The sequence below is a fragment of the Balaenoptera acutorostrata genome, chromosome X (assembly GCF_949987535.1).
Source record: "Balaenoptera acutorostrata chromosome X, mBalAcu1.1, whole genome shotgun sequence".
Taxonomy (NCBI): domain Eukaryota; kingdom Metazoa; phylum Chordata; class Mammalia; order Artiodactyla; family Balaenopteridae; genus Balaenoptera; species Balaenoptera acutorostrata.
The window spans coordinates 60,009,096-60,080,919 of NC_080085.1; the positions used below are offsets into that span (position 1 = coordinate 60,009,096).

At 47.1% G+C, this 71,824-nt stretch overlaps 1 protein-coding gene across 1 annotated transcript; it reads left to right on the forward strand.

Moving 5' to 3' along the window:
* Positions 1 to 26,919: 26,919 nt before the first annotated feature.
* Positions 26,920 to 55,033, forward strand: NALF2 (NALCN channel auxiliary factor 2). Its single transcript, XM_057539151.1, has 3 exons — positions 26,920 to 28,703; positions 51,601 to 51,772; positions 52,179 to 55,033. The coding sequence occupies exons 1-3, from the start codon at positions 27,846 to 27,848 to the stop codon at positions 52,562 to 52,564; spliced, it is 1,416 nt and encodes a 471-aa protein (XP_057395134.1). The 5' UTR covers positions 26,920 to 27,845; the 3' UTR covers positions 52,565 to 55,033.
* Positions 55,034 to 71,824: the final 16,791 nt, after the last annotated feature.

Consider the following 71,824-nt stretch of genomic DNA (forward strand, 5'->3'; position numbering starts at 1 on the left):
TTAAAAGTGTGGAATCTGGAGCCAAATTTCCTGGGTTTGAGTTCTGGTCCTGCTGCTTACTGGCTATGTGACCCTGACCAAATTACCTAACCATTCTGTGCCTCAGTTTTCTCATATATGAAATAGGCACAAAACCTACCTATCTTAAAGGATTATTGCTAATCTTGGCCCTTTGCTTTTTTTTTTTTTTTTTTTTTTTTTTTTTTTTAATGAGGATCTTGAATCAGATGCGTATGTTTGATTGATTGATTGATTGATTGATTTTGGCTGTGTTGGGTCTTCGTTTCTGTGCGAGGGCTTTCTCCAGTTGTGGCAAGCAGGGGCCACTCTTCATCGCGATGCGCGGGCCTCTCTCGTTGCGGAGCACAGGCTCCAGACGCGCAGGCTCAGCAGTTGTGGCTCACGGGCCCAGCCGCTCTGCGGCATGTGGGATCTTCCCAGGCCAGGGCTCGAACCCGTGTCCCCTGCATTAGCAGGCAGATTCTCAACCACTGCGCCACCAGGGAAGCCCGGCCCTTTGCTTTTTGATATAACATTTATAATCAGCTTTTTAAGTTACACCAAGAAAAACCTGGTTGGGATTCTGACTGGAATTGTATTGAATTTATAGATTAATTTGGGAGATCACGGACATTTACAATATTGTGTGTGTCTATCCATGAATATGGCATACCTCTCTATTCATTTAGATCTCTTTAATATTTTTCAACAAAGTTTTAACATTTTCTCCACAGAGATACTATATTTTGTATAGGATTTTTGTTATGATCATATGAGAGATTGACCTATTATTTTTCCATTTTTTAAATGTTCTTGTCAATTTTGTTACCAAGGTTATAAAGCCCCATAAAATGAACTGGGGGAGAATTTTTCTATTCCCTGAACAAGTTTTGTGTGAGATTGGATTCATCTGCTTCTTGAATGTGGAGAGAACTCACCTGTGAAATCATCTGGGTTGTGAGATTTGGAGTGAGGAGTGTGGTAGAATTCTACCTTTGACTCATTGCTTTAAGGCTTATAGGTCTATTCAGGTTTTCTATTTCTTCCGCAGTCATTTTTTGTTAAGTTATATTTGCCCAGGATACTGTCCATTTTGTTTAAGATTTCAGATTATTGTCATAAAATAGTTCATGGTAATAACATTATTTTTAATGTTTTCTGTATTTCTAGTCGTGAAACTTCTTTCATTTTTTAAAATATTTATTTATTTAATTTTTGGCTGTGTCAGGTCTTTGTTTCGGCACACAGGATCTTTTGTTGTGGTGTGCAGGCTTCTCTCTAGTTGTGGAGCTCGTGTTCCAGAGCACATGGGCTCTGTATTTGCGGGGCATGGACTTAGTTGCCCTGCGGCATGTGGGATCTTAGTTCCCCAACCAGGCATCCTCTGTATTGCAAGACAAACTCTCAACCCCTGGACCACCAGGGAAATCCTCCTTCTTTCATTTTTTCCCCCTTATTTCTTTATTAATTGACTGGCATTGTCAAAGGTTTATCTATTTCCAAAGAACTAATCTTTTCAATTATCAATTTGGTAGTTAAATCCTCTCCATTATAGCTTCATTTTCAATTTTATTACTTCCTGCTCTTATCTTTGTTATTTCTTTCCTTCTACTTTCTTTGGCTTTATTTCATTTTTTCCTTTCTAAATTCCTAAGTTGGACACTTAATGTATAAATGCTCATTCTTTCTTATTTCTGTATAAAGGTACTTTAGGCTATAAATCTGTCTCTAAGTACACTATTCCTTTGCTGAATTCTGCAGATTTTGATGTGAGGTATTTTTATTAGCATTCAGTTACAAATATTTTCTAATTTACATTATGGCTCCTTCTTTGATCCATGAGTTAATCAAACATCTTTTTTAAAATTTCTATATATTTTTTAATGGTTCTGAAGAACCTAGGGGCAGGACAGCAATAAAGGTGCAGATGTAGAGAATGGACTTGAGGATACAGGGAGGGGGAAGGGTAAGCTGGGATGAAGTGAGAGATTGGCATGGAAATATACACACTACCAAATGTAAAATAGATAGCTAGTGGGAAGCAGCTGCATAGCACAGGGAGATCAGCTCAGTGCTTTGTGACCACCTAGAGGGGTGGGATAGGGATGGTGGGAGGGAGGGAGATGCAAGAGGGAAGAGATATGGGGACATATGTATATGTATAACTGATTCACTTTGTTATAAAGCAGAAACTAACACACCATTGTAAAGCAATTATACTCCAATAAAAATGTTAAAAAAAATTCTCTATATTTTTTAAAGTTACTTTTTCGCTATTGACTTCTAACTTAATTGCACTGTGACCAGAGTATATGGTCTTTATGTTTTAGGTATGTCTTTGTAACAATATACAACTGGATTTTTAAAAAAATTAATTATCAATTTGAAATTTCAGTACTTTGGCGGATTTCAGCTAATTACATTTGTTTTGATCACTGACATACTTTTTATTTATTCATACCATCTAATTTAATGTTTTATATTTACTCTGATTTTTTTTATGCTTCTTTTTTCTCCTTTTCTGTCTTATTTACAAGTAATTGAGGTTTTCTTGTTCAATTTTTCCCTCTACTGGATGGTATGTTCTATGCTCCATTTCTATTCTTTTAGTAGTTACACTTAAATTTCAGTATTCATACTTAAATGAACCAAGTCTAAATTCAATCAGCATCTCTACCTTTCTCCCAAATGATACAAGGATCTTCTAATGCTTTAATGTTGATCACCCCCTCAGCTTATTGTTGTCCAGTAATTTAATCCCACCCTTTTTAAAACTCCCCAACTCAGTCACTATATTGTTTCACATAGGTAATAGTTGTTTATATTTATCTAAGTTTCTTTGCTTATTATTCTTTTTTTTCATCTCATTCTTTTTTCTGGAAATTTGTTTGAGAAGATCCTTTAGTGAGCATCTGATTTTACATATCTGAAAAAGTCTTTATTTAGCCCTTATTTATCAATATTAGCTTTTCAAGGATGAATATTCTAGATTGACAGATATTTTCCCTTGACACTTTGAAAGTATTATCCCTCTATCTTCTGACTTAGTTGCTTTTGAGAAGTCTGCTCTCAGTTTAATAGTCATTCCTTTGGAAATAATTCCTTATTTCTGTTTGGTCCCTTTTCAGACATTCTCTATCTTTTTACCACAATGTGTCTCTACATAGCTTTCTTTGTATTTGTTCTGCCTGGGATTTGTTGTAATTACCAAACCTAAGTATTCATGTCTTTCATCAATAAAGGGAAATTAGCAATTTTTCTTTGAATTTTGTTTCTCTCTCATTTTCTGCATTCTCTCCATCTAGAAATGCAATTAGATTTATGTTAGATTTTCTCATTCTATCATCCATATCTTTTAATTTCTCACTTATAATTCCTATCACTTTCTCTCTCTCTGTTGCATTCTGAACAATTTCTTCAGATCTACTTCTCTGATCACTAACGGTCTCTTTATTTGTCTAATCTGCTATTTAACCTATCCATTGAATATTTTAAATTAACAATTACATTTTTCATTCTGAAAAATGTATTTGGTTCTCTTTAAAAGTTACCTAGATTTCCATGACACCAGACATGATGATGTAGACTAATTCATCCCTGTTCTCTTTGCTGCAATTAGAAATCCTAGAAACAACACATGAGGCAATAAAAAGAGAACTATGAAAGGTGGAAAGAGGACAGTGAACTGTTTAGAGAGCCAAGGACTTGAAGAAAGGCACATCAGCAGGGCAGCTAATGATCTCCTACCCAACAGATGTTGACCCAGGCCTATCATAACTGACCCCCAACCTAGCAACACAAGGAAGCCAGGTAGGTTCATTTCTTTCCCAGATGGAACGAGAGCCCTAGTAACAACCCCAAGTGATCTTAGCAGCACTGGTAAGGGGGATTAATGGGGATCAACTCTGGCAATAAGTGGCCAGAGCAAGCTTCTCCTTCCACACCAGGTCCAAGAATCTCCTCCCCCACAGAGAGACAATATGTGGCCAGACAGCATCAGCAAGGGGTACCCCACCATAACAAATGACCTAGACCTGGAAACTTATTTGTACCCATGGGCCTGAGACTCCTCTGCTCCAACCAGGGACATGAAACATGGCAGCTCAGGGGTACCAACAAGGAAAATCCCATTGCAACAAGCTGTCTGTGCCTGAAACCACGCAGTCTCCCACAGACGGGGGGCAATCCTGCCACAAGAAGCACCTGGCCAGAAAGCAATCTCCCTCTCCCACAGAGCCAGAGACTTCCCTCCAAAATAGGTGAGAGGCAAGGCCAGTGGCGAGAGGGACCCCACCACAAGTGGCTTGGACCAGGAAGCATTCTTCTTCCCTGTGAGTAGAGAATCCCTTTCCCCACCTATAATACATGCACTAGGCAGCCTGAACTGGGAAAAGAGCTTCCGCCCCGTCAGAGAACAATGGGAACCCAAGCAGCACCAGATAAACCAAGCAGATGAAGAGAGAATAGCAAAGGCTATGAAAATTAAATTATCGTTGGAACCAGAGCCTACAAAAGCAGGCCACGACCAGTGTGCTATACCTAAACAGGATGAACTGCCTGCTAAAATAAAAGATTTAAATAGGACCCAGAGTCTTTCAACAGAATAGCCAAAATGTCCAAGATACAATAAAAAATCATCTGGGTCTTCATAAAAAGAATCAGAGCCAGAAAAATCACAATGTGAAGAGAAAAAACAATCAAATAACAGCAACACCAAGATGAATCAGATGTTGGAACTATCTGTCAAGGATCATAAAACAGCCATCATAAAAATGCTTCAACAAGCAGTTACACATTCACTGGAAACAAGTAAAAAAATAGAAAATCCCAGAAAATAAATGGAAGTTACAAAAAACTGGAAATTATGGAACTGGAAAAAACAATACAGAAATTTAAAACTTGCCTCATAGGCTCAATAGTAGAGAGGAGATGACAGAGGATAAAATCAGTAAATTTGAGGACAGGTCAGTAGAATTTACCATATCTGAACAACAGAGACAAAAAGGATTAAAAACAAAATGAAGAGAATCTCAGATGCCTAAGGAACAATAAGAAAAATCCAACATTCTTTTCATCACAGTCCCAAAATGAGAAGAGAATGAGAATGCAACTGAAAGAGTATTTTAAAAAGTAATGTTTGAAATTTCCTAAAATTGGTGAAATACATAAACTTACCCATGCAAGGAGCTGAGTGAACACCACAAAGGATAAACCCAAAGAAATCCAAACCAAGGCACATCACGAATAAACACCAAAAGCCCAGTCTATAAAAGGAAAAATTGATAAATTGAATTTCATCAAATTAAAAACTATTGCTCTGCATAAGACCTTTAAGAGGATGAAAAATCAAAGACTGGGAATGTTATTTGCAAAGCACATATCCAACAAAGGATTCCTATCTAGAATGTATAAAGAACTCTCAAAACTCGATAATTAAAAAAGCAAACCATCCAATTAGAACATGTGCAACAAACATGAATAGACATTTTACTAAAGATTGTATACAAGGGCAAATAAGCACATCATTAGGGAAATGGTAATTAAAACCATAGTGAGTTATTACAACATACCTATCAGAATGGCTAAAATAAAAAAATAGTGAAAACACCAAATGCTAGCAAGGATGCAGAGAAACTGGATCACTCATATATTGCTGATGGAAATGTAAAATAGCAAAACCACCCTGGAAAGTAGACTGGTAGTTTCTCTTTTAAATTAAGCATACAATGACCACATGACCCAGCAATTGCACTCTTGGGCATTAACCCAAGAGAAATGAAAACTTATGTTTACACAAAAACCTGTACACAAATGTTCATAATATCATAGTAGCCAAAAACTAGAAACAATCTAGATATCCTTCGTCAGGTGAATGGGTAAACAGACTGTGGTACACCCATATTGTGGAACAATAAAAAGAAACAAACTATTGATAAAAACAACTACTTAGATAAATCTGCAGGAATTATGTTGAGTGAAAAGAAAGTTAACCCTGCAAGGTTACTTACTGTAGGATTCCATCTATATAGCACTTTTGAAATGATGAAATTATTGAGTTAAAAAACAGATTAGTGGGGCTTCCCTGGTGGCGCAGTGGTTGAGAGTCTGCCTGCAAATGCAGGGGACACGGGTTCGAGCCCTGGTCTGGGAAGATCCCACATGCCGCGGAGCGACTGGGCCCGTGAGCTACAACTACTGAGCCTGCGCGTCTGGAGCCTCTGCTCCGCAACAAGAGAGGCCGCGATAGTGAGAGGCCCGCGCATCGCGATGAAGAGTGGCCCCCGCTTGCCACAACTAGAGAAAGCCCTCGCACAGAAACGAAGACCCAACACAGCCAAAAATAAATAATAAATAAATAATAAATTAAAAAAAAAAGATTAAAAAAAAAAAACAGATTAGTGGTCACCAGGAATTAGGGAGAGGCATGGAGGTAGGAGGGTGGTGGGTATGTTTATAAAAGGAAAACATAAGAGATCCTCATGGTAATGGAACTGTCCCATGTCTTAACTTTGGAGGTGGATATATGAACCTACACGTGTGATAAAACAGCATAGAATTAAACACATACACATACAGACAGACAGACAGACAGACACACACATGAATACAAGCAAAACTGAGGAAAGCTGAAGAAAATTGGTGGGTTATAACAATGTTAATACCATGGTTATGATGTTGTACTATAGTTTAGCAAGCTGTCACCCTTGGGGAAAACTGGGTAGAGGGTACATGATAATATTATGGAATATTATTCAGCAATAAAAAGGAATAAAGGATATCAACTTCCAGAATTGCAGCATGAGGAATGCTGCGAGCTCTCTCCCCAGAGAAACAACAATCTCAATGATGAAAATTATTTTTAAAACAACCATTTAAAGTCTCTGGAAACTGTTCTAAAGGTATACACCAAATGGAGAAACATCTATTCGAAAAAAGGTGTGACAGAGTCTGTGGCCTTTGAGTCATGACACACTTCCTTATCAACACCCCAGCTCCTACACCAGTCACGTGTGTCCAAGAAGACAAGCTTCTCTCTTCATCTAGCTCCCAGTCTGGCACTATGGTTTAATCTTTGGAGGGGCAAGTCAACAGCATCTCTCATTCCTCCAAGATTCATATTTCAGAAGCTCTACTTTGGGCAAACACTGCCAAGAGGACCAGTCTCCTTTCCCCAACCCAATCTCCATTGATAAGGCGGAAGCTTGACTCCAGGCATGACAGGCTGAGAAAGTTCGGTCTCAAATGCCCTTGTTCCAGCTTGTTTACAGGGTAAAGGGGCAAGTTCAAAAGGGACTACTGTCTCAGCTGTGAGCCCTGCTCATAGAGTAGTAGTGTCACAGTAGCAGAAGAATCAGGCCAGTGCCCACACCCCTAACTCCTGTATAAGGGCACAGAGTTTCTGCCCAAGAGAGAGACAGACCATAAGAACAGAGAACTCACACTTACATGGGCAATTAATCTACAACAAAGCAGTCAAGAATATACAATGGGGAAAAGACAGCCTCTTCAATAAATGGTGTTGGGAAAACTGGACAGCTAAATGCAAAAGAATCAAACTGGACTACTCTCTCACACTATGCACAAAAATAAACTCAAAATGGATTGAGGACTTAACTGTAAGACCTGAAACCATAAAACTTCTAGAAGAAAACATAGGCAGTATGCTCTTTGACACTGGTCTTAGTAATATTTTGGGGCATATGTCTCCTCAGGGAAGGGAAACAAAAGCAAAAATAAACAAATGGGACTATATCAAACTAAAAAGCTTTTGCACAGTGAAGAAAACTATCAACAAAATGAAAAGGCCACCTACTGAATGGGAGAAAATCATTTCAAATGATAAATCTGATAAGGGGTTAATATCCAAAATATACAAAGAACTCATACAACAACTCAACATCAAAGAAGCAAATAGCCTGGTTAAAAAATGGACAGAAGACCTGAACAGATATTTTTCCAAAGAATTCATAGGGGGACTTCCCTAGTGGTCCAGTGGTTAAGAATCCACCTTCCAATGCAGAGGACGTGGGTTTGATCCCTTGTTGGGGAACTAAGATCCCACATGCCGCAGGGCAACTAAGCCTGCATGCCACAACTAGAGAGAAGCTTGCCCGTGCACCACAATGAAAGATCCCACATGCCACAACGAAGATCCCACATGCCACAACTAAGACCCGACACAGCCAAAAAAATAAAATAAATACATTTTAAAAAAAATAAAATAAATACATTTTTTTAAAAACGCAAAGGAAAAAAACCCAAAGAATTCATATAGCTAGCCAACAGGCACATGAAAAGATGCTCAACATCACTAATCATCAGGGAAGTGCAAATCAAAACCACAATAAGATATCATGTCATACCTGTCAGAATGGCTGTCATCAAAAAGACAACAAATAACAAACGTTGGCAAGAATGTGGAGAAAAGGGAACCTTCGTACACTGTTGGTGGGAATGTAAATTGGTGCAGCCACCATGGAAAATAGTATGAAGGTTCCTCAAAAAATTAAAAATAGAACTACCATACAATCCAGCAATTCCATTCCTGGGTATTTATGTGAAGAAAATGAAACCACTAATTAGAAAAGATATACGCACCCCTATGTTCATTGCAGCATTATTTATAATAGCCAAGATATTGGAAGCGACCTAAGTGCCCATCAATAGATTAATGGATAAAGATGTGAGATAGATAAATAGATAGGTAGATATACACACAATGGAATAAATGAAATCTTGCCATTTGCAACAACATGGATGGACCTAAAGGGTATTATGCTAAGTTAAATAAATCAGACAAAGACAAATACTGTATGATTTCACTTATATGTGGAATCTAATAAACAAAACAAATGAACAAACATAACAAAACAGAAACAGAGTCATAGATTCAGAGAACAAACAGGTGGTTGCTAGAGGGGAGGGCAGTGAGAAGAGGAGAGAAAAAAGTGAGGGAGATTAAGAGGTACAAACTTCCAACTGCAAAATAAATGAGTCACAGGTATGAAATATATAGTGTGGGAATATAGTCAATAAATATGTAATATCTTTGTATAATGATATATGGTAACTAGATTTATCATGGTGATCATTTTGAAATGTACAGAAATATCAAATAACTATGTTGCATAACAGGAACAAACAATGTTATAGGTCAATTATACTTCAAAAACAAACAAAAAAACTCATAGAAAAAGAGATCAGATTTGTGGTTACCAGATGCAGGGAGTGGGGAGACAGGAAATTGGATGAAGGCAGTCCAAAGGTACAAACTCCTAGTTATAAGATAAATAAGTACTAGGGATGTAGTGTACAATATGATAAATATAATTAGCACTGCTGTATATTATAGTTGAAAGTTGTTAAGAGAGTTAATCCTAACAGTTCTAATCACAAGGAAAACATCTTTTGTTATTTCTTATTTTTGTATCTATATGAGGTGATGAATGTTCACTAAACTTATTGTGGTAATAATTTTATGATGCATGTAAATCAAATCGTTATGTTGTATACCTTAAACTTATATAGTGCTGCATGTCAATTATATCTCACTAAAACTGAAAGAAAAAAATTTTTTTAAACAGAGAGCTCTGTAGCCCTCTTCAAAGGAACTGACATTATTTGGAATCGAGTATGGGGAAGTTCATGCCTGAGAGTGTTGTTCAAAACAATGGAGACCTTGATTGTGAACAATTAAAAGGAGGTTAGTAGCTCCAGAATACTCAAAGCAACAAGCAAAATGGTATACCACCTAGAAGTTTAACAGAAAGACACAGAGCCTATGTGGGATCTGAGCAGCCCCAAACATTGGTTAACACTCTGCTTCTACAAAGGGAATCTACTTTAATCAGATTAGACCATGGAGTGATTCATACCCCCAGGCCATCATCACAAACAACAGACAAATCAGCTAGCAATTAGTTGAGGCTAACAACTGGGTGGGATACCGGCAGAGGAAGACCAGCCCAGGCATTCAAGGAGACTATGCACTTGCCCAAGGCTGTGCCTCTAAGGAGTGACAGAATAGGCAGCATACTGTGGGTGAAACAGATATCACTGAAATAGTCCAGCCAAGTCACTAAACCATAACCAAGAAAACAAGCAAACAACAATAAAAACGAGCCCCCAAGGGACCAGGGGAATCAGTATCCAGGGTTGCTACAATATATTATCTAAAATATTCAGTTTTCAAAAAAAATACAAGATGTGCAAACAACAGGAAAGTGTGACCCATAAACAGGAAATAAAGTAGGCAATACAAACTGCCTGTAGAGAAGCCCAGATGTCAGACTTAGCAGACAGATTTTAAAACAGCTATTATAGATATGTTCAAAGAACTAAAGGAAACTAAGATTTAAAAAGTAAAGTAAGCTATGATGGCAATGTCTCATCAAATAGAAAATATCAATAAAGAGATAGGAATTATTTTTTAAGAGAACCAAATGGAAATCCTGGAGCTAAAAATATAATAACTGGAACTTTAAAATTCACTAGAGGGGTTTAAGAGTAATTAGAGCTGGTAGAAAAAATCTGTGAACTTGAAGATAAATCATTAGAGATTATACAATCTGAAAAACAGAGAGAAAAAAGGAAGAAGAAAAAATTAACAGGGCCTCAGAGAAGTGTGAGACATCATTAAATACAGCAACATACAGGTAATGGGAGTACCAGAAGGAAAGGACAGAGAGAAAAGCACAGAAAAATACTCAAAGAGGTAATGACTGAAAAATTCCCAAATTTGATGAAAAACATTAACTTACACACTGAAAAGCTTGATAAACTCCAAGTACAATAAAGACAAAGAGAGCCACACCCAGATACATCATAGTCAAAATGTTGAATGACAAAGACAAGGAGAAAATCTTGAAAGCAGCAAGAGAAAAACAAATCATCACATGCTAGGGGCCCTAATAAGATTAGCAGCTAACTTCTAATCAACAACAATGAAGACTATAAGGCAGTGGGGATGACATATTCAAAGTGCTGAAAGAAACAAAAATTATCAACCAAGAAACATACATGGCAAAACTATTTTTCAAAAATGAAGGAAAAATTAAGACATTCCCAGTTTGGCAGTTACTCTAAATGTAAACATGGGGCTACCATATGAAACAAGAAAAATGAAAACATGTCCAAAGACTTGTACATGCATATTCATAGCAGCATTATTCATGTTAGCCAAAGGGTGGGAACAAACCCAATGTCCATCAGTTGAAGAAAGGATGAACAAAATGTTATATATCCATACAATGAAATATTATTTGGCCATAAAAAGAAATGAAGTACTTACTGATACATGCTAAACATGAATGAGCCTTGAAAACATTATGCTAAGTGAAAGATGTCAGTCACAGTAAAAACATATTATTCCATTTGTATGAAATGTTCATAATAGGCAAATCTATAGAGACACAGAATAGATTAATGGTTGTTTAGGGCTGGGGGCAGGGGTGGGGGGAGCTGAAGGGTGATGGCAAAGGGGTTTGGGGTTTCTTTTTGGATTAATGAAAATGTCCTAAAATCGATGTGGTGATGGTTGCATGACTGTGAATACACTTAAAATATACTAAAAACCAGTGAACACTTCTATGGGTAAACGGTATAGTATGTGAATTATATCTCAATAAAGCTGTTACCAAAAAAAGGGGGGGATAAAGTATCAATATCTGATACACACAACATGTAGAATATAAAAACATTATATGACCAAAATAAGTAGAATCCTAAAAAGTGTATACTGTGTTATTCCGTTATATGAAATTCTAGAATACTAACAAAATATATCCATGGTTGCCTATGGGGATCAAGGATTAACTGAAAGTGCAAATTAGAGAACTTTCAAGTGTGATAAAAATGTTTTATATTTTGATTTAAAGTGGTAAAAATACAATGTACACATTCATAAAAACTCACTGAGTTATAACATTTGAGATATGTGCATTTCACTGTATGCACATTTTATTTCAATTACAAGAGAGAATATAGGAAACAAGAGAAAGGAAGAGAGGAGGGAGAGAAAGGGAGAGGGGAGGGAGCAGATATAGAAGCTATTTATAAAGTAGAATCTATAAATTTGGCATTTAGTAGGATATAAAGAGTGAGGAAGAGGAAGGGATCTAAAATAACAAAAGGTGGCAGAGTGATATTCTATAAGAATCCTGGCTTAAAAGCCAGATAGTCCGCCAAGACCTGTCTGTGAGACTCTGGCAATCTCACCTCTCCGAGCCTTGGTTTATGCATCTGTATAAAAGAATTATGATCCCTCTTTCACAAGGTTTTTATGAGGATTAATGAAATAATACATATAAAGCATCTAGAGGTCTTTATTATTATGACTTCAGATTTCTAACTTTGCCCCTAGATAGGTCAAGCTCTGCCTCTGGGATGGGGTTAGGGGTCTTGGATACAGGAAGGATTTGTATAAGGAATACCTGAAGGAAGGAGCCAGAAGTGAAGATGAGCAGCGGTTTCCCAGCATGCTGAGGGATGGCCTTAGAGCCCAGGATGAAAGTTGCTAGATCTATTTCTAGGAGCCCTCTCCCCACCTAATTCTTAAGCTGGGAGGTGGGATGCCAGTGGTATCCTTACTCTGCCAGCTCATAATCAGAGAGGCATAAACCCTCCAAACTTGTCTGGGTGGTCAGGCTTGGCCTTGAACTCATTTTCTGGCTCAGTAGGTAGAGTAGTAGTACTCTCTCTGAGAGCAATGGGACGTTTCCCTGAGGTCCACAGAGAAGCCTACATCTTTTGCCTCAGATCAAGAGCCTGCTTCCTCTTCCATCCACGCCCTAATATCCAAAGGTGTGCATAGCCCAGAGGGTGAAAGGTGGGCCAGCTGGGCTCTGGGCCATGTCTGACCTGCCAGAGCTACCTGGCAAAGAACGATAGAAGCTAAGTCATGGCTCCTGAGTTAACTTCAAGGCATACTTGGGAAGACTCATGCTCTTAGACTTTGAGATGGGTGCTCAGGGATCTTAGGGGCCTTCAGGCTGGTGATTTTGAGACTGAGCATGCTCTGAGAGAAAGTATCCCATTCCCAGTGTCTTGAACACCTTCTTTCTCCATTCACTTCCCACATCCCTAAAAGAGCCCTGATGTGTGTGGGGGGGTCTGGATACTGGCCAAAGTAGGCAGCAGCCCCTCTCAGTGATGGCCTGAACCTTACCAGTCTCAGGACTTGACCAAGTTGTGTCTTTCCCCTGTCCCAAGAGAGAGCTATATTCATGGCAACACTGCAGAGAGGGTAGAGGTAGCTATAAGGGGCTGGGGAAAGTGGCCATTAATTTGGAGATCTGACAGCCTTTTTTCACAAGTCACCTCAGGTGAGGAAAAGTAACCTCAGTTACCATGGGGGGTGGGCAGCAGAGGCCAATTTACAGAACCCTTAGCCTAGACTCAGAACTCCTGTGTTAGAATCTGTTTGCTCCTGTGCACGGAGTCATGCTGGGTCAGCTCAATCCGAGGCAGCTCAGTCCTAGGCAGCATTACCTCCCTGAGGCCCAATTCATATGAAACCCAACGTAGAGGGTGGAGGCGGTCCAAAGAGCAACCAGAGAAGTCAGAGAAGATGAAAGGCTCCAGAACACTGGAACAGGCTTGGGGACCCAAAATACCACAATAGAGAAGTTCAAAGCATAGTAAAGGAGGAGGACCGTTCTTTGCATATAATTTAGTTCAGTCCTTACTATGTCTGTGCACAGAAATCTTTCCCTCCCTAACTGACTCTCACATAGAAACATTCTCCCACTTTTGATACTCTAGGCTGAGCTTTGCCAGCCTAGAAGAACTCTTGCTCAGAACAGCTGCCTCAACTTCACCCCCAGATCACTGTAGCAATGGCTTTTCTCCATGTCTACCATGTTGGTTTCTCTGGCTTGGAAAAGCCATCTTTTTACTTTTATGGTCCATAAATTTAAGGTACCCAGATATTATAAGAAGGCAATTTAGGGACTCTGAGAAGAGTTTCGCCCTCCCCTTGGGTACACCAAAAGAGTGAATCATCAGTGATTTCTTGGGGAAGAGGGTGAGTCTTAATTAGTTACTAAACTCAGAAGACATCGGCCGTCCACATCCCACAAATGAGCTGAAAGCCAGAAGCACTCCTTGAAAAATAGGTCCTTATTGGAAGAGTCTAGAGGTGAGCTCAGACTTCAGAACAGGAAGAGAGAGACTGATAACTGACATATCAGAGCCTCAAAGGGCATCCACTCAAGAGGCTACATAGCTGATAGAATAAACAGGCCCAGATGTGAGTTTAGATCAACCTGTGAAAGCGCTGAGCTTCCCTGAGGGATACCTTGCAGAAGCCTCACGTGCTTTTCCTCCTAAGCTCCCAGACCATGTGTGAAGTTCATACCAACTCCAAGAGATCCACTGGCTTCCTTCCTGAAGACCTAGGGATTCAGCCTCCTTTCCTTTCCTCTGTAAAGCTGCCATTGGCACTCATCCCTTTAGGTGGGGCACAACTCTCCTTTGGGCTGGCTAAAGAGTGAGATAAAGTCATCCTGGCACTCCCCCAAAACTAAATCCAAAGATAACCCTCAGGTAGAGAGCTCTGTCGACTACCACCAAGGCAAAACAGAAAAGAAGTAACAAAAGCAACACGTTGCACATACTAGGTTTGGTGAATTGTTACAGTGGAATGAACATAAAATGGTGAAGCTTCCATCTTCCAAAGTTCCCAGATTGAGGAGACTGAGAATGAAGATGTTGGGCTCTATCTCCTGACTCCTTTCTGAGATAGCCACTAGAAGGTCTGTGGGGCTTTCTCCCTCTGCATTCTTTATCCTGAGGGTGGGAATCACTTCCCCCTAACACCCCCTCACACACATTTGTGCCACTCATACCTGAGCAGCAAGGGCATGGAGACTCCCTTTCTCTGGATCTCGGAGGATGTTTGTCCTGAGGGGCATGAAGACAAGCACCCAGCCCACAAGCGTCTGCTATACACAGAAATTGTTCCCTCTGAGAATTTCTTGTTAGCTGAGAACCAGACTTAATAACCTGCTAGTGAATGTGTCTCAAGCAACAGAATAAAGACACGATGAGAGACGAAAAGGGAACGCCTACCTTGTCCTACAAGGAACAGTTCAGGGTGGACTAATACATACTAAGGGCCATGTAGCAGACACTTTAGAGCCATCATGACATTTTATCTACACAACAACCTTATGAAGTAGCTATTTTTCCCATTTTGCTGATAGGGAAACTGATAGGCTCTGATGGCTTGTACTGGCCTGGGAGGCAAAACCAGGCCTGCCTGACTCCAGTGTCTGTACTGTTTTTACTACCAAAGTGCTGCTTCTCAAAGAAGGTGGGCGCCATAGACTAGACCTTACAAGGCCAGCTGAAAGAGGCAACTTTTAGATCACCGTACCATGCCCCAAAGCTAAGGAGGAGAATCACAGACCCTCCAGGGGACAGGACAGCTACAGAGCCAAAGTGCAGCATATGCCAGGGTGTGGGCCCCTAGCCAGAAGCGGTACAGGAGCAGGTTGTGGGAGGGACTGAGGGAGAAGCCCAAGTCTAGGAAACCCAGGCCTTCCTTCCATCAGAGCTCCAGATCACGGATGGACCAGCATCCAGGGAAACTTGGACTCTACTGCTCAGCCCAGTTCTGCTGCTTTACGACCTCCACTCAGTTCCCTTCTATATTCAGCTCTGCTGGTGGCAGAAGGTGAGGCAGACAGTAACTTGGTATTGAGTTGTGGAGGATGGAGGCCCTTCCTTGCCCCCTGGGCCTGCCTTTCACCACCTTCACTAGGCAGCTCCCTATGGCTTGATGAGGCAGGAAGCTGCAAAGAGGGGCTTTCTGGTCTTCACAAGCAATCTACACCAGATCCCAGACCAGGAGCCTTTTGACCAAGGCCTTGCCCAGCCTAGGGGGCTGGCCCCAGAGAAGATCTAAAGAGCAGTGCTGGACGGACCCCATCTGCCCAATGCCAACTGGAAAATCTACTTCTGTCTCTATAGATAGGTCTCTTGTTGACCCATGAGAAACTACCCAGTGAATAAAGAAACCACTTCCCTCATTATGGGAAACCCATTGTACTGAAAAGAGAATCTCCATAGGGAAGAGGCTGTGGTTGCCTCCCAACTCTGGTCTATTAAATCTCCCCTTTCTCCTTAGGGCCCTAGGTCTCACTCTGACCTTACCACTGTCACTCCTTTAGCAAAATAGAACATGGAGTCTCTCAGACTGGAGCAAAGAAGACCTTGGGAAGGAGAGTATGCAGGAGGGAAGTTCTCACTCCCAGGACCCTTATAGTGGGCCCCATGGTAGGGCTCTGCCTCTTTCTCATTGACCCTACTGCCACATACCCAGCTCCAGGCATGTGCCACTCTCTTTTTAACACTCTGGCCTATGAGGGCAACGAAGCCAATCTTTGGTTTTTCCTGGGCACGGCAGAGGCAGCAGGAAGCATTTGCACAAAGAGCTTCCTGAAGCACTCTGGGGGAAGCATGGGGCGATGACAGAAACCCAAATAGCTCAGCTTCCACAGCAACATCTCTGAGCCAACCATGGCTAACCCTTCTCTGGGACTGACACACTGTCTGTACTACATCCAGGCTCCAAAGGGTCAGAGGCCTAGTCCCTTCCCTCTCTGTCCCTGGCCTGTGCTCACAGGGTGGTCACTTCTCACCTGCAACTTCAGTGAGGAAGTATTTGAGGGCTAGGTTCCCTCCCAGCCAATATTACAGAAACCTGATTCCCAGACGTCCTAGAGACCTCCTCCTCAGCCCTGGTTCCCTCTCTGACAAATATACTTCTTTCTCAGGTGACCCTCAAGATTATGATTGATATCATTTATTAACCCACAGTTTAGGTGAGAGCCAGTCCCCTACACTGAGAGGCATGGCTTTGACCCCTACAGTCTAACAACAGCTCAACCTTACAAGGCCCTTAACATCCGAATAACAAGAGTAGCCCACATGCAGTATAACAGATGGCACCTCAATTCTCTCTACTGTGAAATGTGGGGACTTATATCCAGCCCAAAACAATAACCTTTATTAAGAACTCTTTGGATATAGCTGGGGCAGTGTACTTCCATCCTTACTATGAGAAGCATGAGGAAATAGCTTTAAATTTAAGCAGGAAAGATGAAAATTGGAAGCAAGGTTGCCAGCGAATGACAGAACTGGGAGAGCCTTGGAAGTTAAAGAATCTCTATCCACTGTCCATAGCAATCCTCAATGTAGAAAAAATGCTGGTCCTCCCAAATATGGACTAGAAGAGAACTTCTTTGGAGAGGGAAGGAAATGAATGTGGTGTCAATGGGGCTAGGATCCTAAAGTGGTTTCTTCCATGTCTTTTCCTTTTTCCATCCCAGAGGGTGTCTGAATCCTCTTTGTTCAAGCTACCCTTTCTGTGTACCAAACCCTAGAATCATAAAACCCTGGATGGCAAAAATTTTATGTCATCTAGCCTTCTTATAGCTATTTAACTACAAGAAAGTCATTCAACTTCTGCTTAGATACCTTCACTGAGGAGAATTTAGTACCTCTGGAGGCAACTACAAGGGAAAGACCCTCTGTTTCTACATTGTGTGGTTCATGTTTGGTATTAAAACACAGTCATGCTAGCAGATCTGTTAGAGCAAAGTCACATCCCTGTAATGGGGAGGGGATGGTCTCACTTGAAGTGTCTATTCATCCACCTGCTTACTCATTCATTCATTCATTCATTCATTCAACAAATACTGACCATCTATATGTTAAGCACTATACTTGCTGCTAGATAAACAGGGAGAAAAAAAAAAAGACATGGCTCCTGCTCTAATGAAGTTTGGAGTGTAGTGGTTGAGACAGTAATAAACCAAGGAATCACACAAATAAGGGTGAAGCCCAACTGAGATAAGTACTGTGAAGAAAGGAAGACATTTCTTTGAGAGATATAACAAAGGAACCTGACCTATCCTAGATGGACTGGTCTAGAAAACCTTCCTTGAGGAAGTAATGCTAGAACTAAGATCTGAGTATTAAGTAGGATTAGCCAAGCAAAACAGATGGAGGTGGGAAGTAGAGAGAGTGTTCCAGTAAGTGGAAAAAGCATGTGCAAAGGCCCTGTGGCCAACAATGAATGGTATATTTGGAACTAAATGAACGCCAGCATGGCTGGAACATAGAGCATGAGGGAGAAAGTGATGTCAGCTGAGGCTAGAGATGTAAGTTTAGACAAGATCTTACAGGATCTCATAGGCCACATTAATAGTTCTTTATTCTTGGGCTTCCCTGGTGGCGCAGTGGTTGAGAATCCGCCTGCCAATGCAGGGGACACGGGTTTGAGCTCTGGTCTGGAAAGATCCCACATGCCGCGGAGCAACTGGGCCCATGAGCCACAACTGCTGAACCTGCGCGTCTGGAGTCTGTGCTCCGCAACAAGAGAGGCCGCGATAGTGAGAGGCCCGCGCACCGCGATGAAGAGTGGCCCCTGCTTGCCACAACTAGAGAAAGCCCTTGCACAGAAACGAAGACCCAACACAGCCAAAAATTAAAAATAAACAAATAAATAAAATTTTAAAAAATTTAAAAAAATAGTTCTGTATTCTTTTAGGAGTCATAGGAAATTATTGGAGGATTGTTATACAAGATGATACCACAATCAGATTTAACTTTTGAAAACATCACTCTGGGTTGGACAGAAGCCAGCATGGATATGTGGAGAACAGTCTACTGTAATAGATAAAATGAGAGATGACTGCAAAGTAGACAAGGGTGGTGGCTGGCAGTGTCATTGGAAAGATGTGGATGGACTAAGAAACTTTTAAGAGGTAAAACAGAACTTAGTGATGGATTGGATATGAGGGAGAGGGGTTGCTGAGAATAACTCCTAGGTTTCTGAATTGCATAACTGGGTAGTTGGAGATTCCATTCACTGCAAAAAAGGAGACACTGGTAAAGAACCAGATCTCAAGGAGGAGATCCTAGGTTTGGTCTTCGGTGTATTGGACTTGAGTTGTGTTTCAGTCATCTCAGTAGAGATATAAATATGGGATACATAACATGATCATAGACAAGATTTCCTAGTGAAAGAGTATAAGGGGAGAAGATAATGCAATTTGAAGAACTCCAACATTGAAAAGCCAGTTAGAGAAAAATGAGCCCCCAAAGGAAACCAATAAGGCATTCTCAGAGAGGTAGGAGAAGAACAAAGAGGCTAACAGAAGAAAGTGTCTCAATAAAGAGGAAGCAGTCAATAATGTCAAATGCCACTGAGATGTCAAGTAAGATAATGATTGAAAGAATTCTTTGAATTTAATGTCATGAAGGTCATTGGTGACCTGAGTGAAAGCACTTTCAGGGTAGTGATGGGGAGGAAGCATGTTTGGAGTAGCCTGAGGAATTAATGTAGACAACTCTTTTGAGTTTATTTTGGCAGGGGAGAAGAATGACTGATAATTGCAGGAGGGTGTGGAGTTGAGGGTGACATTATTTTTAAGATGGTAGAGACTGTTTTACCTGCTACTGATAGGGTGTAGTTGAGAGAAAGAGGTTGAATACATAGGAGAGAAAAGGGATTGTTAATAGTGTGAGAAGGAGGGAGGGGATAGGCTACAAACACCAGTGGAAGGAATGGCCCTCTGAGAAAAAGAAACACCTCCCCCACCATTACAGGAGGAAAGTCCTACAGAGGATGTTGATGAGGTAATGTGGGAAGTAGAGGCCCTGCCTGATGCTTCAATCTTTTGATAAAGTAAATGATGAGGTTATCTCTCTCATAGTCATCTGCTATGGGAGAGAGAGAGAGGAGACACAAGGGTTGGAGGTTTAAGAAAAGAGTGGAGAAGATTTGAAATTGTCATTCTGGAGAGTGAGAGATACTAAAACAATTTAGTACCTAGTAGGATTATGAAACAGTATTGAAGGCTTAACTGAGATTGCTGATTTATAGTGGAGCAGATCCAGTTTGTGACAATGGAGGTAGGTGGCTCAGGTGGAGTGAAAGAGATGAGGATGTTTAGGAAGCAGGAGGTCCAAGTGATGGCTGAATCATCGACATGGACACTGAAGTCTCTTAGGATGATGGCAGGACTTGCAGTGGGGAGAATGAAAGCCAGTGAGACAGAAACCAAAGTCTTCATTGAGAAAGAGCATGTATTCATTTCCTAGGGCTGCTCTAACAAATTACCACAAAATGGTTTGCTTAAAACAACAGAAATTTATTCTCTAATAGTTCTGGAGGCCAGAAGTGCTAAATCAAGGTGTTGGAAGAGTTGATTCCTTCTAGGGGCTCTAAGGGGGATCTATCCCATGCACCTCTCCTAGTTTCTGGTGACTGTTAACAATCCTTGGCATCCTTTGACTTGCCCTGTAGACGCATCACTCCACTATCTGTCTGTGTCATCACATGGCCGTCTTCCCTCTGTGCCTGTCTCTGTGTCCAAATTTCCCTTGTCTTATAAGGACACCAGTCAGGGACCCACCCTAATCCAGTATGACCTTCTCTTAACTTTATTACATTTACAAAGGTCCTATTTCCAAATAAGGTCACCTTCACAGGTAATGGGGGTCAGGACTTCAACTCACTATGGAGGATATGACCAGGAGGTCTGTACGTGACAGCAATGAACAGGATTGAGTGATATATCAATATGATGTGAGTCTCAAAAGAGCTGTAGTTTTTGCAAGAGGGAGGAAAACAAATGGTCTAGAAGTAGTAGTGGGGAGCAAGGAAGACACCTACCCTACCTCCTGACCCTAAAATACTGGACAAGACAACAAGCAGCCTTCACATAAGAAGGCAGCAGGGGAAACAGAGCCCTCTGGGTAGAACTAGGTTTCTGTTAGGTAAAAGAAGTTGAGAATGCTGATTAGGGAGCAGCTGGTCAAGAGGGCTCTGGTGGAAGACTCGGGAAGGTGGAGAAAAACTGGAAGGATGGATTGGATAGTAGTACTATCACTACTCTGATAGCAATGTGAAAATCAGTGGGAGGGTGGAGGTGAGGCTTACACTGTGGGAGTGAACTGATGACTTTGGGAAATGTGGGTCAGGGTGGATTTAGTCCTAGTATCTTTGAGGAGTTATCAGACTCCGGGCCTGGTGGCCAGAAAAGCAGCTCTCTTGGCCTGGGTTGGTAGCAGCTGCAAGAGCTGCAGGCCCTAGGGTAGTGGTGACCCCAGAAGTGGCTGACCATCTCTACATTTTCAGCCTAGAGTGGAAGAGTCTAGGGTGAGGTCACTCTGTCAGTTACCTAAGATTGAGGTTGGATTCCTCACACTAGAAATTGGAAGTGAGAGGGAAAGCCCAAGGTGGGCTAAGATGTGGACATTTACTTCTCTTGGCTTGGACTGAGAAGGTATCAAAGTATCTAAGAGGAATCCCCTGAGTTAGAGGTCTTAAAATGGGGCCCTATATCTCTCTGCCCCATCCGTGCCAACTTACTCACCACAGCTGAACAATCAAGCAAGCTGCAAATGCTCTCTGGTGTTCAAATCTAGGCAATTACCCAGAATCGCCAACCCTCTTCCAAGAGGAGGTAAGGTGAGCATGAATATCTGTGTTCAAATTCTACCTCAGCCACTTGCTAACTGTGTGACCTTAGGCAAGTGACTTAACCTGTCTGTCTTCATCTGGAAAAATGGAGACAATAACAGTTCCTATCTCGCTGTCCTAGAGGATTAAGTGACTTAATATATGTAAATGCTTGGAACAGTACCTGGTACATACCAAGCACTATATAAATGTTTGTTTTTATTGTTATTGATTCTCTCTCCCACTTAATCACTTGATACTACCCTGCTTGCTGTAATATCCCTGACTCTGAACGCTAACTTGAATAATTACTTCTGACCCTTCCTTCTCTGGGCCTGTTTACCTCCAGACCAAATAAGCCCAGGTCTTTCAAGTGTTCCTCACATGATTTGGCTGCTGATGCACCAGCCTAGTGACTCACCTTTGGACACCTTGCACTTTGTCATTGTATCCTTATTTAAATGGGATGTCCAGGATGGAGCACAGTGCTCCAGGTGGGATGTGACAAGTGTAGAGAAGGGCAGAACCACCTTTTCTCTTGTTCTGGTTCTATACTTCTATTAATGCGGCCTAAAATCGAATTACCTCTTTTGGCAGCATCATCACTCTGTTGGCTCACATTGACTTTACAATCAAATCAAGGTCTTTCTCACATGTGCTGTTGTTAAACCAGGCAGGTCTCTTCTATCCTGTGCTAGTGGAACAAACCAGCTGTAGTTGCTGTGAGGAAATCAAGTCCAGCAGTCAAAGCCAAGTATCTGCAGGGTTTAGTAATAAAGGAAATGTAGTCCAGGCAACCAGCTGGTGGTTGGGGTTCATGGCAGATGCTTCCAGTTGCCTGCTTAGTAAGGATCTCTCTTTCTTGCTCACTTACAGAATCCCAACTTTGCTCGGAGCAGCAATTTGCCAGCTAAAAGTATTGGATTTCCCAGCTTCCTCTGTAGCTAGGAGTGTCCATATGACACAGTTCTAGTCAAAGAGATGCAGGTAGATATCACTGGGGAAAGTGTTCCATTCTGACTAAAAAAGCAAAGCCTCTCTAGAAGGTCCATTGTCCTTAGCCATCTTGCCCTGTGGCTGTTTCCCCTTCTTTCTGTCTATAATACAGACAGGAGGCCCAGAGCTGCAGCAGCCGTCTTGTGAACACGAGGCTAAAAGCAAATAGATGAAAGCTGACCCTAAGGATGGTGGAGATGATAAGCCAGGGTCTTGATGGCATTGTTGAACTGTTCTTCCATCCCTGGACCATGTACTCAGGGAACTTTTGTTGCATAAGACAAAGAAACATCTATCTATTTAAGCTGTGGTTGTAGAGTTGTCTATTATTTGCAGCCCAAAGCACACCTAACTGACATAGGGTTATAATATAGGAAAACTGGGGATCCAAATGGAGGGCAAACATGACTAGAGGCATCTAAACATTTATAAATACAAGTGGGCAGCAGGATCAGAGGAGTCCATCAGTAAGACATCAGGCCTCAGCAACTGGGTCGGGGCTTGGGGTCAGGACTCTCTCCCTAGATGGTGTACTAAAAGAGCATGACTGGGCCTAGGCCTTGACAGGTGACTGGTGGTCAGGCCGGGTCTCTGACTGGGGGACTCAGACACAGAACATGAGACAAGGCCAGGGATCAGGACTGAACAATGAGACAGCCTCAGTGGAAACTTGAGATCAGACTCAGACCTGTGGCAAAGGGACTACTTGATCCTGAGTTCTAGTGTGCAGGGTGGGGTGACTTCAATCCTTCCCGCCTTAGGACAGGTATAGCCTGCAGGTGGGAGGAAAATTACTCCAACTATGGAGGGAGGAAAGGGACAGAGGGTGGGATCAGGCAAAACCTGACAAGCTTCAGCTCAAGCTGTGCTTTAGCCATCCTGACACTCTTCTTACGGGTATGTAAATTCACCCTTAATTACGGGCTCTCATTTCCATCTTTTGCCCATGACCTTTTAAGATCTGAGCTTAACAGAAAGCTCCCTGTGTCACCACATTGGTCTCTTTAAATGGATCCCACTTTTACTTCTGCCTAATTGTCGGAATTTCACTGTGGAAAAACCCTTTCCCTCCCTCTACTCCAACTTGTCTTCCCCGCTGCCTGGTTTGAGAGCACTCTCTCACTCTTCTTGGGCAGTCTGGGTCCCCTCAGAAGTGACCCACCTTTACCCTCTGGCTTTAGCCCCTGCTGATCTGGGAGCAGGTAGAGAGGAAGGGCTGGGAAGAAGGCTGGCCAGGGCCCACCAGCTCTGCGAAGCAGCAGCCCCCTCCCCACCTGGCTATTCTGTTCCTGGGGCCCAATTAGAGGCCAGTGCTTTCCCTTCCCTCATCCCAATTTCTTGTGTCATCTAGAGCGGGAGAAAGAGAACTTCCTCTGACCCCTGGTGTGCTACCACTTCTCCTTTGTGTGCAGCGGGTACTGCGTGGGTAAGTTATTGTTATATTGTGTTCCTGTGATAAATGGACCTTTGTGAGACACTTTTTCACCCTGTCTGTGCTGGGGAGAAGGGAGGGAGTCTTGCCTGAGTGACTTCTCACAGAAAGCTCCAGAGGTGCTCAGAGCTGATAGCCTAGGCCTGGCAGGCTGCTCTTTCATTGGCACTCAAGGGTGTCAATCACTGTGGTCCTGCCAATCAGCTGTGAACTAGGTATCTGTAGGCGATTAGCCTTCTTTGTTAAACAGAACACTGAACCCTCCAAGGACTAAACAAAGAATGGCTCTGGAAAGACGGTTCCTAGGTGCACAGGGGCAGTCGTGCCCATGTCACTAATTTGAACCCTTTAGTTTCATCCTCCTTCTTCAGGCCCTGTCTCTACTTGATTCCTTACATCTAGTCCCGTCCTAGGTTCTTTCAGTTCTACCCCTGTTATTTCCCTCCCATGTGCATTTCTTCTCTCCTCCCCTGCTGCTGCTGGCCTTGTTCAGCCCTCAATAACTCTTACCTGGACTACTAACCAGTCTCCTAACCAGTTTCCCTGCCTCGAGTCCCCTGGACCCACCCCCTGCCCCACCCAACACAATCTCCATCCTGCAGCCAAATCAATCTTCTAAAAATACAAATCTGATTGTGTCACCTCCTGCTGAAAACCTTTCAACCTCTCCCATGGCTCTTAGTACCCTTGGGATAAAGTCCAAACTACTTAGCACGGCACCCAGGGCCCTTCATGATTTGGCTCCTGCCAAATCGTCAGTCTCATTTTTGGTAGTGCTCCCATTTCACACGTAGTCACAATGAACTACTTTGCAGGTTTCTGAGCATGCCATTCTTGGCTTTGCTCCTGGGACTTTACACATGACATTCCCTCTGCCTGGGACATCCTTCACACACCACCTTCTCTCCCATCTGTCTAGCCAATTCTTACTCATTTCTTAAGACTTCGACTAAACTCCCGCAGCCCAAGACATGTATTTTACTAATGTCTATATCTCTGATGCCTAGTACAGTGTCTGGAACATAACAGATCCTCAGTAGATGTTTGCTAAATAAATGAATGAATGAATGCCCCCAACTCAGTTGGCTATGTGCAAAATCATCTCTGAGGGACGCTGGCAGAGTTGATCAGTCCCTCTCTCTACGGAGGGAGACCTCTCCTCCCTTGCATATCATCCTTACTATACTGGGTTACAATTCCTTCTCTAAAATATCTGCCTCCCTAATTCAACTGTGAGCATCTCAAGGGCAGCACCATGTCTGATCCACCTCAGGCTCCTACCTAGTCCCCAGCATAGTGCTTGGAATATAATGAATAAGCCTCCCAAATGCCTGACAGTTTTGTCCCTTGTCTCAAATCCCTCTACTCTTCCCCACAAATTCTCACCACCAATACAGCCAAACTGTCACACTCGTGGCTTTGCAACCATACAAAGCTCCTCCTCATCCCTGAAACTTTTCACCTGCATTCCTATTACCTGAAATGCCCTTCCCACCCACCCACCCACTCAAATTCTGCTACTTCTTTAGGAAACAGCTCAAATTCTCCTTCTTCCAGAGAGCTTTCATGCATCCACCCCAGCCCACCTCTGAGTAATGCTAACAATGCCCACCGATCTCATACAGCCCTGGGCATCCCCTCGTGTTACTCAGGGGAAAACCAAGACTCAGAGAGAGAAAGGACTCTCTCAAGGGCACAAAGCATGTGCAGTGGTAGAACTATTACCTGAACCCAAGTCTCCAGTCCACGAGTTCTCCCAGTAGCCAACATATGTGCCTCATCTGTATATTCCTCATGAAGACTACAATTTCCTAGAAGGCAGGACTATCTTCCACCCTTTCATCTTCCCAGGGCTTGACTGGAGTGTGGAAAGCTCTAGAGCCAGACTGCCTGCGTTTCTCTCTTGGCCTCATTGGTTATTAGCTTTGTGACTTTAGGCAACCTAACCACCCTAAACCTCAGCTTCCTCATATGTAAATGAAGATAACAGCAGTGCCTATGTAAATAGACTGTTGTGAAGATTAAATGAAATAATGAATGTAAAGTGCCTAGAGCAGTATCTAGCACCTAGTATATGCTCAACAAAGGCTACTTTATTGTTGGTATTCTTAATATTAACAAAAATTAGAGGTGGGAGTTACTGGGGTGGGAGGGAATGGGAAAAGGAAGCAAGTGATTAGATCAGTCTGAGATTTGGTGGAATCCAAACAAGGTTAGTGGTGCAGCAGGACGTTTGTACGTCTGAGTTCCTAGTGCCATGTGACTCTGTGAGGGCCCCAAGCACATGGTTCCATCCTGGCGGCGCAGCTTCCCTAACTCTCGCTCAGCTATTCTCAGCAGCCTGTAGGGGGAGCCAGGAAGCTAGGACGGGGGAGAGGCTGCTGGAAATCTTACTAAGGGCAGAAACGACACCCCATCGCTACTACCCATCTTAGCCCACTGTCTTGCCCCCTCCAGGACGCTCTCTAAGCTCTGTCCTCTGCAGCAGCTAAGCCGGGAGCTGTCCTTCAGCACCAGGGGCCGCCTTGGCCTGGGGCAGGACAGTGAGGGCGACAGCGGAGTTAGGGACACGGGACTGGTCCGATCCGCAGCCGGCTCCAGCGTCGCCTAGTCACGGGGACGGGGGCGGCGACCCAGGGTGGCAGCGAGACTCTACGGAGGTGCCTCCTGCCTTCTGCCTCTAACAATCACCCTCAGAAGTCCCCTAGCCCTCAGGGGGAGCGACCGGCTGCTTCGGGGAGGGAGGCGGGCGCCCGGGTCGGCGGGGGAGGGGGAGCGCCGGGCCTGGGACTCAGCGTGCGGCGAGTGCACGCGGGGAGCGGGCGGATGAACGGAGGCGCTGAAGTGAATGGAGTTGGGGGTGGACTGGAAACGTCCCCAAACAGCACAGGCTGCGGCCGGCTGGGGGGGCGGGGGGGCGGGGGGGGAGTCCTGAGGCGCAGGCGCAGTCGGGGCCCCAGTCCCGCTCCCTCCTCCTCTTCGTGGCTCTTTCTCCGCCCCCACTCCCCCCCAAACACACTCGCACACGGGCTCTCAAGGTGTTCTCTGCACAGCGGAAGATGGCGACAGACTGAGGGGGCATGGCCAGCGGGAGACAAGGGGCCGTGCCGCTCGGCGGCCGCCACAGCGGTGCGAACGCGAGGCGGAAGCGAGAGGCGCACTAAGTAAAGCCCCGCGTCGGCGTCCGGCGCCTGTGGCGCCGCCGGGAGCCAGGTGGCCCGCCCGAGCCGGAACTCCGGGAGCGGCGGGCGCGGAGCCGGAGCGGAGCTGACCCGGGACCGGCCCCGGCCAACGGCCAGAGCGCGAGCGAAGCCCGAAGGGCCGAGCAGCGGGCCGGCCGGCGGGCCTAGGAGGGCGCGAGCGAGGCTGGGAGCGGCGCAGAGAGGGCGGCCGGCGGGCAGGCGGACGGGCGGGCGGGAGCTGAGCAGCGCGGCGCGGGGCGAGCGAGCGGAGCGGAGCGCGGCGGCCGGGCCCGCACGGCGGCGCTGAGGGGCGCAGAGCTGCGCCGAGCCGAGACGGCCGGAGCGGAGTGCTAGCCGGGCGGCAGCCGGCGCGGAGTGGAGTGGCGCTGAGCCCGGGGCAGCTGAGCGGCCCGACACTATGAGGAGTGCGGCGCCGCCGCCGCAGCCGCCACCGCCCCAGTGCCCCGCACCGCCCCCCGCCGGGACGCCGGGCAGCGCCTAGCGGGCCGGGCGGCCGCTCCCGGGCGGCGAGCGAGGGAGCGCGGGAGGGGCGCGGGGACGGCGCGAGAGCGCCCCGCCACTCCGGCCTGAGCGGGGCCCCGGGCCGGCCGGCCTGCCTCGCCATGCAGCCCCCGAGGTAGAGCCTGGACGGCGCCGAGGAGCGCGGAGCGGCGCGCAGCCGGCTTGCCCGCCCGCCAGCCCGAGACGGCCGTCCGGCCTCGCGCCCGCCTTTTCCCTCCAGCCCGGACCCCCCTGAAATATGTTCAGGGGCGCTTGGATGTGGCCCGGGAAAGACGCCGCCGCGCTGACTATCTGCTGCTGCTGCTGCTGGGCTCCCAGGCCGAGCGACAAACCTTGCGCCGACTCCGAGCGGGCGCAGCGATGGCGACTGTCCCTGGCGTCCCTGCTCTTCTTCACCGTGCTGCTCGCTGACCATCTGTGGCTGTGCGCGGGGGCCCGGCCCCGGGCCAGGGAGCTGAGCAGCGCCATGCGGCCGCCCTGGGGGGCCGGCCGGGAGCGGCAGCCGGTGCCTCCTCGCGCGGTGCTGCCGCCGCCGCCGCAGCCGCCCGGCCAGCCCAGCGCGCCCCCAGGCACCTGCGGCCCGCGATACAGCAACCTGACCAAAGCCGCCCCCGCCGCCGGTCCCGGGCCGGACTGCGGCGGCGTCCCAGAACCCACGGGGCTGGACGCAGCTTGCACCAAATTGCAATCTTTGCAGAGACTTTTCGAACCGACCACCCCAGCGCCCCCTCTACGGCCCCCCGACTCCCCTTCCCGTGCCCCGGCCGAGTTCCCCACCGCCAAAAAAAACTTGCTCAAAGGCCACTTTCGGAACTTCACTCTTTCCTTTTGCGACACCTACACGGTCTGGGACTTGCTGCTGGGCATGGACCGCCCCGACAGCCTGGACTGCAGCCTGGACACCCTGCTGGGGGACCTGCTGGCCGTGGTGGCTAGCCCGGGCTCCGGGGCCTGGGAGGTGTGTAGCAACTGTATCGAGGCGTACCAGCGGCTCGACCGACATGCTCAGGAAAAATATGACGAGTTCGACCTCGTGCTGCATAAATACTTACAGGCAGAAGAGTACTCAATCCGGTCCTGCACGAAAGGCTGTAAGGTAGGGACTGGCGTCCGCGGCCACAACGGCTGCCGCTTCGGCGGCGAGAGCCGTGGCGGTGGGACCGGGAGAAAAAAGGTTTCCCCCTCTACCCACCTCACCTCCCCCCATCACCCCCACCGTTCTCAGTGGGGCACGGGTAGTGCTACCTTGGGACCCTCCCGGGAAGCAGGGCCTCAGGGATTCAAGTCAGGTAACCACCTGGCCAACTTCTATTGATTCTGGCTTTGGGCACCATATGAGTGGGGCTTTCTCCCGCCCCGCCCCCCGCATGAGGAGGGAGGGGTCCGGGGTCCCCCCGGTTGGCAAAGGGATGGAAAGAGGGCTCTGGCTCCCCTAGCCCCCGTCCTCACCTAGCGGTGCCCCTTTCCTTTCCTTGGCTGGAATGGAAAGTCCTGGGACTAGGCTGGTGAAGGGGGAAGGCCAAAGGCGGGGGAAGAATATTTAGCAACCTAACCCTGACCCTTTGGCCCCTGCCAGTGGGTGAGAGGAGGGGCACTTGGTTGTGGGGCACAGCACACTGTTGACCTTACATGACCTGAGGTGGCTGGTCAGAGTCTAAGCAGGTGGAGCCCCAGGGTGCCTGTTTTCTCCCGAGGAGGGTACCTGCCAGCTCCTCTCCCCTGACAAGAGAAGGAGCTGGGAGCAGGGCACAGCAGCTTGTGGGAGGACCACTGGAGGCTGGTGCATTACAGAAGTCCCAGTGCTTTCCCAGTGCCCTGGGGTGGCAGTGGAGGGAAAGCTGGCTTACTGGCTGTTGGGGACGGGCATCCAGAGGAGAGGTGGGGCCCCTGCAGAATGGGCCTGCCTAGGGCAGAGCTGAGTGTTGAGAAACTTCTTGACCCTGAGCAGGGTCGTTCTGGACAGTGGGTGTATGGGGGCTGTAAACATTTGGGACATGGTGCTACTGCTCTGTTTGTGCAGCCTGGCCAGGTGGCCTGCCTCTGAGAGGAAAGAGAACAGCAAGGTCAAAGGGTCAAGTGAAGCGGAGACCAGGTGGGGTGCTGGTCTCACCCATCCTCAAGCTGGGGACTGAGAGCTGGAGAGGGAGACAGTTGCCTCCTAGCCTAGCTTGTCTCCCTCCGAGGCTTTGGGAAGGGACAGAAAGTGCCCCTTTCCATCTGACGTGACCCCTGCGGACTTCTGCACGGTTCCACGCTCTTGGTGGGCTCCTTAGGGATTTGGGCAGGGGGTTGGGGAGGAAAGGGGTAGCTCCTTGCTCCTGACTTCACTTTCTCATTCTCCTTTTTCCTGTTCTCGTAACCTAGCAGTCTCCCTCCCGCCTCCCTCAGCCTCAGCTGACTCACTGCCTCACTCACACTACCAAATGAGATATTCCACTTCTTAAAGGTGTACAGACAGATAGACACACACACACTGCCAAACAGCACCACCACCACCCCGGGCAAAGTCACACAGAGGTAGAGAGAGGTCGTCACACCCACAAACGGTGCCACAGAAGCAGACAAGGTGTCATACACATGCACATCTCCCCAGGATGTCAGAGACACACAGGCAGAAAGAAGTACTGTCACATGAAAAAGGACACATTTTGTCATATAGAGCTAGAGACACACACCCTTGATGTCAGTGCGAGCAGAGGGACACGGGCCACTAGCAGACGGAATAAAGGATGTCTGTCTTTTGTGGCCTTCCCTCCAACCCCGTGGCCCCGACTTTTTCTTTCCCACAATCTCCAGGATGAAAAAGAGACCATGCTACAACTTTCCCGTGGGGTTTTCTCCGGGTCATAGTTGGCTTCAGGCTCTGTTTGATCCGGCACTAAATAATAATCCCTCATGTTGATTATTTTTACCGAGCAGTTTGATGGAGGAGAAAGACAACTGATCTCTTGGATTCAGGAGGCCTGATCATCTCTACCACTTGTTCGTAGTGTGACCTTGGGCACGTCACTTCACTTCTCTAAGCTTTTGTTTCCTCATTCGTAAAACAAGGATAATAATCCTGGCTCTGCCCACATCCTGAGTCTTTTGTGAGATTGAAGTGGGAAGAGGTAGCTGATAGTATTTTGTAAGAATAATAGAACACCTGACAGTGATGTCCTGCTTAGGGTTTGTAGCCTCTTTCACGTGTATTATGAGATCACAACTGCCTGGGGAGGCTGGTAATACCAGCATCATAAGCCCCATTTTACAGATGGGGAAACTGAGGTGCAGCGGGCTCAAGCAGTTTGCCCGAAGGCCACTCGGCTAAGGAGCAGGAGTGCCAGGCCTCCAACCCGCATGGTGTCGGTGCTAAGCTCACGCTTTGGCCATGGCCTCTCATCAGGTTCGCAATGGCCGGGGCCCTCCCTGCTCTCCTTTGTCTCCTTGTCGCTTTCACATTCTCACTCTCTCTCTCTCCCTCTCAAGTGAACCCCGCCTGCTCTCTTGCTGCCTGCTGTGCTGGGAGAAGGGCAGTGTCAGCTCCACAGCTTTCTTCCTGTCTTTCCCACCCTCTCCAACGTCCTCTCCCTTCACTGAGGCCTACACCCACAGGCCTCTAGATTCCAGCTGTATTACAGGCCCTACAGGAAAAGACAGCCCTGCTCTCCTCCTTCCTGCAGCCCCTCTGTCTTCACCCCAGTGCCCCACCTCTATCCCAGGCCTTTTTTGCAGATCCCCGAGCCTGCCCCCCAGCTTCAAGCCCTGCTGTCCAGCCCCTCCCCCAAATGGGATCCCTTGGAGGTAATGCCACATCCTCCAAGCTTCTCCTGGGTGGAGAGCCCACCACCCCAGGCCAGGGTGAGGAGGCTTCCTCTGCTGCTGGAAACCAAACCTGGAGCCTTTGCTCCAGGACCAGGTGACCCCCATCCCTGGGGGCCTGTCCCCAGTATTTCAGTTAGATCTTTCCCGGGCAGCCCCAGAAACCCTGTTCTCTCCCTTTGCAATATCTGCCCCTGTTTCGGGCCACACAGGGCCCCACACATCATACCTGTCCTCACTGCTGCCTGTGACACCTCCCAATTTAGTACCAGCTGCGACATTTCCTTAATGTGTGACTGACTTCCTCTCACACAGCAGGGCGATGATAACTTAGGGAGGCCAATGCCCATTCTCACGCTGGCCTCTCCCAACCCCTGGGGCCCCACTCCACCCCTCCCTTACCTCCCTGTGCACGCATCCCCTCAGCCCTTGCCTCCTGCTCTGCTTGGCCTTTCTGGCCCTGCCTGTGGTTACTGGACCACCCCCTCACTCCCCCAGCCCTCTCCATCTCCCAGCCCTGCCAGGCCCCGCCTGGTTGTGATTGCCTCTTCCTCCACCTCTGCCCCTTCCCTATTCTAAATTGAGGATAGCCTGATGGGGGTTGGGGGGGCAGTGGTGGAGATGGGAACAAAACCCTGGCCTCTTCTCTCATAGCTCTGATCCAAGAGGGGATAGAAGCCCAAGAGAAGGCCAGTTCTCAGTTCTCTCACTAGCCGTAGGGCCACAACCGTAAAGGTTAGTGCCAAGGAAGGATGCGATAGTTCTGTTCTCTTCGGGACTGGCCCACACCCACCTGGCATATTGTGTGTTTGGTTCTGGGTCTCACACTGAGCAGTTTAGGAGGAGGCTAAAACTCAAGTTCTCCTGGACAGAGTTGAAGGAGCTGTTTCACCTGAAGAAGAGGAGACTCAGGAAGGTGTGGTCTCCAACTTCAGACCTCAGAGGAGTTGTCAGGGTGCAAAAGAAGAGGCATGTCCTGCTTAACCCCAGAGGGACTTCATGGTTAGAAAGTCCTGGGTTCAGACCCAGCTTTTTTATGTATTACCTGTGTGACCTTGAGCTAGGGACTTCAGCTCTCTCAGCCTCACTTTTCTCATCTGTAAAATGGAGGTAATTCATCAGAACAGCCCTATGAGCTCATTATTAATGAGAAGTCTGCACAGTACCTAGGCCTGGCATATCAGTTGTTCAGTTAACAGTTTTTTCCTTCCAAAGAGGGAACAGAGTGCCTTGAGAGGAGGTGAGTTCCTGCTCCCAGGGGAAAGGTCTAGCCTGATTCAGACAGAGCCCTGGGGGAAATGCTGTGGAGATGACTCTGACTCCGGAGTCTAGGGCAGGTTGGACCAGCTGACCTCTGAGGTCTGTGTCAGCTCAGAGTTCAGGCCAGTGAGCAGAGCCTGCTCCCTCAACAGCAGCATTGGATGGGCAAGGCCAGGGAAGGAGGCCCAACACCCACACCCAGGGGAGGGGGCTGCCAGAGCCAGCACCTCGCCTTCTGCCCGTACCCGTTGGGGACCTGCTCTTCCTCCACTCCGGCTGGCAGCTGTTTCTGCCTCGCTGCCTTCCTCTCTCCTCCCACCTGCCACAGTTTTCCTGCCAAGCAGGATTCCCAGGCTAACGCTGGTGCCGAGAGCAGGAAGCTCGGGGCACTGGGCAAAGGGCAGGAGCCCCAAGTTGGCAAGTGGTCCCTGTTGTCACCCAAGCTTTCAGGCACGGAGCAGTGCCCCACAGTCAGCCTCCCTGACCCAGGGTTCGTGAGGGCAGAGAGAGTACCCTAGTCCCCACTTGGGGGTGGAGGAAGGGGGAGGCAGTCAAGAAGCAGCCTCCCAGGACCATGGCAAAGGCTCCCGTGAGGAGGGGCGTCCGGATCCACCGAAGCTCGCTGGCCATGAATGTGAGCACCGGGCTTCTGGGAAGGGCCGGGGACAGGGAAAAGGCAATGTTTGTAGCTCAGACAGGGTACAGGGGCTTAAACGTGAGAGTGGGAACGTGGCCTCGTGCTGCCCACACCTCTCCGGATCCCCTCACCCCTACCCTGACCCACCCCACTACCAATCCCCATATTCCTCCCAATTTTGCCCCACAGCCAACACCCCCCACATACCAATGACCCCACAGCCTTCCCAACCTTCTACTAGACCCTTCCCAAACCGCACCCACACCTCACTCCTCCAACGCCCACTTCTCCCCACAGTTACCCCCACCTGCTCCCACCCCTCCCCTTCCCCCCACGCCCCTCCCTGCTCCTTCTAACGGCCAGCCCTCTCCCATCTCCCATCCAGCTCCACTCCCCTCATCTCTCACCTCTACCTCACACTCCACCAACCTTTACCCTGCGTCCTGACCATCTTCTGGCCTCATCCCTAACCCCCGTCCCGGCACTGCACTTCTTGCCCTTGTCTCCTGCATGCCCCCTCACCCCTCTCATCCCTCACACCCCACTCACACTTCGCCTCTCTGATCCCCATCCCTCCTGCTGCCCCCCCTTTCATCTTCTGGTCCCCTCTTCTCCTGTCCCCTTTCTCCCTCTCTGCTCTTTTTCTCCTTTCTGCCTTCTCTCCTCCCCACTCAGTGTGGACGTGTGTGTGTGTGCATGCACACATGCTTAGACACATAGACACACACACAGACACAATCTTCTTCATGGCGACTTCCCACAGGCTGGTGCCTGACTACTATAGTCACCATAGCAACGGGAACCTCCATGAAGGATAAACTGGTATCTCCTGAAGGTGGGGGCGGAGGGGCGTTAAGTGGAGGGAGGGAGCCCAGCAGCCTCCCACCCAGTCTTATGGTCTGACTGGAAGAGTCTGCTGAACACAGTGGAGGTAAGGGTGAGGAAAGGGAAGACAGTGGGTGGGGCTGAGATTAAAGGAGAGTCAGGGATCTCCGAACACATCACAAGCGTGAGAGGGTGCCTCTAAGCCATGTGGGTGCGTGTGGGTCTCGGTGTCTCAGGGAAAGGGCACACCCACCCTTCAGTGTGTGGGTGCATATGTAGGACGACACCTTAGGCTCGAGGGTGGGAGTTTGCCCTAGAAAAACTTCTCCCTCAGGGCAGTTCTTTTATGTTCCCACCCTGTGAGGCTGTTTACCTGCTGTGTGCCCTTGCAGACTGGGCATCAGACCTGCCTCCACCCCTACTCCCCCATTCCCAGCTCACGTCTCAGCCACATGTGGATTCCAGCTGCAGGTGTTTGCTGGAAAACCAGGGGCAGCTTCTGAGGGGGTTTAGACAAATGTGGGCCTCCAGGAGCACCATTCCCCAATGCTGAGCCGGGAGGCCTCTGGGGAATAGGTATGTTGTGTTCTTGTGGTTACAGGCGCACAGACCAGGGTGTGTGCAGGGATGCTGGACCAGACTTTTCTCCCTGGACATATGAGGGTGTTCAGAAAAGCCTGAATTTTTGATACCTCAAGCCAGGCAGGTGCTTAGAGAGGAGAGCAAGGGCACCAGGTGAGTTGCAGCTGGCCCTGGTGAAGGAAGGAGTTACCATGCAGTGACAGGAGCTGCCAGGACCAAAGCTCCTGTTTGAATGGATTCTGGAAAAAGGAGCTGGAACCTGAGCCACAAGTCTCTGGGCCAGAAGGTGAAGGCAGGCTGGTGCCAAAGAACAAAGGGAAAGAGGCAAAGAAAACTGCCAGCTTTCAAGTGCCTGGGAGATGCCAGTGGCTTTACGTGTGTCCATGAACTCATTTAATCCTGATAGTCATCCTAGCAGGCAGGTACTCTCATTATTCCCTTTTTACAAATGTGACAACTGAGGTTCAGTGAAGGAAAGTGACCGACCCATCCAGGCCACATAGCTAAAACGTGGGAGAACTGCCACACAAACCCAGGTCTGTCTGTTCTTTCCCCAGTGCACACATGTATAAAGAAAATCTTAATAAACTCCCCCAGATGTCAGAGGCAATGCCCAGCTGGCTCTTGAGAGGCTGGAGTGAGAAGCTGACGAACTGCAAGGGAAATCCAGCAGCACCTACTGGCAACTTGTAGGGACCCCCTGGAGTGGCTCAGATCCAAAGTGGGGACCCACTAACATCCTCCTTGTTCAATACCCCAGTCTCTTGCCCTTGAGCGCCAGTGATAATCACCAGTATCCTCTTGAGATTGTGACAGAGGATGGGTGTGAGGAAAGGAGGTGTTTGCTCCCTCCTTTTTCTGCAGGCTCTACCAAGGAGATGGGAGGAGCTGGGCTCCTCTTGCCTGGAAGGAAGGTATCTGTTAGATTCTCAGTCCCAATCTGCTGGAAGGATCAACCGGGGCAGGAGAGGAGTAGGTCTCCTAGACAGACCTAGTGCAGGCCTGAGCCCTGCCCAGCAGCTGCTGGGAGAGCTGGGAGGGGAAACCGTGAGACCTTGTCACCCCAGAGCCTGTGGAGGCCTGGCTTGGGCTTTGGACACCCAGTTCCCATGCCAGGCTTTTGGTGAGCCCTGGCCTGGGATGGCTAGGCTTCTCTTGGAGGTAGAAGGAAGTGCCAACTCACCAAGCTCTGCCCGGAGAAGGACGAGTGGTGGTGGTGGGTGTTACTATTGTTTCCTGTCTTTGTATTTGGTTTCCAGCAGATAGCATGGCTACCTGGCTGATCTGTGAAAGGTGAGCGTATCTGCTTAGTGTTGAACTCAACTAAAACTTCCAACCAGGTTAATCCTTCAGAGCTATTACAGACTCAGAATCTCTTAAAAATACCTTTTTTTCCAATTGCCAAAAAAATGGTCTCTGAGAAATTTTGGAAAATAGAAATATAACAGAAAAAAGGTCCCAGAGATGCTCTTAATGTTATAGTGTATTTCCTCCTAATATGTCTTTTTGTGGCATAGTTTTTTATTGTGGTAAAATATACATAACATCAAATTTACCATCCTAATCATTTTTAGGTGTACAATTCAGTGGCATTAAGTATATTTGCAATGTTGTACAACCATCTCCACTATTCATTCCTAAAATGTTTTTATTCTCCTAAACAGAAACTCTTTACCCATTAAACAATAACTCTCCATTCCTCCCTCCCCCCAGCCCCTGGTAACCTCTATTCTATTTCCCATCTCTCTGAATTTGACTATTCTGAGTAATTCATATAAGTGGAATCATACAGTTTTTGTCCTTTCGTGTCTGGCTTATTTCATGAAACATAATGTTTTCAAGGTTCATCCATGTTGTGGCATGTATCAGTACTTCATTCTTTTTTATGGTTGAATAATATTCCATTGTCTGGATGTACCACATTTTTTAAATTCATTCATCTCTGTGGACACTTGGGTTGGTTCCACCTTTGGACAATTATGAATAAAGCTGCTATGAACGTTCATAGACATGTTTTTGTGTGGACCTATATTTTCATTTCCTTCCACATTTTGGCTATTGTGAATAATGTTGTTATGAACACTGGTATATAAGTATCTGTTTGAATCCCTGCTTTCAGTTCTTTTGGTTATATACCCGGATATGGACTTGCTGGATCACGTGGTAATTCTATATTTAACTTTCTGAGGAACCTCCATACTGTTCTCTACAGTGCTGCACCATTTTATATTCTTATGAGCAATGCACAGGGTTCCAGTTTCTCTACATTCTCATCAACATTTATACTTTTCCTTTTTTTTTTGATAATAGCCACCCTAATAGATGTGACTATATATTTGTACATAGTTGAAATCATCCAGGTTTTTTACCCTGCTCTTTTTAACTTATTGCTAAAGTTACACTGAATATCTTTCCATGTAATTAGATATTCACAAACCTCTTTGTTTTTTGGCTGTGCCACATGGCTTGCAGGATTAGTTCCCCTAGCAGGGATTGAACCTGGGCCCTTGGTAGTGAAAGCATGGAGTTCTAACCACTGGACCGCCAGGGAATTCCCACAAACATCATTCTTGATGAGCATGCAATATCCCATCCCATGAATTTAGTGCAATTTAGTTACCTAGTACCCTATTGTTGGATATTTACTTTCAACTTTTACTATTGTAAATAATGCTGTGATGGATATCTTTGTCCATAAATCTTTGTCAGATCTATGATTCCTTTTTTTCCTAATAAATAGTATCTCAATCATTTTTTTCTTATTTCTCTACTTTGCTGAGTTTCTTAAATCACAAAATAATGCACCTTCATTGTACCAAATCTAACAATACAGAGGTTTATAAAGAAACCTCTGTATTCCACTTAGTAATCTTCCTGTTCCTTCCCCTCCCAGTCCCACTGCCCTGAGGTCACTGATGTTAACAATTTGGTGTGTATGCTTCCATCCCTCTCTGAGCTTACATCAACATTTGCACACAAAATGACTTTTTCTTTCCCTTGTTTTGCATACAAATGGAAGCATATACATTAATTCTTCAGGATGAACATTTGGAACTAGTCTTACAGAATCGAAGAATATTAACCTTTCTAAGGCTTTTGACATACAAATTTCTTTCTTACCAAATTTCTTTCCAGAAGGCTGCTTCTAGTTTTTTTTTTTTTTTTTTTGCTTCTAGTTTATACCCTCGCCAAAAATGTGAGACTAATTTACCACCCTTGTCTAATATTGATTATCATATTTTTTTAAACTTTACTAATTTGGAGCTGAAAAGTGTTATAGCATTGGCTTGTAATTTGCATTCCTTAGGTCAAATTTTGTTTTTCTTGTTTATGGGTCATTTGTATTGCCTGTTTTGTGAATTGTCTGTCCATGTCTTGTGTATTTATTATTGATTTGTATGTACTCTTTTATATGTATTAATGATTTTTTTCTGATTACATTTGTGGCAGTTGTTTTTTTTTTCCATTTATTATTTGAATCTTAGAGCTTGAAAGGAGGGCATGGGAAGGAAAGGAACTACCCCAGGCACTTTTTGTATACTTTATCTCACTTAATTCTTACATCTGTCTTGTGAAGTGCATATATATTTATCCCCATTTTACTTAGGAGAAGACAGGCTCAGAGAGGTTAAGTAACTGGCTCAAGGTCATCCAGCTAATAAGAGTTGGAGCTGGGATTTGAATCCAGGTCAAATCCAGGGTACCCAATCTGTACCAGTGTAATTTTACTATAGGTAAAGCTTTGTGCTAGTTGCTTTACAGACATCATTTACAGAAAGGTTAAGGATATGTGCTTTTATTATCTCCATTTTGCAGACAAGGAAAGTATAGATCAGGGAATTTAAGTAATTTGTTTGAGTTTTCATAACTGGTGAGAGCAAACCTGGGATTTGACCACAGGACTGTTTGAGGTTAAAGATGTTTGACCCTGTCTTCTCCCCATATATGCTGCCTCCCTAGGGACCATCTTCTTGGATCCAAATTGAGACTCAGAGAGAGAGAGTACTTTGCTTACAGTCACATAGCAAATTAGTGACTCAGTCCCTACCTCCTTACAGATGACTTGTCCAAGTTCATACATCCAGTTAGTGGCAGAGCCAGAATCTGAACCCAGCTCTGGCTAACTCTCCACCTGACTGGAGCAAAGGCTTTTCGAGGAAGAACATTTATGGAGCAAGCTGGGGAGAAGGAGCAATTAGGTAGAGTGTTGTGGCTGTCCTGAAACCTTTCTGAAGGAATGGACTCTAGTATTGGAGTCTTCCAGGGCAAGGCAGTTCCAGGAGCCCCTACGTGACAAGACCTAGAACAGGAGAACTCATGTCCAAAGGCAAGAAGACCTTTCTACAAGGAGACAGCTGCCTTCCCATCACCAGTTGCCAAAGATCAGAGCAGGAACAGTTGCCTCTTTTCAACACTCCCAGGGTGTGTGTGTGTGTGTGTGTGTGTGTGTGTGTGTGTGCTCCCATGCGTGTGCACATGCATGCATTTAAAGGAAAGAGGAAAGGGAGTGCTTTGATGGGGGAATGGAAATGGTCATTTGTAGCCCCTAGTACCCAAGTATTCTTCCCCCAACACTCCCTTACAAAGAAAACTTTACTCATATTGGGAATGAGCTGAATACACTGATTTTAGAAAATCACTCTCCCATCCAGTCCTAGAAATCTCTCCCCAACTTGACTTGAAATTCCATCAAAAGATTTGTTTAAGTAACAGGCTAATTACTTCAATGGTGATAGTGAAATGGAGGGACCATCCTAGGGGCAATATGGTTTATAAGCTTGGGAACCGAAGCCCAGGTAAACTTGACTTCACATCCCAGCTTGAAATCTGTCTTCTCCATAAAACAGTTGTTGAGACCTTTCATCTCTCTTGGAACCTCATTTTCTTTGAATTCAAGACTAAGAAATAGGGTCATTGTTAGGCTTCAATGACATATAACATGCTAATCTCTTAAGAGCACAGTGTCTGTGAGATGGAAAGTGCTCGGGAAATGGTAGCCACCATATATTATTATTGGCTGTGTGGCCTTGGACGAGCTTTTTTTTTAAATTTATTTTTGGCTGCGTTGGGTCTTCGTTGCTGTGCGTGGGCTTTCTCCAGTTGTGGCGAGTAGGGGCTACTCTTTGTTGCGTTGCACGGGCTTCTCATTGCGGTGGCTTCTCTTGTTGCGGAGCACAGGCTCTAGGCACATGGACTTCAGTAGTTGCAGCACGCAGCCTCAGTAGTTGCAGCATGCGGGCCCTAAAGTGCGCAGGCTTCAGTTGTTGCGGCATGTGGGCTCAGTAGTTGTGGCTCACAGGCTCTAGAGCGCAGGCTCAGTAGTTGTGGCGCACGGACTTAGTTGCTACACGGCATGTGGGATCTTCCCGGACCAGGGCTCGAACCCGTGTCCCCTGCATTGGCAGGCGAATTCTTAACCACTGTGCCACCAGGGAAGTCCTGGACAAGCTATTTTAACTCTGGTCCTTCCTGTCCTCACCTGTAAATGTATCTCCATCTCAGGGGGTGGTTGTGAGGATTCAATGAGTTAATAAAGGTCAGCTGCTTAGAACAGAGCCTGGCGTATGGTAAGCACTTAAAAAATGGTAGCTATTATTATTGTCACCTTAATTAGATGTGTTTGATCTAAATGACTGCTTAATACTCAATTGAGATTGACAACACTTTCCCTTAGGAGAAGGGAAAGGTAATTTGGGAGCAGCAGGTGAAGTGTCTAGTGTGGAGGTGGAAGGTTAGGAGCCAGAAGGCAACTGGAGAGATTCTAGTGAATGAGAGCACAGAGATATGCTCAGGTAGGGGAGGGAAGAGCCAGAGATGGAAGGACTCCAAAGCCTTGATTTACCTCACCCCCAGAGACCAAGCACAACTAACAGGTCCTTTTATTAGGTCTCTCCCCAGCCTCTCATCTGTTTAGCAAGGTACTGTGTTTGGGGACAGAAGTAAGGTAGGGGCAAGGAGCTGGTTTCACAATGATCCCTGCAGGAAGCTGGAGATTTCTGCCTGGGCCTGGGCCCAGACTAGCAGTGTGTGCCCCCTGGGAGGGGGCAGCGGGATTTTATACCAAACACATTTGTGTGCAGCTCAAATGAAGCTATGGTTGTCATGTCACACTGGCACCATTTCTATGGTGGGTGGCCTGCACAGCTGTTGGGCACAGAGGCCCTTAAAGTTCCCCTCCTCTCATATTAGTTCTCTTTGGCTATGGGGCCACTCATTAATTCTGCTGGCCTGTTAAGCTGACCTGACCTAAGCCCATGCCCCAGACAGTGGTGATGGAGTAGACGATCCATGGCTGGGCAATAGGGCCTGGGGTTTTGTGGCTGAGTCTGGCAAGGTTGGTCAGGTCAAGTCTTAGGGATTTTGTTTTGTTGTTTTTGAGGTTCATGGCTGCATATCAGTTTATATATTTATTTTATTTTCATTTTATCAAAGTAATATATGTTCATAATTTTAAAAGACATATAAGCTACATATATATAGTCACTCTTCAGAGTTAAACACTTGAAACTCTCTTAGCTTTTTCTTCTGATATTTATTATCACATTTTTAATGGTGTGCCAATACTGCTATTTCTTGACTTTTCTGTTTGGAATATCTTTGTGCACACAAATATACACATATATACATATATATACATGTATACACATATGTATATCTATCCCATATATAGATATATATTCTTGTAGCATCTGTCTTTTAAATGATATATAACGTAATATCTTTTAAATGATAAATATAGAGCTCATTGCTTATGATTAAAACAGAAGCCCTCTGCTCCAACCCTAAGCTTCACTCTTCAGTCAAATACTTCTAAACCTCTTAGCTGTTTCTTCTAATATTTACCTCCACATCTCTAAATGATATACCAATACTGTCATTTCTTGATTTTTTTTCTGATTTAAATATGTACTGCCTTTTTATTTTTTTAGAGTGGGATTTAGCTCTCTTACTACCAGCAGCACCGTATGTGCACTCCCCTCATATATCGAATATTGTCATATCACAATTTCTGGTTTTAACAGTATTCCATATTTACATTATAAGGATTATAAATATTGTTCACAGCTGAGTCATGTAGAATACTGTGATTACATTTTCTTCCTTGGCCAACTTGTTTTCCTGGAGTTGATAATTGCCTCTTTTTTTTTCTATTTGCTTAGTTTTCTATGATTTTTTTTTTTTTGCTAATGCATCCCCAATTTCTCCATCAAAGCTGTAAAATTCATGCAACACATTACATAACCCATTACTTTCACCCTTTTCTTGGAGATCTCCACCTTACTCCAGTCTGAGCTAGTTGCTGGAGGCTTGGTTTTCAAGTGCTTGGATTTCAAGTACTTAGCAGGCATCTCTTCTGTATACCTAATTCCATGTGAAGTCCTGAGGGAAATACACAGATAAGACACAGTCCCTGTCCTCAGAGAGCCTACCATCTCAAGGATGTTTAATTCATTCAGATATCTTGCCAGAAGGCTTGAGCTCCTTCCAGGGACTTTGATCTAGGCTGTGTCTTTGATCCCACACTCCAGGCAGAAATTCCCCTCTCCATCTCCACTGAATTACCAAAGGAATACAATACAGTCTCCCAGAGAGCAAATGTGGTCTTAGGCTGCATTAAAAGAAACAGAGCTTCTAGCATAGGAGGGCTGATACTTCTACTTGACTCTGTGTTGATAAACTCTGTCTGGGGATTGCATTCAGTTGCAAGGGACATAGAAAAATAGGAACTTGTCTGAATAGGAACAACCAGGGTAGAACAGAGAACTGGAAACCACATCCCAAAAAATAGTTGAAAAACTAGTTTGGCTTCTTGGAAGAGTAGTCTACACATAGCTCTCTCCATTTTTCTTCCCTCACATTCCCTTTTAAATTGGCTTCAATTTGGTTTCTGCCCCCACTGCTCCACTGAAACTGATCTCACCATGATGAGACTGCCAGCATGTCCTCGTCTGCTGACCACTCTTATTCTTTGAAACTCTTCTCTCCTCCCCTAATTTATAGAATGCCACTCTCTTCTGTTTCTTCTCCAAGCTCTTAAACCACTCCCGCATCTTCATCAGATTCCCTTCTTCTACCTGCCCCTTAAATGTTAGTGTTTTCCAGGGATCCACTGTTGGTCCTTTTCTCTGTGCGTTAATTTCCCCTAGGCAATATCCTCTACTTCCTTGGCTTCCACTATTGCTTTATCAGTCAGAGTGAGCCAGGTTACGCTGTAGTAGCAAACAATTCCCAAATATCAGAGGCTTAACACAACAAACAGTTATTTCTTGCTCATAATACATGTCCAGAATAGGTCAGCAGGGAGCATCTGTTCATGATAGTCACCAAGAGACCCAGGCTAGTAAAAGGTCCATTTCAACACCGCTTCCACAGTCAGCAGCAGAGGCAAATCGTACTCCAGCTCTTAAAGCTTCTCCCCAGAAGGGATCCATGTCACTTCAACTCACATTTCATTGGCCAAAGTAAGTCTTATGGCCATGCCTAATTTCAAAGGGTGTGGGAAAGTATAGTCCTACTATGTTCCTGATGATTAACTCCTTAACCCTTGATGACTCCCAAACCTTTATTTGTAGCCCAGACCCTCCTTCTGAGCTCAGACCAAACCTTTATTTCTAGCCCAGACCGTCCTTCTGAGCTCAAACCATTGTGTCCAACTGCCTCCTTGACATTTCTACCTAGCCTAGTATATACTGACCTATGTTTCAAAGTCAGCATGACCAAAAACTGAATTCACCCCCAAATCTACTCCTCCTCCTGGTTTCCCTTCTTTAATGAATGAAACGACTATTCATCCTGCCACCCAAGCCAGAAACCTGGTATCCCCATCATCTCTCATTCAGATTGTTGCAATAGGCTCCTAACTGGTCTCCCTACCTCCAGTCTTGATGCCTATGCTCCATCGTCCACACTTTCAGAACATAAGTCTGAAAAGTTAGTCAGTGATAAGACTAACTTATCACTGACTTAGAAGTGATAAGCAATCTTTTAAAAAGCAGTTATTTAAAATCCACTAAAGGCTGTCTGTTGCCTATAGGATGAAGCCTGGCTCCTCCTTAGCATGCAGAACATATCATAATATGGGCATGGCCTTCCTCCGTAGCCTCATCTCCCATCATGGCCCCCTTTGTACCCTCTAACTATGCTAAACTACCGACAGTGCCTGAATCCGGCACTGTTTCACACCTCCAGGCCTTTATACCTGCTTATTCCTTTGCTTTAAGTGCACTTATTCCTGCCCTATTCCACCCAGTGAACTTCTACCCATTTTTTCCAAGCCCCAACTCTAGCCTCTCCCACATGGAGATATTTTCCTGTGCTTCAGCCCTCAAAACACCATTGATCCTTCCTCCCTTTATGCTATCATTGCACCAAGTACATACTGCTTATCACAGTGACTTCTAATGATTGATGCACAAGGTTGTCTGTCCTGCTCCTTAAAGATAGCAATCTTGTCTTCCCTATCTCTATCATATGTAGTTCCCCAGCACAGTGCCAGGCACTTGAACATGTTCAGAAATTGATCGTTGCAGGAAAAAATGAATGGGAAGACCTGACCTGATTCAGGGACGTTTACAAATACCTCCTGCAGGGCTGGCATGGGGACAGGAACTTTATGGTCCCAGAAGAGCTAGGAGGAGCCGTGAGCAATGCCACAGAGAGGCATTATCTCAGCTCAGAAGGAGAAAGAACTTCTTTAACTGCGAGACTGGTCTGAAGATATGGGCTGCCCTAGGAGAGAGCGTGCGCCCTGTGACAAGAGGTGCGCAGTCAGTAGCTGGATAGCTTGTGGCGGTGACGTTGGAGTGGAAATTCCAACAGCAGATCGGGAGGTGGAGTTAAGATTCTCAGTCCTTCCTATTCTCGAGTGGTCGTGAACCTGCCTCCTCTGCTCACCTGATTGATATGGGTCATCTAGGCTCCTTCAGAGAACTGCTCCTGCACTAGGGACGCCACTTCTCCACTAACCAGGCTGCCCTGGCCTTGGAGCAGGTGGCCTAAGAGGCTTGGAGGTGACTGGACCCTCTGGAACTGCAGTGGCTCTGGGTTCTTATCCACCTCTCAAGCCATCTCCCCCGCCTTTCCTCCAGGCCAGGCCAGGCCAGGCCACTCTGACTCATGACTGCTCATTCTCAGCAGCAGGAAAGCTGTTGCTTATTTTTACAGCCACTTAAGTAAAGCCATGTCATCCACCTGCATTTGCCCTGTAATGCCTCTAATCTCAGTCTGACTCTGCCAATCCCAAGGAACTACTCCCAGAGTTACGTCCAAGATCTCCCTCCCCTGGGTTGGAGAGATTGACTTTGACCTTATCCTGTTCTGATCCAACTCTCTGAAAGCCCAGAATCAGGAATAGGAGCATGTGGCTCTTTTCAGACCTGCCCAAGGAGGTCCTTCACACAGTGCTATGTGTATTGATGGATGCAGCACAAAGAGACATGGGATTAGTCACCAGAGTACCTCCCTTCTAATCCTGGCTTTATAGTTGATTTCTTGCATGTTTATGACTTGGCTGAACCAAATCCCTTTTCTGAGCCTCAGTTTCCACCTAGGCGAAATCTAGGGGCAGGGTGGTTATTTGTGTGCTGTGGACAGTGGGTTTCATTCTCAAGCCCAGCCCAGATTGCCACTCTGCCTCCACGGTCTCTGCAGCTGCAGCTCCTGGCCAAGTGTCCCAGGAGTGCATTAGGAAAACAAACAGCGTTGAAGAGGTCTGTAGGGAGGATTTGGATGGGGAAATAGGCCCTAGGGAGGGAAGCAAGTTGGAATCCAAGAAGGAAACTGCCGACTTCCTGGTTGGCAGGAAATGAAGCTCTCCTCTCTGGAGGGTTTTCCCGCCCCCTAACCGAGGAGTCCAGGATGGCCTCCTCTTTCTAAACCCTCTGGCCCTGAGTCTTGGCTGTGGGCTGTGTTTGTAGGTACGCACTTGTATGCATTCCCGTAGCACCCTGGGGGCCAGGAAAAGTCACATGCTACTTCCCAGAGGAGCGTAGGGATGAGAATGCCCTGGCCAAGGTCGCAAGCCAGGGAGCAGGAAGGTAAGGCTCTTCAGGTCCTCCCACTCCTCCCTAAACTAGCAGCTGCAGAGCCCAGGATGGGTGGGGATCCCCCTCGTCTTACCTGCTCCCATTTCAAGAGTGGTTTAAGGGACTTCCCTGGTGGTCCAGTGGGTAAGACTCTGTGCTCCCAGTGCAGGAGGCCTGGGTTTGATCCCTGGTCAGGGAACTAGATCCCGCAGGCATGCCGCAACTAAGAAGCCCACATACTGCAACTAAAGATCCCGCGTGCCGCAACTAAGACCTGGTGCAGCCAAAATCAATAAATAAATATTTTTTAAAAGACATTATAAAAAAAGAGTGGTTTAACAGCCCAGCCGGGAGGAGGGGTGGGATAGCCTTCTCAGCTTCCTTTTTGGGTTAATTGGTGTTCCCTCTAGTTACTCCCTGCTTCCTTCCCCTCCCAGTTCCCATAGCAACTTGGCTGTAGCAGCCAGAACTTGATTGAGCCCAGCGGTGGCCTGCTGGAGGTGGGGAAGGGGATTCTGTAGGGAAAGGAGGGCACTGTCAGGTCAAGGCTTTCCACCCCACCCATCATCTGCTGCTACCTTGAGGGTCCAGGATGGTTAAGCTCAGAGGACAGGGCATGATGAAGAAGGCTTTCCTGCCAGGGCTGGAGTTTGAAGAGCCTGAAAGCCAAGAGCAGGCCTGGTTCTCCTCAGCTCTCCTCCCCTCCCCACGCTTCTGTGTCCTGCCCCCTGAGTTTGGAATGCAGTCACTGGTAGGATGGTCCAGTAGGAAGAACCCTGGAGTTTGAGTCGAGAAACTGGGTTTCAAGTTCCTCCCTCTGCCACTACTTTATGTGACTGTAGACAAGTCCTTCCTCCCCTTTTCTGGGCCTTAGTTTCCTCAGCTATAAAATGAAGCAGGGCTAAGTTATCTGCATATTAAAATTAACTGAGGTGTTTTGAAAAACTCTAGATGTGTGGGCCCCACCCACAGGGATTCTGACTGACTTGGTCTGGAGTGCAATGTGGGCCAAGCAGAAGCATTTTTAAAAGACTCTCTGAGTGATTGTAATATGCAGCCAGAATTGAGGAACTAGAGCAAAAGACCTCCGAGGGTCTCCCAACTGACTGTTGTCTGGTTCTGAGACATTTCTTCCTTTGCCCCGCATGCCCCGCCTCCAGCCAGCCCCGCAGCTCTCCGAACGCAGCTCTCCTGGCTCTTCCCCATCCTTGTGGCTGAGTGCGCAGGCCCCTGCAACTGCCCAAGCAACCCGGTCCCCTCTGGCTCAGTCCTAACACTGATGAGATGGGGCAAGTGACTTAGGCCTGCCTAGGGAAGAGGGCTACAGAGACTAAGGCAGGCTTGCTGTCCAGGTGGTAGCCCTGAGAGCCAGACTTTTCATCTGAGAAAGACCCCAGCCCCTTTTTAAAGCATGTGGGCCAGCAATGACCTCAGCTGGCCATATGTGGGGCTAAGGAATTGGATTACCTCTCAGCCCCTTGTCACTCTACTTCCTCCATTCCTCTCACTGTCTTGCCACCCACAGGCCTGGTGTCCTCCTCTGGCAACCTGCTCGCCCACTTGTTGCCATGGTGACTGGGGCCGTGGGGCTTGAGGGAGGGCCATCTAGCTAAGGAGAAAGGCCTCCCTCCCACTGTCAGGCCACCCCTCTCCCAGCCCCTCCTCCCTCAACTCCCTCTCTCTCTCCCAGAGCAGAGGCGGGAAGTGCCCGGCCACCAGCGCCTGCTATTAGGCTAATTGCAGTTGCCTGGGAGGAGGGCCGGCCCTCCACTGCAGCCTCACCTGGGAGCAGGAACACTGAACCAGAAGAGCCCAGGGAGAATCCCGCAGGGGCCTCTGAACCCCAGCAGTGGAGGACTGGGCTGTTCCACACAATTCAGGGTGAGAGTGGAGGTGGACTCTGGGTCCAGGCTGCAGAGGTTGGGGCAGAGGCTGTGGGCAGAGCCGCCTCTTGGCACCCTGGGACCCACAAGATGGAGGGGGGGTCTCCAAGGTACTGGGGCCCTTAGCCTTAGGGATATCCTTTTTGTTTCCTGTCTTACTTTTCTTTCCGTCTCCCCCATCTCCTTCTGCTCTCTTATCCCGCTTTCTCATCTCGGCTTTCCTCTGTTCCCATCTTCTTTACCCCCCTTTATTCCCCTGCTGGCTCTTGAACCCTCCTCTTTCTTCCTCCGTCTTCCTTACCCCTCCTCTTCACAGCCCATCTTCCACATCTCCTGTCCCCCACCCTGTTATCCCCTGCTCTTTCTTACCCTTCATCTTCTCTCACCCTCACTGTACCCCTTTACCTCCCTTACACCCTCCATCTCTTATTCCCCTGCTTCCTCCCCAACGCTGTTTTTTCCTACCCCCACTATTATCACTATTTCTCACCCTCCAACTCCCTACTCTTTCTTACCCTCTCTTTCTTCCTCCCCTTCTCCCTTGTGCCCCCGGACTCCACTGCCACTCTATCCAACCCCTCTAGCTCCCTCTTCCCCTGAGCCCCTCTCCTACCCCTCTAGCTCCCTCTTCCCCTGCCTCTTACCTTTACTTGTTCCTTTCCACCTCCTTCCACTCCCTTCTCACTCCATTGCACATACCTTTTATCCCAATAATTTCACTCTTAAGAGTTTATATAAATAAAATATAACACAGGTGTTCAAGAGAGGTGTGTACAGACCTACTCACCGAAGCATTGTTTGTGATAGTGGAAACCTGGAAGTAATTTAAATGTCCATCCACGGGAGATTGGTATCCTTTGCACTTCATTCATATGAAACCATTCTCCATTCTTTTAGCACACCATGCGTGTGCTCACATCTGTACCTTTGCTTAAGCTGTTGCCTCAGTCCAGAATGCCCTTTTGTCTCATCTCTGCCCATCCCATCTAAAATCCTACTTTGAGTCCCAACTTAACTCTTTTTTTTTTAATATTTATTTATTTATTTTTGGCTGTCTCGGGTCTTAGTTGTGGCACGCGGGCTCTTTCGTTGTGGTGTGCGGGCTCTTCGTTGCAACACGCAGGCTTCTCTCTAGTTGTGGCGCGTGAGCTCCAGAGCACGTGGGCTCAGTAGTTGCAGCCCTCGGGCTTAGTTGCCCCATGGCATGTGGGATCTTAGTTCCCTGACCAGGAATCGAACCCGCGCCCCCTGCATTGGAAGGTGGATTCCTAACCACTGGACCACCAGGGAACTCCCCCAGCTCAACTCATACCCGCACTGAAATCTTTCCCGGCTTTTCTATTTGCTTCACTCCAGTGGCCAGTGGTTTAACTTCTCTTATAGTATAGAAAATGTACCATAGTTTCAAGTTAGATCTGTCTATCCATGAAACTGAAATTTCTTTGAGAGTAGGGACATGTCCTCATTTACTCATCTGGTTCATTCCATCAACAGACTTGTTTTTTTACATATGTTGTGCTGAGTACTCAATATGGTCAATAAGACCGACCCACGTCTGCTTTCATGTGTCTTACATTTTAGTGAGGTTGACAGAGAAAAACAAAACAAGGATGCAGACAAACTCATACTGTGGTGAAGAAACATTTAAGAAAAAGAATAATGAGGGGGCATTCTCTAACTAGAGTGGTCAGGGAGACCCTCTCTGAGGAGGTGACTTTTGAACTGAGGCTTCAAAGTTGAGAAGGACCTAGCCAGGCCAAAAGTGGTGGGGGGGGCAGGGGGAAGAGCATATCAGGCCAAGAGAACAGTGTGTGCCAAGGCCCCAAGGTGGGAAGAAGTAGGGCATGTTCAAGGAAAAGAAAGAAAACCTCAGCGTGTGGAGCGTTATGAGCCGTATGGGAGAGGTAGAAAATGAGGTTGGAGAGACAGACAGGGGCCAAGTTATGCAGGGGTTTGAAGTCTGTGGTCGAAAGTTTGGGTTTTATTCTAAATGCATTGAAGCGTTTGAAGCAAGGGAGTAACATGATCGAATGTCATTTTGAGATCGCTCTTACTCCTGTGTAAACAGTGCATTGGAAAGAGCAAGAGTGGAGGCGGGGAGGCCACATAGGAGACTGTTGTCAGGTGACAAATGACAGTGCCTGCACAGAGTCGTGGAAGTAGAGGTAGAATTGGCATGCCTTGCTGATGGACTGCATGTGGGGATGCTGGCAAAGAGAGGAGTGATGGCTGACACCTAAGTTTCTGGATTGAATACCCAGGTGGATGGTCATGGCACTTAACCGAAGTAGTCAAGACTCAGGGGTGTGGGCAGATTTGGAGTAAAAAAAACAAGAACTGAATTTTAAGATTTAGAGCATGTTAAATTTGAGAAACCAGTGAGATATCAAATCTGTGTTCCTCAGGGGGGTAACTTGCACCACAACCCACTACCACCCACCACTACCACCCATCACCATGCCCCTGCCCCCACTTTGGAAAAGGCCAGTGTGGGATTACATTGCCCAAGTCCATGTTCACAGTGGAGTTATTTGTATTTGAGTGTAAATGTTTAAAGTCTGTGTAAGAAGCTCTGACCACGTTGCTCAGAGTGTGGTTGAAAGGCCTCTGGCCGCAGAATGATCTGGACCCTTGTTCCAAAGGCAGATTCCTGAGCCCACCTCAGTCCTCTTGAAGCTGAATTGGAGGGGGCCATCTGCCTTTTTAACAAGTGTCCCAGGGGATTCTGAGGCACACTGAAGTCGGAGAACCATCGCTACAAGGAGCAACTATGGGAAGGTGCCCCTGAAAATATGAAGAATGGATGTGGGCAGGGCTCTGGGCATCCTGTTAAAATGCAGGTGTGACTTGTCAAGTCTTGGGCAGGGCCTGGGATTATGCACTTTTCACAAGCTCCAAGTGATGGTGATGTTGCTGGTCCAGGTCCACACTTTCAGTAGCAAGGAGTTAGATCAGTGGTTCTCAATGGGAGATGATTTTGCCCCCCACCCAGGGGATATTTGGCAATGGCCAGAGACATTTCTTGGTTGTCACGATGAGGAGGGGGAGGATGCGACTGGCAACTACTGGGTAGAGGCAAGGAATGCTTCTCAATATTCTATAATGCACAGGACAGCCCCCACTACAAAGAATCATCCAGTCCAAAATGTCAGTAGTGTCGCCGTTGAGGAACTCTGGTCTTGATGATAGCCAAAGAGTATAGAGCAGGGAACCTTTCTTAGCCAGGACCAAGTGCCTGGTGGAAATGGGCTAGATGAGGGGCAGGAAGTATACCCATGAAGTGAAACGGCTAAGCAAAGTTTCCAAATGAAATGTGGTGTCTGCTCCACTCCAGGGTGGACGCCAACAGAACAGAGCATGGGTTAAGTAGAGCTTGAAGGCACATGTGGTGCTTGGTAAGGCAGATTCCTGTTTTTATTAAAAATAACCCCTCACATTTGTATTGCACTATAGAATTTACAAAACATTTTCATATGTGTCATATTATTTGATCTACACAACACCCTAATGAGGTAAAGCAAAGATTATCCTCTCCATCTCTTTTCTTGAGTTTAGAAACTTAACACCATCAGCCAAAGAAATGTTTGCTGAATTGAATGGAAGTGAAATTTACCTCCATATAGGTGACCTCAGACAAGTCAGGACATCTCTTGGGACCAGCTATAAAATGGTATGGTTGGATGGGCCTCTGCCAGCTCTGATTTAGGAGTCATTTTGTGATTTTACCAATGAACAAATTCAAAGTCTTGGATGACTGCAGATTGGGGACTTGGGAGTTCTGGCTATGAAATGGGAGATTTTAGGGTAGGAGGTAGTGGTCTTGACCCAAACCCTTCTTCCCCACCCCCTGGATCCTGGGGTTGGGTTGGTGAGCACACCGTACCCTCCCCCTATAGAGTACAGTTACACCCCTCCTCATCCCTCTCCTCTGAGGCAGAAAGGGGCTGGCGCCTGGGCTGATGCTTTTTCCTCTCCCTACAGGCTGTCTACAAGGCCTGGCTGTGCTCAGAATACTTCAGCGTGACCCAGCAGGAATGCCAGCGCTGGGTGCCCTGCAAGCAATACTGCCTGGAGGTGCAGACCCGGTGCCCGTTTATCCTCCCTGACAATGAGGAAATGGTGTACGGAGGGCTCCCTGGCTTTATCTGTACAGGTAAAGGCAGGGCCCTGGGAGGAGGGAGGAGGCCAGGGGCCCAGAGCAGGCACCAGGTCGGGGCTGTGGGAGCAGGGAAGACAACAAAGAAGTTGGGTCAGGAGAAGGTTAGTGGCTGCAGGAGTAGGTAGTGAGGCCCCAGGTTGGGATGGGGCAAAGTGGAATAGGGGGAGAGAGCAGAGTGGCCATCTGTATCCAAAACATACCTAGCCAGGGAGTTATCCCAGAGAAACTGTCTGGGGTCCCTGGAAGATGTGTCCAGAAAGGGATGGTGCTAAGGGGCAGGGGGAAGAGTCTTGGGCAGGACTACCAGAGCAGCCCCAGCTTTGACAATCACCTCTCTGAGAAAGGCATAGCCAGCAGCCCCTTTAGCACCCCCCCCACCGCCTTGCTTATCCATTGGCAGGGTTGCTGGATACTTCGCCAAAGCGGCCGGAAGCCAAGTGCTGTGACGTGCAGTGGGTCTCCTGTGAGTCGGAGAAGAAGAAGTTCAAGGAGTCTGAAGCCCCCAAAACCCACCACCAGCAATTCCACCACTCTTACTTCCACCACTACCACCAACAGTACCCCCACTACCACCCCCGCCACGACCCCCCAGGCCGCCTCAGCCACAAGTCCTCCCTGCTGCCAGTCTCTGGGGGCTCCCGCCTCAGTCCCAGCAGGATCCGGCTCTACGTCCTTGTTCTCATGCTCCTCCATACCATGGTGTCCTTCTCCAGCGGCCAGGGTGGTGGGGGACCGGGCCTGGAGGCACTGCCTGCCCTAGACGAGGGCCTGACTCGGGAAGAGTGACAGCAAGGAGGGAGATCAGACCTCCACCACACACCGACATCAGCTCCAGCGCCCCCCCCAGGGGGAGGGGGAGGGGGCCCCTCCCGTGGGAGGGGTAGGACCAGGTGGGGGGCGGGGGAAATGGGGCAATCACACATCGCCCCCTACCAACCCCCACTCCAAAAGCAGCTCCAACAGAACCGCCAGAGGGCCTCAGGGAGCTGCAAAACTCACTGGGAGAAAAAGGCAGGAGCAGCAGGTGCCCCCCTCCCAGGCCCCCATCTATGGGGCTTAGCCAAAAAACAAGGGGGGGAGTGGGGGGTGGAAATGCCCACCGCCACTGAGAGCCCTGACCCCAAGGAAGGAGGCTGCTTACCCAGCCTTGGCCCTTCAGGGAATGTTGGGGGGCACAGAGGGGAGAAGCTCTTTCCCCCCTCCGCATTCCTTTTGTTGCCACGATCCTTAATTCCCTCCTGCCCATACCCCTACAGGCAACGGCAGACGACGCAGCGGCCTTCCTCCCGCTCCAGTGCACCTTGTCCCATGTGGGGCCGCCACAGGGAAGAGCCAGGCTGGGACATGAGGTGTACGCAGTTGCAGTTAGGTCAGGGCCCCAGTTAAGCTGTGCCCCAGCACCCTAGGCGATGAGGTATAGGAACGGGGTGCAGAATGAGTGGCGGGAGAGAGTGGAGATAGGGAAGAGGGAGAGGAGAGGAGAGAGGTGGGCAGAGGGCTTAGATGGCTGAATGGGCTGTCACCACCTGGCTTTGGGGAGGCAGATGATCAGTGTTGAGGCAGGCTCGAGGACACGTCCCCAAATCAGAAAGGGTTGCGTAAGGAGCCCTCTGGAGAAGGAGCACAGGGACTGCCGCTGTCCGAAGGGCCATATCTTACAGAAGGTGCACATACTCCCAAGGGCCACTCTTGCCCTGGAGATCTTGGCCTTGGGGCCAAAGACATTTCCATTTCTGATCTCCATGGGGAGGAGGGACTTAAGCCCAAGAGGGTCAGGCCTGGCCTGGGTCCCCAGACTCCCCCATCTCGTCCTAGCCCAGGCCTCCATGAAGGAAACCTTGGTGGCGTTGCCCCAGAGCTTTCCAGAGATGAGCCTCCCCCATCCCCAGCCTGTCCCCGTCCCCAGCCTACCAAAGAGTATTCATCCCTTCTCATCCCTGACCCCATGGGTTACTATCCCAATTGTGGAACCACCAGACTGCTCCTCACCCTGTAGCAGGTCCCCTAATCCAGCCACCCCTGCCCCTAGCTGGAGAAAGTCCAGAAACTGGCAAGAGGACCCGCTAAATAAAGATGATGTGCTGTGGTCCCTTGGTTGAGAGACTTGAAGTGTTTAGTCAGGCTAGAGAGCTGCACGAGAGAAGAGGCCTGGAGAGCCCCTTGGGGGCCATTAGCCTTGTGCTGATCTCCTAGGAGTGGGAGGCCACATGGCCTGGGACATCTCCAAGCCAATAGGAGCAGACGAGAAAGGAAGCCACAACTGTGTTCCTGGGACAGGCCAAGCGGCTTTCAGTGCCAGAAGGGCCTGTGTCCTGGGATGCAATGCCAGTGAGTTAAGGGGAGGGGTGGGCCTGGAGCTGCATTAGGGGAAACCAAAGGGGGGAGGGGGAGGGGACAGCTGGAATCGGCTGGCTGGGGGATAAATGGGAAACCTCACTAGTAGAGAGGGAATCATTCAAGGGCCTCAGCTGGGTCCCCAAATAGGCTTTGTGAGACCGGGGAGTCCTTCCCTGCCAGTTTTCTCATTTCTCACAGCGTGTTCCCCTCCCCCCGCCCAGCCCTGTGCCCTGCCCACACACTCCATGTTTGGCCTTCAGCATTTCAGGCCTAGCCACATACCCCATCCCTAGAGTGCTCTTTTCAGCTGGGGAGGGGAAGAGGTGCTGGCTCCTTTCCAGAGATGCTTCTGTAGATGTGAGAGACCCTATGTACTGCCTTGTAACTCCTGCATCCTCAGGAGGGGAAAAGGGACTGGGATGTAAAGGGGGATCTTAGGACCCCAGGGAATGGACCCTTGGAGACTCCCATCCCCTCTTCCCCCTCACCAAGTGCCCAGGAGACCCCTGGCTCAGACCAGCCCAGGGCCTTGCCCAGTGGCAGGGGAAAGGGGCACCTCACTCCACCTCGAAGTCATTTGACTGTCCCCATCCACCCCACTGCCCAGATCTTCCACCACCCCTCCAACTGCCCCTGCCGTTCGTCACAGGCAGCAGAGCTGGGCAGCTTTCTTACGCCATTTTCTACACTGTGCTTCATGAGTAGGACTTTCTTGCACTAGTTCCTATGACTGAGTCTCCAAGCTGGATTCCTAGTAGTCCCCGTCCCTTCCTCCCTCACCTGGCTATGGTTCAGTTGTCGCCCTTCCCCTGCCTCTGTGTTTCGGTGAGTGTCTCTGTATGTGTACTGCTTTCTGTTTTGTTGCATTGTGGGGCAGAAGCCTCTCTGCTCTTGTTTAACCCCATAAAGAAATAAATGGTAAGACTTGATGATAACCTTCCCTTCATGGTTTTGTTCTGTGGCGTCAAAAATTGCCCAAGGAAAAAGTCTATGGCTTGGGGAGGAGGCGGGACCAGAGGATGCTGAACCTCTGTGCCACCGCTTGTTGGCTCAAGTCTCAGAAAAAAAGGAGAAACTCTGTACTAGGCCATTCTAGAGAAGGAAGTCCAAACTCAACCCCCTGCAGGGATCAGGCAGATAAGTGTGAGTGAAGGAAGTGTGCTGGACTGGGCTGAAGTATGGACGCCAAGGCTGGAAGTGGTGAGAAGTGCAGGGTGTGGGTGTCTACAGGGGCAGCTCAAGCCCAGGGTTGACTTGTGGGAATGTGGGCCCAGCGTTGCCAGGTCTTCTCATTCTTCAAGGGACATCAGGACTCGAGATTTTTACGTGAAGCCTCTAATTTCAAAATGTTGGCTCAAGTCTAAAATAAATCCCACATACCTCTGTGTAGGCTAAATATGTCTGCAGGCCCCACATGGCCTGGGGATTAGCAGTTTTTCACCTTCGTCACGGCCTTTGCTTCTAGTCTCCCAGCCTCATCTCTCGCACTCTGCCTCGCCAGGCCCATCTTCCTATCCCAGGCAGGAAGGCGCTTGGGGAGCACAGGAGAGGGGACAGACAGAGCCCTCCACCACTGCCACCTTCTCACATACCCAGGAGAGGGGAGAGCATGAGCTGGGAGGGAATCTGGTGTCCTCACTGAGCTGCCGAATTCCTTCACTGAGAAAACCCAAGTCCCTCAACTCCCCAGAAAGCAGCAGAGCACGGAGTTTAGGGCGCGGTCTCTGGAGCCCGAGTGTATGAGTTCACGACTTGGCGTGAGTTCCTTGACTTTCTTGAGCCTTAGTGTCCCCATCTAGCAAAAGGGTTATTGTGAGAGTTAGATGATGGACATAAAGCGCTTCGCACAACAGCTGGCGTGAAGGAGCCGCTCAACTATTGATCATTATTATTGTCATCGGTCAGCCGGTCTTTCTTCTCTTTCCTTGACCTCCACCTAAAACAGTCACCAAGTTCCGTCAATTCTCCCTGTGTAACATGCGTCAAATCCTTCCCCTCCTTTCCACCCGCTCCCTCTCAGCCGCTTCAGGCCCTCAGCAGCTTTTGCCTGGACTACTACAATACCTCCCAACTAATCTCTTGTTCAATTACTCCAATTTCGATCCATCTTCCCCAGCACCGCACACTTTGGCATTTAGGAGGCACACCATAAATATTTTGTGAAAGAACTGCTGCCGTAAAGCACACATCTAACCTTCCCAAAGGGAACATATTACACCCGTGATCAGAAACATCAGATGGTTCCACATTGCCTGTAGCATCAAGTGTAAACTTCTCAGCGTGACTTTCAAGGCTCTTTGGACTCCTATCCCATCCTACCAGTCTGAGGCTGTCACACACTCCCATCCCACCTTTCACTGAATGAGCTCTGCACCTTCTCACCTCCTGCCCTTGGCTCACATGATTTCTTTTCCCTGGGATGTCCTCTCTCCATCTGTTCCATCACTGCCTTTCAAAGTCCAGCTCAAATGCCACCTGTGCTGTGAAGACTTGCACATTCCCCCTCTCCCAAGCTGAACACTCTCTTGTCCTCTTCTGTACTTCTGTAACACTTTGTACCTTAATCATGGTACTTATCACATCCTGCCTGTATTCGGTTTATTCATTCATTCAAACCATACCTATCGAGCAATTACTATAAGTCAAGCACTATGCTGGGTGCTGGGAATAGCAGTAAAATACAGACACGTTATAGGTCCACAAGATAACATGATGTCATGTGTTCAGCAACCATCATATGCTTACTATAACGTTCAAGTTTTTGTCTCACCACATGTCCATGAGGGAGCCAGACTCTCTTGGCCTTGAGCATAGGAAAGAGAGGCAAGGGACTGGAGGAGGCTATATACCCACAGTGCTAAGGGAGTAAAAGGCACAATGGCTATGCCAAGGAAGCGACCCTACACGTTGCCCTTTGACTCCTGGATTTTGCCCTGCAGCTGCTCCTCTGAGCGACCCCTTCACGCGCTGGGACTAGGTCCTGGTGCTCTCCCTTCAGGGCAGTCCAACTGCAGGCAGCCTCAGTCTCTTCCAGCCTCAGCATGTGCAGGAGGGGCGGCAGCAGTGACTCACACCGCTGGCCATGCAACAGAATCACCTGGAGAGTTTCCACTCTGGTCCCACCAGCAGAGATTCGGATTGAATTAGCCCAGGTTGGGATCCCAGCTTCAGTATTGTTTAACAAACTCCACAGGAGATTCTAATGTGCAGCCAGGCTTGCCAATCATGGGATGAAGAGGTGGCTGGGGCTATGTGAAGTCCTTGTTATTCTCAGATAAGTGGTGCTAGAAAAAGGCCACTTACAATGAGTCCATTTGAAGTGGGGACCAACATTTCACAATAGAGTGGGGGAAAAGGAGGAAAGGGTTTGACTGGGACTTTATCTTGGAAAGTAAAATTGGAAAGGTGAAAAAATTTTTGTTTAAATTTAAAATGTGTAAATAATTGCAAATATGCACTAATTCTTAGAATGAACAAAGAATGAATCAAGCATTGGGGGATAACAATTTTCCTGACTGACGTGCATGACAACACAATATTGGCTTTTGCCACACAATCATAGACAGAGTTTTGTTTTATTTTTCCAAAATTAGAGAGCTTCTTCAATTATCCCAAGGACCTCGTGTAATCCTTTGAGAGTTGAATCATTCTCTTTGAAGCCTTGATCCTGTCATTACCCAAGTCAATTTTCTCTTCTGCTGGTGATAACTGGTCTCTCTCTGCCAAATTCCATTTATCAATGACTCCACATGACGTTAGAGATGGTCTTCTACGTCACTTTCATTGACTTCATGAAACCCTATATCTTTTTCAAGACCTTCAGTTTCACTCCGAAATATATTTGCATTGTGTAATACTAGCAATTAACAAGAGGCTGAAAAAGACCTTAGCATAATGGGTTTGGATAAACTGTATTAAGCTGTGAAATGGGGGGGAAGGGACTTACATGTAGGACTCAAAATAGTGAATATTTTGTGCTATGATGACTTTGCCTTTCATAAAGTCCCGTTTCCTTTTGGGGTTTTTAATGTACTTATCTCTAACATAAAAGGATAGGGTTAGATGTCATTATAAAAATTAAATAAATTAACTTAAACGAAGTAGTATATGTGATAGCGTTGAGCACAGTTCCTAGCACAGAGGAGGAATTCATAATCCTTGCTTTTCCTTCCCTCCAAAAACATGCTTAGATTCTTTTAGAAGACGCTGAGGGACAAAGAAGGAAAAAAAGGAGATGTGCATCAGAGTAACTAGAAAGGATGCCCAGAACTTCTGCCCTAGGCCAAAGTTTCTATCTTACTATCATTCCCTCCTGTCACAGAGATCTAGTCACTAAACACTGAGCACCTATTAGACTAACTGTTTGGGGGTGTAGAGTGGGACTCCAAAGATCACTCAGACAAGGAATCTGCCCTCAAGAAGCTCCTGGGTTGGTTGGGAAGAAAACACATGAACAGAAATTGCTCAAAAATACCTCTAGAGTCTGACAATTTCTCCCACCTCCATTGTCACCACTTAGACCAGGCCACCATCAACTCTCTCCTGGACCACTGCAATGGCACCCTAACTGGTCTCCCTGCTTCCAATTTGGCATCCCCCCCCCACACACACATATAGTCCACCCATAGTGATCTTTCAAAAATGCAAATCAGATCATGTCTCTCCCCTGCCAAAACCCTCCAATAGTTTCCCAGCTTAATCGGAATAAAATCCAAACCCCTTACCATGGCCCACAGGGCCCTACATGACCTGTCACTTGCCTACCTCCAATCGCCCAGTACAGTCCCTTTAGTTTCCTTCAGCCACCCAGCCTTATTTCTTTTCCTCTGATACACTCAGCTTACTCCTGTCTCAAGACCTTTGTACCTGCCCTTCCTCAGCCTGAAATGTTCTTCCCCTAGATTTTTGCAAGACTGACTCCTTCTTATTATCAGATGTCAGCTTACATGCCACTTTCTCGAAAGGCCTTTCCTGACTATTCTAGGTATGGTAGTGCCCTTCTTGCCCACAGACACTCTATCATACCACTTGTTTCTATATGATCTAGTGCTGGTAACTATTTGAAATGATCTTGTTTACACATCATCTTTCTTGTTCATTGCCTCTCTCTTCACGTGAATGTAAGCTCTGAGTAGACAAGCGCTTTCTGTCTGCTCCCTGTTTCCCCAGTGCCTTAGTAAAGGTTTGCTAAGTGAATGCATGTGGATGCGGATCAGTGGTTCATTTGGGCAGGCGTGAGTGGTGGTCGGATGCGTGGAGTGGGTGGCAAAAGATGAAGCCTGAAAGACAGCCTGAGGTCAAAACATGGAAGGTCTGGAAGGTCAAGCTGGGAAATTTGAGCTTTACACCGAGGCCCATGGGAAGCCATGGAAGATGGTTGAGCTTAAGAGGAGTATTACCAGCTGACCCGGAGGAAGAGTCATCTAGTGCCACGTGCCGTATGGATTGGTGGGCGAAGCGAATGCAGGGTCTGGTTTAAGAGCCCATCAACCACTATGTGCCCCACCTTCGCACTCGCTCCCCTCTAGGCCCTCATCCGCTGCCCTGGTCCACTCAGCTCCCTCACTCTTCTGGGGCCACGCAAGAGCCCTGACTGCCGTTCCCGGCCACCGGCCGCTGGGTGGCGCTGTGGCTCCTCCTACCCGGGCAGGAGGCGCCAGGGAGGCGGAGGCGCAACCGCCGAACCGGGCCTTGGCGCGGGGGTCCGTCGGCGCCTGCCCAGTGGGCTCTTCCTAGTCCGCCTCGTTCTCCCTCCTCCGCGCTGCCCCGCGTCCAGGCCCTTCCCGTCCCCGCCCCCACCCCAGCCCGTGGGACCCGCTTTCCTCCCCCTGTGGCTCTCCTTGGCTTTCCGCCCCGCCAGGCCAAAGTGGGGCCAGAGGCGGGGGCCCGGCGGAGCGCAGGGGCGGGTGGGGCCCAGGGGCGCCCTCCCTTCTCAGCCCATTCGGGCCTCAGGCCTCCCTGGACCCCAGGGACGAGAGAGAGCTTCCGCGGCCGCCGCCCTGAGCCGCTCGGCCACCCGGTGCAGCCAGGCCCGAACTAAAGGGATGTCAGGGATTCAGGGATAGCCTTTTGATGAGCAGGGGCCCCAGCCGTGAAGGGGCCAATTCCCCGTTTGTGTTAACAGCTCTGCTTTTCCTCTCGGCCCCTGGAGCAAACAAGAAGCCAGTCATCTGGGATTCCTCCTTTGGTCGCTTCTACTCCTCTGTTGGCCCAGGTATCCGATACCTCTATGCATATTCTATATCCTAAACTGATCCCTCCATCCTCACTGCTGTCGTCTGCCCAGTTCCTCATTACCTCCCAACAGGCCTCCCTGCCTCCAGCCTCCTGCGCTTGCAGCCGAGACTTCCTTGCACAGGACCAGGAGCCTCCTGCAACACCGGCCTGGCATGTTGCCCCTGTAATGGGTCCCACTGTTTGGAAAAATGGGAAGCTGGCATTCAAGACCCTCCACTGACCTCACTATTTTGGCCTCTCCTCAGCTTACATCTAGAGTAAAAGGCCTGCCGCTGGTAGGCTGCCCTGAGTAGAAGAGGAGCTGGAAGGGGAAGTGAACACAGTGGGAGGCTCTGTGGGACTCTGTACAGGGCTCCATAGGCATCTGTTTGAACAGTTTTAACTCATGATCACACTGTCACAGCTGGAGAGATGCAGAGAACACAGCACCTGCCTCCCCTAGAGCATGGGAGCATATCCATGTTTATTCCTTTGCCCCCTCCCTTTGTCTCCCCTGTCCCCTGGATCTGTTTTGCTCTCCTGCCATCTCCCTGTCCCCTTTCCCATCCACGTTGCCCACGCCTTTAGGCCCCTCCTGCTGGTCCATGAGGCTTTTACTCATCAAGGGCACACCATCCTTTCACAAAGTGGTTGATGACATGCATGACCAGGTTTCTCCGTGATGCTGAGTCTCACTTTCAGCAGTTTTTTCTTGAGTAACTTAATATTCACAGACGCTAAGACTATAGGTAGCTCTTCGTGAGGAAAGGTTGGAGACTCCTGTATTGAATTTAGCCTTGTTGAACCCAGCACATAAACATGGAAATTAACATGGAAAAGCATACAAGTGAACAGGAAAATTGGCAAAGGCGGATGTATTGGCAAACAAAGCACTGATGGTTAATTTCAGGCTGCCTTGCGCCCTTGAAATCCGTGCCCAGAGTTAGATATGGCTCATTCATGGTCTTAGGAGTGGCCTGATAGAAGAAAGAACTTGGGATCAAAAACATAACCCTGAGAAGGGTGGCATAAGAGGAGACATCTCATCTTCCCTGACTCCATCTCAGGGTAGCTTCCCCAGGGAAATGGCAGCTTCCTGACCCCTAAACAAGCTCTACTGCTAAGAATATCCTCTTCCATTTGCAACGCACATGTACACACAGCGTCTGGTGCTCCTCACCATAACCCTGTGCGATAGGGATTATCAGTTTGAGTTTACAGATGAAGAAATTGAGGCTCAGAGAGGCTAAAAGCCCCACCTTCGCCCCCACCACCAAAAAAAAAAAAGAGAAAGAAAACCATAAATAAAACGCAGAGCAAACGGCCAGGACTAGAAGCCAAGATTCCAACTCCAAGAGCAGTGCCAGCACCCCTTCACCCACAGTTTGGTGACCTGTTGAGGACCCAAAGGTAAGCCAACTGGCCCAGGCCCTGTACCTTCACTCTGTTCTCAAGAGCAGTTGAAAACGCAGGTAGTGTGAGTGAAACAGAGGAAAGGACTTTCACCTGGATCCTGGGCTGTGCTGACACCCTGCCTGGGTCTGAATGATGGCAGGGGAACTCAGTCAATATTGAGGTTTGCAGGACCAACAGAGCAAGAGCCAGCCTCTTGCCAGGTAGTCTCTAAAGCTGAGGTCTCCAACCGGAGGCTTCCAAAAGCATTTTGTCTGGCTTGGCAGTGTTGGTCTGTGCAGTGCTTAAATTTGACTTCAGTTTCCTCAATAAGAGGTTTAATAAGAGTGTTAAATAAAAGTTCAGTAAGAGTATAGTCATTAAGAGCATGGCCCGGGTTTGCATCCTGACTGTGCCGCTTGTTCTGTGTGACCCTGGGAAGGTTACTTAAACTCTGTGTGCCTCACTTTGCTCATCTGTGAAATGGAGCTACACAATAGTCCTCTACCTCATAGAGTTACAGCGAATTTTGAGTTAGGATATCTAAAGCACCTAGAACAGTGCCTGACATGTAGTAAGTGCAATAGGCATGCTTGCTATTACTATTACTATTTTTATTGTATATAGATTAGGGAGAGTTCATATAAAATCCAGATTTCTATCTTCTTAAATATTCAGCAGTTCTGACATTACTGGACCCCCATTGCCTGCTGGAACAGAATCTTCCCTCTTCCGATGGAGTGCACCATTGCTTAGTAAACCACTTGGTGAAGTCACTACCACAGTCATCCACGTCCAAGTGTAATTAAGTCAGTTTCACTCTGCTCCTTCCTGCCCGGGCCACCTGGTCTACTCTGGTCTGCTTGGCTTTACTAGACCTCTACGAAGTCCAGATTTGGGCTGCCTCCTTGGCACCTAGAGGTGAAGCCTTCTGGGGATTTCGGCTGAAGTAAAAAGGGGTTGGCAAGAGAAATGCACCAGAAGACCAGGACTTAAACCCTCCTTCTCCGAAAGCGTTTCTCCCAGTCATCTGGGTGGGAGCTTCGAAGTGGGCAGAGCGCCTGCATCTGAGTAGGGCACCCTCCCTACCAAGGCCCCCCTCCTTTACCTGACCAAAGGTCCCCAATTTGATCCAACAGACTTCTTTCTTTTTCCTTTTTGTTTTTTAAAAGTCTGTGTGAAGCCCTGGACCGGTGTAAAGCTCCTGAGGTACGGGGAAAGCAAGATAAAGGAGAGAGAGCACCTGCCTTCTAGAGACTCACAGTATAGATTCTGAAAAAGTCTGAGTTGGAAAGAATCTGGAGAGATAACTGAGGTGATGGCTTTTGCCCAGAGTTCTGTGCAGGCCTCGGGCTTTAGAGATGAGCTTCGGGTGTTCTGCAAACATTGGATGTGTTGGTAGCTATCAGACAGCAACCAAGAGCCATAACCCTTCATTTCAAATCACTAATTGGATCAAAATCGCCCCACAATTCTGCTTGATTTACTTTCTAATAAGGCAAATGAGATAAATTTGAACTCAATAAACACATTTCTATTCACAAAGCACTGCTTTGATCTGTTTTATTTAGTACAGTTCTGTTAAGATTTCATGAAAAGGGGGAGGGTTCAGCTGCCTTAGAAGGGTCTCCTTGTTTGACAGAAAAGGAAACAGACCCAGAGTAAGGAAAAGACTTACCTAAGGTCACAGCCTGGCAGGAGCAGAGTCTGGTCCAGAAGCAGGGTCCCCTGTCAACCAGTACTAGGCCATGCCCACTATACCTCTTAAGTATTGAATACAAAATCTGATTTAAGAATTGAGTTGGATTAAGAGCATCCTTCCCTATGGGATCTTAACATGGCTAGAACAGATCCTGGCTCCAGGATACTTTGGAGCTCAACCAGCCTAGCAAACCACCATTTTCTCCATCATATGACTTTCTTATGGGGCCTGAGCGTTCAACAGGCCCCAGGTCTAGGCCTCTTTCTGTCAGAGGCACCACCCTCCTACTTGCTCTGTTTTCTGGGGCAGCCTGAGAGTCCCTCAAGCCAGAGCCTGGACTAGGAAAGCTGATATTTATTACTCGCTCAACATGGCTTGACTCCCAAAGGCTGGATCTGAGCTCTGAGCCTTTTGCCTACCCTTCCTGGGGACTCGCAGCCCTTGTCTTTTTCCTGCTCGTTCCACCCCCTTCCTCCCAGGTGTTGGACCCCTTCAACGCTCACTTGCTGGCAGACATTCCTGTGGGCCCTCCGCCTTAGTCACCACTCCCCCTGAAACCACTACTGCTGCCTCAGACCTCCTGCCTTTTATCTTGCCCCAGAAGCTGAGCCCTCTGGTCCCTGAATTGTTCAGGTTGCTCTTTTCTGAACTCACTCCAACTGAGCTCCATAAACTGAAGATAATTGGACTGTCTCGCTCAGGTTATGAGCCCCTGGGGCGGTGTCTTCTGGGTCTGGTACAGCCATGCCCAGAAAGGGTGGGGGCCGAGGGGAGGGGCACAGAGGAGACCAGCCTAGGGGTCTGGCTCAGACCCCTGAGGAGAAAGCAGAGGGTCACAGTACAGACATTCCTCCACCCGCTAAGCTTTGCAGCCTCAATCCCCGCTGCCTGCCCTAGTCCTCCCAGAGCAGTGACTGTGTGATGGGCCAACCCTTCTCCACCAACGATGTTGGCAGCAGTTGTCTGGTATATAAAATGGTTTTTCAAACACTGTCCAAGAAGTTCTAAAACTCTGGATAAAAGATCCTCCTTGGGGGACACCTGAGTGAGTCAGTCACCAGTGAAGAGCTAGAAGCTTATAGGAGGAAAATCAGACTGAGAATTCTGGGCAACTTGTCCCTCGGTGGACATGCTCCATTCCATACAATAACATCTCCCCAGGGAAGTTGATGCCTATCTTGGAAGGTTGACTTGGCCACATCCAAGGTATCCAGGGAGATGGGGGTCATTGTTGCTCTAAGAGGTGGTTACAGCAAGGATTGAGGAGCTAAAACAGTAATGTTTTGCTCCACACTCATGACTCCCTCTGCCCACCATCTCATGATGTCACATTGTCGTGGTACCGCAGTGGGCCAGGACACATCCTGGAGCAGCCCTTTGGCCATTCTCCCCTGGACAAGGGAGGTGCTCACTCCCCACCACCACCAAGGTCATGCTCCACTGGCTCATCCCCTTGTGTTTCCCACTATGTCAAAAACTTCCCATCACGTCCATCAATAGTCCTGAAGGCAGGAGAACCCACATCATACCCTCAGAGCCTGGCACAAAGTAAATGTCTGTTGAATAAATGAATGTGAATGAGTTAATGAATGCAGTAATTATGGTCTGAATTCTTCCATGCTTTACACCTCGACAGAATCTACTTCCTTCCTCCCCTTGAACGTCTAACATCATAGCATTCCCTCACAAGAAGTGACAAGGGGACATATATTGTCTGTCCTCTTGCCTCCAGTTGGGACTGTATCCAAATGCTCTGAAGTAGAGGGTTTTTTAGGACTTCCAAGGCTGAAAGGGAAGCAGCTGGGCTGTAGTTGAAAGAGCACTCAAACTCGGAATCAGAAGTCCTGTTGTGAGATCTGTTCTTGCACTCACTAGCTAGAACCTAAATTGCAAGAGAGGAAATGAGGCTGGAAAGTAAGAATAGGCTTTGTATACCACTTTGGAGAGAATTTGGACCTCCATTCATTCAACAAAACTTTACTGAATATCTAATCGCTCTGGCTGCTGGGTGAAGCAATCACTGAGGAGCAAGGCTATAGACAAGGTGACAAGTTAGGAAGCTGTATCACTAGTTATGGCGAGATATAAAGACCTGAATGAAGGCGGTAGCAATGGAGAGCAGTAGACACATTGGACAGCTATTTAGGAAGTAGAATCGGTAGGACTTGATGATTAATTGAATGTGAGCATTGAGGGAGAGAAGACAGTCTAGATAGCTACAACAGGGTTTCTGTTGTGAGAGACTTAGTGGATAATAGCGTCACCAATAAAGATGAGAAACAATGGGCTCTGGTTTCATAGTTTGATGGAAGAGGATTCAGGAAAGTAAAGAGCTTGTTTGGGACATGTAAAATACTAGGAGGAGGAAGAAGGGAGATCCAATAGGTAATTGGATATATAGGTCTAGAGCTCAGCCAAGAGGCTTGACTGGACTGAGAGTTTGAGGACTCCTTAGTATGAAGCTACCTAGGGAGAAAGTATAGAAAGAAGCAATGAGGATTAAGGACAGGACCTTCAAATCTGCCAAATTTTAAAATACATATAAAAGACTATGTATGGGGGGATAAATTAAGAGTTTGGGATTAACAGATACACACTATTATGTATAAAATAGATAAGCAACAAGTACTTATAACACAGGGAACTATATTCAATATCTTATAATAACCTATAATGGAAGAGAATCTGAAAAAGAATATATATACACACACACACACACACACACACACACATATATATAGAGAACTGAATCACTTTGCTGTACACCTGAAACTAGCACAACATTGTAAATCAACTATACTTCAGTTAAAAAAAAGACTATGGATGATGCAGCAATGAAGACTGAGAAGAAGCAGTCACTCAGAGAGGTAGGAGGTGAGCCATGGGAGGGGAGAATCATGAGACCCAAGGTAGGTTTTCAAAAGGTAGAAGTAGTTAACACAGATGGTGTAGAGAAGAGTTCCAATCAAAGAAAGATTGCAAATGTCCCTGTGGCTTCTGCCCTGACTGTTGACCATGCAGTTAGCGTAGTAGCAGAAGCCTGGTAGCTGTGGTTTGAGAAGTAACTGAGAGGTGAGGAAATGGAGACAGTGAATTAGACCACTCTTTCAAGAAGCTTAGCTGAGACCAAACACATGAAGATAGTAGCTGAAGGAAAATACAAGCTCAAGAGAGAGTTTTTAGAAGATGAGAGAGACTTGATGTGTGTGTGTGTGTGTGTGTGTGTGTGTGTGTAGTCTCAAGGGAAGAAGCCAGCAGAGATTGAAGAGTCAATAAAGAAGGAGGCATGATGATTGGATCCAGAACATGGAAAGAAGAATCAGCCTTGTGCAGGAAAAGGAACACTCCTCTAAGAGCAAAAGGAAAGAGAAAAGGACACCAGGAGATGCAAAAAAGCTTGTAGTTCTGGAAGGGGAGTTCATACCTACGGCCTCTATTCAAAAAAGGGGCAAAGGTTTAGAATTGTGGCCAAGGGAAATGGGAGAGAGAGTTGAATAGAAATCAAAGGATCAACAGTGTTCAGAAAACAACTAAAATTAGAAATCACACATTTGTAGTGGTACCCATTTGACTGGCATCCAATTCTTCTCCAGAAGTTCTGGCAGAAGAACAGATGAGGCAGATTTTCCAGTTGAATCAGGGTTTGGGATTTGTAAGGTAAGTGTAATAGATAGGCAAGAGAGCTTGTGTAGTGAAGTTATATTGGTGAGGATGATCATTCATGGAAGCCAGTATGTGTAGGGAAAGAAGCAAGGATGGGGGATTGCTAATAAACTAGAATGGTGGGTTTAAGGGTCAGAAGTTGTAATGAGATGGAAGAGGTATGGGAGTAGGGAAGCATGAGAGCTGGAAGATTGTAGTGGGACTCTTGGGATGACAGAATTCAGAGGTAGTGGGATTCCAGGTGATGCCAAGGTCAGGATATGACCATGAAATTGCTTTCTGAAGTGTAGTGGAAATGAAAGTCATTAGAATTGAGGATGTCAAGGATCTGTGAGGCCAGAGCAGTAGTCCTCAATCCTGGCTTGCAATGGAAATCTTAATCTTCACTGCAATCCTGGCACACTAGAATCACCTGGGGGCTAAAAAAAAAACTATGCTAAAGCCACATCCACAGACATTCAGATTCCATTGGTTTGGGTTGGTCCCAGGCATCAGTATTTTTTAAGTTTTCCAAGTGAATGCAGGTTGAGAACCACTGGGCTACATAAACAGGTAGAATCATCCACATGGATTTTGAAATCAGCCAGTGTGACAATGGGAGTTGGAATGAGGAAGGAATATATAAACCAGAGAGAATCAAAATACTCTAAGAATGTGGGAGACTGGATAACAACGATGGTGGAGGGAGGAGGATAGAGGGTGATAATATCAGACGGAAAGAGTATTGAAGGAGGAAGAGGTTTTACGCAATAGTGGGGGGCAGTGGTCTGGAAGCAGCTGCAGGGATTTAGGTGATGCTGACCCTACTTGGAGGCAATGTGCTGGTGGGATGTGGGAGGAGGAGCTGAGTTGTAGAGAAAGCACTGTGCCCACAAAGAGCCTGGTTTCAGGAGTTAGTGCAGGAGGTACAGGGTGCACTCTGAGAAGACGTTGAGCGTGTAGGGGAGTTTGCTTACCTTAGAGTGGTATTTGCAGAGCACACATTGGAATCAGAGCTGCCACACTGCTCAGCTCCAGGGATGCCATTCACATTGGGAATGATGGGCTTGGTAAGGAAGAAAGTCCAGAGCAGTATGGGAGAGAATAAAAGAATGTGACCAGATGAGACTTCTGTGATTCTTCTCACTCTTCTTGCTTTAAGTTTTGTTTTGTTTATTTGTTTGTTTTTGGCTTCATGAAGGACTGATAAACAAACAGGTTTTGGATCCCACTCATTTCAGGTGGGTCTCTTCTAATGGCCTTCCCCTTACATTTCTCAATGCATCTTTTTTCTTGAATTTTTCTCAACCTTCTTGGCCACTTACTCCTTACAATTTCCTGGTGGGCCCCAGCTTGAAAGAACACCACTGTGACCTGATTTCACCACATCACCTTGCATTCAAAGGTCAGAGAGTCAACCCAGTCCCTCTACAGTAGTGGCTGGTCTGCAGTTTCAGAGAGGCTGTTGAGTCTTTTACCACAAGGCTCCCATTGGGCATTCCCTTCTACAGACCTGATTCTTTCAGGCAGAAGAGATGTGGTAGATGTCTCCAAGAGAAGGGCAGAGGGACAAAAGGAGTCCCATGGCTAAAAGAAGTCATAGCTAAAAGAAGTTTCACCTTTGGGCCCCAAACACTGATGATTAGCTGACTAGAACGCTTATTAGCTGAATAGAGCAGAGACAGAATACTGACTCTGGTAAAAGTTAGAAAATAGATTGCAAGAGAGTGGGCATTTCCTACATTAATTGGGCCTAGGAAAAGCTTCTGCTCTGAGTTGGCTAATCCGAGCTCTATTTTCAAAGTAAAGGCTCATGTAATAGTGCCCTTCTCCCATCCCATGCTTCGCCTCACCATCATAGCTGTTTAGTGCAGAGTGAAAGCACCCAGCCTTAACTCTGGGAACGAACAGCCAAATCATATTTTTCTTGGGTCCTGGCATCACACATGCACCCTTACCTACCTTCAGCTCCCTCTAGAACTTTCCAAAACAGCCAAACCTCACCTAGACAAGACACTAAGGCTAGGTAGTCTTTCTCAAACCCAGGGGGAGAAAAAAATCAGTGTGAATGGATGTTCCCAGCATGTGATAGACAGATTTGTAGGATGACCCCTCCCCACTAGTGATCCATATAATCCCCTCCCCTTGAGTGTAGGTGGGACTATTAAATATGATGGGCTATGCTACTATATTTTAAAAAGGATGTTCCAGATGTTATTAAGGTCCATAATCAGTTGACTTTGAGTTAGTCAAAAGGGAGATTATTCTGAGTGCTGACTGAATCAGGTGAGCCCTTAAAGGAGACAAGAAGTGTTTTCAACAAACAATGCTGCTGCATTTGGATATCCATAGCCAAAAAAAAAATATTAAACTTGACATAAACTTTGTACCTTATATAAAAATTAACTCAAAGCGGATCATAGATATAAATATAAAATGTAAAACTATAAATCTTTTAGAAGAAAACATAGGAGAAAATCTTTGGGACCTAGGAATTGGTGAAGTGTTCTTAGATTTGACATGAAAAGCCTGATCCATAAAAGAAAATAAAATTAACAAAATTGATGTCATCAAAATTAAAAACTTTTGCTCTGTGAAAGATCTTGTTAAGAAAAAGAAAAGAAAGCTACAGACTGGGAGAAAATATTTGCAACCATGTATCTGATAAAGGACAGGTATCTAGAATGTATAAAGAACTCTCAAAACTCAATGGTAAAAAACCATCCAATTAGAAAATAAGCAAAAGGTATGAAGAGATATTTCCATGAAGAGAATATGCAGATAGTAAATAAGCACATGAAAAAATGTTCAACATCAGTAGCCATTAGGGAATTGCTAATTAAAGCCACCTATCCAAAAGGCTAAAATAAACAACAACAACAACTTTTTAAAAAGTGACAACACCAATGCTGGTGAGGAGGTGAGAAACTGGATCACTCATATACTGCTGGTATTGATAGAAATGTAAGATAATATAGCCACTTTTGAAAAGAGTATGGTAGTTTCTTTAAAAACTATACATACACTTACCAAGTAACTCAGCAATTGTACTCTTATATTTATTCCAAGAAAATGAAAACCTATGTTGACACAAAAATCTGCACATAATTGTTCATAACAGCTTTATTTCTAATAGCCAGAACTGAAAACAACCAAGATGTCCCTCACAGGTGAGTGGTTAAACAAACTGTGGTACATCCAGACCATGGAATACTACTCAGCAATAAAAAGGAACAAACAATAGACACATGCAAAAGCTTAGATGGATCACAAGGGTATTATGCTGAGTGAAAAAAAGCCAGTCTCAAAAGGTCACATACTGTATGTCGTATAACATTCTCAAAATGACAAAATTATAGAGTTGGGGAGCAGATTAATAGTTGCCAGGAGTTAGAGATGGTGGGAGGGAAAGGGGTGGGCGTGACCATAAAGGAGTAGTAGGAGGGAGACTTTTGAAGTGATGAAATAGTTCTGAATCTTGACTGCAGTGGTGGTTACACAAATTTGTACATGCGATAAAATGGCGTAGAACTATATGCATATGTTGCACCAATGTCAGTTGCCTGGATTGGACATTGTACTATAATTATTTAAGATGTAACCACTGAGGAACACTGGATAAGGATACATGGGACTTCTCTGTACTATATTTACAACTTCCTGCAATTTTATAATTATTTCCAAGTAAAAAGTTAAAAATGAGAGAGGGAGAGACAGAGACAGAGAGACAGAGAGGGCCAAGCAGATGCTCTTTTTTGGCTTTGTAGAAGTAAAACACCATGTTATGAACTGCTTATGGAAAGGGCCATGTAGCAAGGACCCGAGGGTGGCCTCTAGGAGCTGAGAGTAATCCCCAGCCAACAGCCAGCAAGAAAATGGAGACTTAAGTCTTACAATCACAAGGAACTGAATTCTGCCAACAACTAGTGAGCTTGGTAGAGATCTCCAAGCTTTAGAGGAGATTGCAGCCTTGTGGACACCTTGATTTCAACCTAGTGAAACCCTGACAGATGACTCAGCTAAGCTTTGCCCAGATTTCTGATGCATAGAAACCATGAGATAATAAATTTGTTGTTGTTTTAAGCCACTAAGTTTGTGGTAATTTGTTACCCAGCAAAAGATAACTAAGGTAGAGACTCGAGGGTGAGATGCCATTGAACAACTGAGAGCTTTTCTTCTAGGGGCCACAGTTGAGACCGATACACTCTGACAAAAGAGATCAGCAACATCAGTGGGGAGGGGCAAATCTTGGAGTTGAAACAGATGCTCATGGTCTTTCCCCAAAAATATGGTTTTTCAGTTTAGAGTCTTGAACTGCCTCCAAACCAACCCAGCTCTGCTGGCTGCTTGACCCTGCAGTCTGCTGCCACATCCCAAATACGCTGTTCACAGTCACAAATGAATTGCACATTGATGGCACCATGTACTTGCCCTGCTTCTTGCTGCAGATTTTCAGCTGGAGCTAATTCCTCTTGCAGCATTCCTGGCCCTGCCTGGGGAGGTGGCCTCGCACCCAGGGCCCCAGCTGCATGAGCAGCCCTATCTAGTTCACAGGCAGCTGCATCAAGCCAACCTGAGCCTCAGAAACTGGCTCCTTTCCCCCTTCCTTCTAGGCCCCAGAGCCAGGGCCGGGAAGACACCAAGGCTGGCTCTCAGTGTATACCAGAAAGGTCAAAGACATAGAGTGGGATTACACAAGTGGGCTGGGAGCTTTCTTTCGATCTTGCCACTGAATATCGTGGTCACTCTCTCACTCT

Bases quoted from the DNA above. Each gene is read 5' to 3' on its own strand.
- NALF2 (XM_057539151.1), top strand. From the start codon at position 27,846: ATGTTCAGGGGCGCTTGGATGTGGCCCGGGAAAGACGCCGCCGCGCTG. The intron at 28,704-51,600 runs GTAGGGACTGGC...CTCTCCCTACAG, and splicing joins CCTGCACGAAAGGCTGTAAG to GCTGTCTACAAGGCCTGGCT. The intron at 51,773-52,178 runs GTAAAGGCAGGG...ATCCATTGGCAG, and splicing joins CCCTGGCTTTATCTGTACAG to GGTTGCTGGATACTTCGCCA.